Source organism: Uranotaenia lowii, chromosome 3, assembly GCF_029784155.1.
Source record: "Uranotaenia lowii strain MFRU-FL chromosome 3, ASM2978415v1, whole genome shotgun sequence".
Taxonomy (NCBI): Eukaryota; Metazoa; Arthropoda; class Insecta; order Diptera; family Culicidae; genus Uranotaenia; species Uranotaenia lowii.
The window spans coordinates 115,576,241-115,631,173 of NC_073693.1; the positions used below are offsets into that span (position 1 = coordinate 115,576,241).

The 54,933-nt window shown below is 37.2% G+C and overlaps 3 protein-coding genes and 1 long non-coding RNA gene across 4 annotated transcripts; 1 reads left to right on the plus strand and 3 right to left on the minus strand.

The window, feature by feature from the left end:
* Nucleotides 1-13,659: 13,659 nt before the first annotated feature.
* On the minus strand, nucleotides 13,660-15,011 carry LOC129754863 (uncharacterized). The gene is made up of 2 exons (XM_055751102.1): nucleotides 13,957-15,011; nucleotides 13,660-13,895 (listed from the first exon to the last, which is right to left on the minus strand). Exons 1-2 carry the CDS (start codon nucleotides 14,950-14,952, stop codon nucleotides 13,716-13,718), a joined length of 1,176 nt encoding a protein of 391 aa, XP_055607077.1. The 5' UTR covers nucleotides 14,953-15,011; the 3' UTR covers nucleotides 13,660-13,715.
* Nucleotides 15,012-20,503: 5,492 nt separating this feature from the next.
* On the minus strand, nucleotides 20,504-53,459 carry LOC129754862 (uncharacterized). The gene is given in 10 exon segments (XM_055751101.1): nucleotides 20,504-20,982; nucleotides 21,040-22,005; nucleotides 22,083-22,249; nucleotides 24,828-25,100; nucleotides 25,103-25,516; nucleotides 28,667-29,845; nucleotides 29,927-31,409; nucleotides 52,973-53,050; nucleotides 53,119-53,233; nucleotides 53,300-53,459. Coding segments are annotated over 10 exon segments (4,851 nt in total). The 5' UTR covers nucleotides 53,320-53,459; the 3' UTR covers nucleotides 20,504-20,826.
* Nucleotides 41,474-42,031, minus strand: LOC129754864 (uncharacterized). The gene is made up of 3 exons (XR_008739117.1): nucleotides 41,838-42,031; nucleotides 41,613-41,778; nucleotides 41,474-41,539 (listed from the first exon to the last, which is right to left on the minus strand). It is a non-coding gene; the product is annotated as an uncharacterized LOC129754864 (long non-coding RNA).
* Nucleotides 53,460-53,793: 334 nt separating the features above from the next.
* On the plus strand, nucleotides 53,794-54,464 carry LOC129757340 (39S ribosomal protein L36, mitochondrial). Its single transcript, XM_055754530.1, has 2 exons — nucleotides 53,794-53,917; nucleotides 53,984-54,464. The coding sequence occupies exon 2, from the start codon at nucleotides 53,984-53,986 to the stop codon at nucleotides 54,398-54,400; it is 417 nt and encodes a 138-aa protein (XP_055610505.1). The 5' UTR covers nucleotides 53,794-53,917; the 3' UTR covers nucleotides 54,401-54,464.
* The last annotated feature ends 469 nt before the right edge of the window (nucleotides 54,465-54,933 follow it).

The window sequence follows — 54,933 nt, forward strand, 5'->3', positions numbered from 1 at the left end:
TGCAGGTCGAAGGAATATCGAGTTCCGTTGTGACGTGAGTGTTCCAAATTTATTGACGTCGCCTTGACTAGTGATCGTAGTGGCAAGCTGGGATCCAATTTTACTGAAAAAATCGTTGAGTTCGTTGGCGACTAATTGCTGATCCTCTATAAGTCTTCCTTCCTTATTTAACTTAATTTCTTGGCTCTCAGTTTTTGAAGTTCCTGATAGCGAATTAAGACATTTCCACATATTTTTCGAGTTCGAATTACTAAACAGGTTTCTGTAGTACTCTTTTTTAGTTTTTTCTTTCTAGATTTGTAGACTTTTGGAGGTGAGCTTCAGGAGGTCACGGAGGTAATGGCTATTTGGATTTCTTTTAAATTTACTTAGTATTTTATCTTTCATTTTCATCCACTGCCAGAGGTCTAACGTAATCCAGGGGCAAAACCCTTTTACCTTTGCTTTAATTGTATAAGTTGTTGAACATTCTCTTTTTAAATTATTGTATAGATCAATAATCTTGTTTAAGCGTACATGGGGTGTGCAGTGGTTTATATTGCTCAAGCTCGCTTCAAACTTTTCACTAAGTAAAGAATAATTAACGACAACTTTTTCAAGTTCCTGAAGACGTATGCTTTGTCGTAAACTTATCGATGAAATTATGCAACAGTGATCGCTGATATCTGTTAACACGGTTTCATTTATGACTCTTGACTGGACCATTTCGGAGCATAAAACGTGATCTAATATGTTACTGCTTATGGGTCTCGTGACATGTGTATTTGTTGCATAAAAGTTATAAGATTTCAGTAAATCTTTGTAATCGACAGTATTGGGATTGGTGATATTATTGATCGGAATGTTTATATCCCTAACACAAGAGGACCCTTGCTTAGAACTTGACATAATAGATTCAAGTTTTGAGAAAAAATGGACAATGTTGTAAGAAGGTGGCCTGTAGATGGCATGTAAATCCATTTTTTGATCGTTCATCTTCAAATTGATGTGAATATGGTGGAAGCCATCTTCATGTTTACACATGATTTCATCATATTTAAACTTGTCATTTACATACACGGCAAGCCCACCTCCCGTGCTTTCTTTTCGACAAGAGAACAAGCTTTTATAGCCAGGGATTTTAACTAGATGTGTGCGATTCTCTTTAATCCATGTCTCCCCAAGTACTATTACGTCCATTGGTTCCTTTAGTTGATGTAAAATAAGTTTGAGATCATCAAATTTGGCTAAATTGTTTAAACCCCGTATATTCAATTGGAAAATGTTCAATCTACTATAGTTTTGTTTTATGTTAGAAGCATTTTCATTCAATTCATTAATATTATTGTATATTTAAATAGTTGTTTATTGAGTAATCCATTAGATATTATTTTTCCTCTGGTGTATTTCTTAGTTGTTTCTCTGCACGCGCTTCGGCGACGACACGATGAATGATGAGGAAGAAGAAGCATTTAATGCACGTTTATTCTTAGATTCCAACAGAGTCAGCAGCTCACTCTTCGTTCCATTTTTTTCCACCTTAGATCCATCAGTTTTCTTAAGCAGCACTTTTCCGTCTCGCCCTGGCCAAACGTACTTGTAGCCTAACTCATCCTGTACTTGCTTCGATTCCCTAAGTAACTCCTTCCCAAAGACTTAAATACTATTTAAAATCTGTCGAAAAATTTTGATGGAATTTTTTTTTTCAATTTTTTTTCTCGATTTTTGTCGTGTAATTTTTATATTTGACAAAATTTACCCGGATTTTTGGTTGTCAAATTTGAATACAAATGCCGGATTTTGCCAGGTTTTTGTATAAAATTGCCCGGATTTGTCCAGCCCGGATACGTGCTGAAAAAATTCTGGCATCCTTACTTTAAAATCGAAAACAAATTTCGAAACGCTTTGTAAGAATAATATTTAACATTTTCAGAAGCTTGAAACATCAAAAACTAGATTTAAAATTCGAATTCTGAATCCAAAATTAAGGTTTTATTTATGGATCAGTAATTCAATTCCAAATTTATCGTTCATGATTATATTTCATATTTCCGAAACTAGACCTCAACAGTCTAATATAGGGTGAGTGCTCTTACTTTGGACCTAGAGCCTACTTTAGTCCTAAAATGCCGAAAATTGAAAATAATTCATTTTGCTGGCATAAAATAAAGATATTCATACGCAAACAATGAACTCTTATTCTTCCTGAACCCTACCATACCGTTTTTTTGCCATTAAAAGTCTTTCTGATAAAATTTTCAACGTTTTTTAAAATGTACTTCTTCATCAGTGGTAAATCAGACAGCTCATTTAGTGGGGCGCATATTGAGAAATTAGAGTGTTTAAGAAAAAATCACGATTTATTACTTTCCAAGACAAAGTTTAAAGGGAAAATACTTTCACTGTGAAGAAGTTGAACCATACTACCCATTTTTCCAAAAATTAATGAAAATCAATGGAAAGCTCGGAAAATTTGCAAAGGGTCCAAATATAGGAAACTTTCGACTTTGATGTTCCATGTTCAGACCTGACATCACCAAATCTTTGTATCAAAACCAACAAATCAACAATGTTGCGAACTTTTAATTGGGGCTTAATTCAGAACCAATATTGAGTATTTCCAACATTTTTGCCAGATTTACGCAAATAAACTATAAGTAAGTAAACACAATCAAGTTTCAGCTATCGTTTTGCTGATAGAGCTGACGGGGAATAAAAGTGTTTGTGATATTCATAACAGAAATTCTAGTTTTTTAAATATTAAAAAGCTGTAATACTATTTTATGATAGTAATTGATTGAAGTTTACATTTACAATAAATTTGTTTATTTATTTTCGAAAAATCAAACTTTTATTGGAGTTTTAGTTCTAGGTCCAATGAAAGGAACCGGTCCAGTACCAAAATAGGGACAGTAGGTTCAAAGTTGGAAATTTAAATCATCCATATCTTTGCAAATCTCTCAATAATGGCAGAACCCATGTAGAAAATTTTCATCGAAACTTGCAGATAAGATCATGACTTATAAATGAACTTCCGGAAGGATATAAATTTCCCGTCCATTCGTGAGAAAACCTTGATTATTTAAAAACCACCGCTTAATGGGTCCAAAGTAGGGCAACTAACCCTAGTATGGAAAAAAAAACTAATATTCAATCGGAACTTCAACCTGAAATTTTGAACGTATTACAATCTTAATTTTTTTTCTCCGTGAAATGTGTCCTATTCATTTTAATCTTCTTCTACTTTATTTACTTAAGACATATAAACCAATATCACCGCAATTTGAATAAATTTTAATACTTTTCGCACTTTTAACGTTAAATTTTAAAAAAAAATGTCTTCTTCTTGGAAAAAATCCAGTAGAAATTATTGTTTGTGTACTTGCAAATCGAGAAAGCTATAAGAATATACATTTTAAAAATAGAAATCCAAAGCTCAGTTCCACACTGGGAATTATGAAGCTATTTTTATCTGTGAAATGCAAAAATATCGCAATTAAATTAAAAAAAAAAAACTTCTAAATTGAAAATATGAAACCTGATCAAAAATACAGATTTTGAACATGAATCGAAAAAAAAATTATCATCACACATTCTCTTTACTTTTTTACCATTTCTAATATCAAGAATAGTGTTTTTGTTTTAGTTATTGGAGCGTTGAGAATAATCTTTTAAAGCAGTTCTAAGCTAACTTAAAAAAAAAATTTAGAAGGTATTGCAAAGCACACCAATACAGATTTTGAACATGAATCGAAAAAAAAAATTATCATCACACATTCTCTTTACTTTTTTACCATTTCTAATATCAAGAATAGTGTTTTTGTTTTAGTTATTGGAGCGTTGAGAATAATCTTTTAAAGCAGTTCTAAGCTAACTTTAAAAAAAAAATTTAGAAGGTATTGCAAAGCACACCGGTTCAGCTAGTTTTTCATAATTTTATTTACGAGATCACAAAGAACAAATTGAATAAAATTGATGTTCACAGTTTTGCAAACCTGATCTGTTTTCAGGGGCGTTTTTAGACTCAATGCACTTAATTTTTTTTTGGAATGATATTATTACTATTTCATAAAAAAATCGCATTTTTTGTTAAATTCTTAAGCTTCTTTAGTTAAACAAGTATTATTTTTAAGATTATAGTTTGATGTATTTCATGTAGCTTAAAAAAAATTTCGTGATATCACATTCAAAAAATTGTGAATTGTGACGTCACGAAACTGAATCGATGAAAAAAAATTAAAATCCAAACTTTAATAAATTAAACACAGCCATTTGTTGGTTTTAACAAACTGACACTCTTCTGAAATTTTCATAAAGTTTGGTTGTATAGATGAGAAGAAAAGTAATGATAAAAAAAATCAGAAAAGTGGCAAAATTGACGCGTTGTGAACTCACGACTTCTTTTGTTTATATTTTGATAACGATTTGTTAAACAAAAATACTTTAAATTCCAAATTGAAGCGCTTTAAATTCTAAACCTAGAGATATATTTTTTCATACAGTGTACCAAAAAATCGCAAACGTTGTGACGTCACGCTGAAGTGGGTTGTATACATTTTTCAGAAAGTAATACCTATTTGTTGTCCTATCAAAAAAAAAGTAGATGAAATTTTAAAAATTTCGAATAACACAAAACTTGGTTCACAAAAATAAAAAACCACTTATTATTAACTCAAAGTTGACCATTTGCACTTATTGGGACCTCAAAAAGCTTAATTCGATTAATTTTTACTGTTTCAGGAATTTTAATAGATGCTTGTTACAAAGGGTTGAAGCATTTTTTTAAAATTGGAATACCATTGATATAATTAAAGATTCGGATAGAAACAACGAAACGACTTCTCCTTAATCCTTTTCGATTTTCTGACCATATTAATCTTCCATCACACACATTTTCATTGTTACATACCAAAATGAGGGGTTGTTTTCAAAATGATTATTCTTCACATAACGCAATCCTCTGTGCCAGCTAGCAAGAGCTAGAGCTAGGTGAAATCCACGACCCTACTTCGTGATCTGGCACCTTTGCGTGCTCAACGATGGTAAGGTTAACCCTCTAGTAGCAGCGGCAGCAGCAGCAACTCTCATTTTCTCGCACAATCTCTCCTCGATATTTTCCCGTGAAACGTGAATATTCGGTGGGGGGAGAATGGGGTGAGCTGCTGGGGTCGCTCGCTAGTATGCTTTTTGCCTCGCAAGAGAGTCAATCACCCAGTAATGAAAATTGTAGCACCATGAGAAAGGGAAAAAATGGGAATTGAATATTCAATCGTTCAAGAAGAAAAAGGAATATGGCTTTAGGCCAGAAGTTTGTTGGGAATTGGTTTGGGAAAAAACGAATACACCTTTTCCAATCGATATTTTTCACTATTCTGGCGTCGATTATTATGATGGCAACGATCAAGATTAGGGCTAGCTCACGAAGCTCATGCAGTTGGATAGGATTTTCTGTTACTGCAGCGCGTTGTGGAATTTTTAAGGGAGGGCTGCTGGCCGCCGATGGTAAAAGCTGGTTGGCACACCTGCTGCAGGAGCAGAGAATAGCGTTTTCTTCTCGATTTTTTTTTCTTTTTTTTTTGCCTTCCACCCACTCCCGAATATCGCCAGCAACGCTTTTCTTTATCAATTTTCAACACAAAAGCTTAAAGCTAGCAACCAAAGTAACAAGCACATTCACTTAGCACTATCCGGAAGTTGGATCAATCTTTATCAGCAGCAATTGCATGGAAAGCAGTAATGAGTAGGGCTTTGTTTCCAACCGAAAAGAAAATGCGTATAATAGCTGTTGAGCAACTTTTAACGAGCTACTGTAATCCTGCAATCCTCGAAGAAGCGAAAAGAAGCATCACCAGTTTGATTCCGAGCTTTTCACATAATCCAGCAAAAGAAAACTTCATTTACGATTCAACGAGAGGCATTTAAACACACCCTCACCATAACTAGAAAAATTTAAATTTTCATTCACCTTTTTTTCACGCCGATTGCATTTTCCACACGAAAGACACCTCCTACAAATCACTTTCCCTGGTATTTCCTACAGGCCGTTTAAACGCAATCCAAAGGATAACCTGTTTTATCTGACCTATGGCCACCTCCCATCATTCGGGGTCGGACGCAAATTCCACACCTCGTTCACAAATTTTCACATGTTAGCACAGGACCGCAACCATCTACCCGAAACAGCTAGCTGGGTACACACGGCCAGAACACAAATATCCAGGCTTCGGACCCGGAGTTCCAGCAATTTCTGGATCCCTTCTTAGCTTCTACTTTGGAACTGTACAATCGAATCCACACCGCCCTGAACGAAAACTCGGCGCTGCAAAAGTTGAACCTTTCCGAAAACGTCCAAGAAAAGAGCCCCTCCTCTGCAAGGGAAAAATGGCTTTTCAGGGACCACAAACCACCACCCTGTGATGTGTCCCGTTTGAAATTAGCCTCTTCCACACACCAAACCACACACAGCAGAGCACAGCACAAGTTCAACAAGGAGAATGGTGGTGTAGAATGGTGGCAATTCCTCACTCTAAAAAGCACTAGCGTAGCTCCTCCGGAGCGTATGTCTCGAAACGTGCGCACTGATAAACTGCCGAATCTCGACTGGCACGACCACTGCCTGATGACTGGCTCAACGGAGCTCGGAAGAAAAGAGTTTTCCTTTCCATTGTATGGCCCAAACGCAGGGAAAAACGACGACGGAAAATCCTTCCCACCAGCAACATAACCATTTCACCCATCTCAGTCGCTCTCCGCGGCTCTCCCGCCCCGAGAAAGAGAAATTCGTTCAATGGGAGGGAAATTCCGTCAGCCAGCCGCTTGTTGGCCCCAAAGTTTAAAGAACAATCATCATTCTCTGTCAATCTCCAAAAGTGGCAATACAAAACGGACCTGCTGCTAGCCTGTTGTTGTTGCTGGTGACGCCGTTGTCTCCGCTCTGCGATTGTTGTGACAGGACAGTGCGATTGTTGAGTTGCGACGATGAAGAATTTGTTGATACCTAACCAACATAGGTAGGTAGGCGTTCTACGTACAATTCCGTGATACGTTGCGTTGCGATGTTTTCATTCTCGTTTGAGCGAGCACGTGTTATTAGCAGCGTTTTGATACATTGACGGTTTCGAGCCCTACCCATCTTTTGTAGATTGTATCCCAAAAGCCCGAAAACATTTACCCAGAATGACAAATACCCGAAATCAAAGCCTAGAATTAACCATTCCCCAAAAAATATTCTCCCAGAATACACCATTTACCAGAAAGCTTTTCTCCCCAGAATGGATCATTTCCTAGATTTTTTCCCCAGAATGGAATATTTCCTATAACACAAAACCTAGATTTTTTCTTGTAAAAAAATTTGTTTTCCCCTTAGGAAGATAATCCAAATAACCAAAAGTCTTGTTAAACAGGTCAAACACAGTTTATTCAGCATAATCAATAAGCTGAAGTTCGTTTTATTCAGCCCAAAAATTATGTTTTTATTGAAACTTTGAAGTTCTATTACAGATTTGAACGGCCTTCTGTTCAGCTCGCAAGTAATCGTTTAATAAGAAAAAAAAAATCTCTTCTCTCCTCTCTTACTTCGGTCACCACCAGCCCATGTGGTGTTGCGGAATCTCGGAATCCATCTTTATTCCTCCCATCACTTCAATTAATTTCTTTATTTATTTATCAGATTCTAGGCTTCTGCCTCTGATCCTAACTAGTTACAACAGATCTATGACAAAAACATCTTAAGCCTATTTTTATTTGTTCTCTGAACAAAGTCAGTTCGATTACATCAGCATGTGCGTTGTAAAGCGCAATCATTCTAGATTGGTTCATTAAGAGCATAGTTCTGTATTCGATTAGGAAGCTGAAACGGTCTCACGTTGCGCAAACTGCTACGCCATTCGTTTGGAGAAATTTGTGATACTAAATACGGTGAAAAGTACTTTCCACTGGTCAAGTCCTTCAAAAACAGCGCATCTGTTGATTTCCTCTGAATTTCAAGTGACTCCAGTCCTACTAACATACACAATGATTGGTATTCCGGTATTTCTTCTTGCCATACAAGGTTCCTTAAAGCGTATCTCAGAAATCTTGTTTGAACCCTTTCAATCCTTTTTTATGACCGTTTTAATACGGCTGCCACACTATACTGGCGTATTAATAGTGGTTCGGATGAGCCCAACATAAATAGAGGCAATAGTGTAAGGATTGTCCAGCTCGATACAAATCCTGCTTATCATTCCGTACATAGAATTCGTTTTGGCTATGACTTGATCTACATGTTTAGAAAAACTGAGTTTTTCATCTAACTCGACTCCCAGATCTTTCACGGAGGATTTTCTAGCTATGGTACAGCTGTTCTCGAGACAATATTTGTGAACAACATTAATCACTTTCAAAGAAAAGGTTATCACATTGCATTTTGAGGCATTGATTCTCAATCCAAAACTGCTGCAACACTCTGAAAATTTATAAAGCGCATTTTGTAGGGTCAAACAACCCTTTGGGTGCCGCACAGGGAGGAACAGTTTTAGATCATCTGCGTATATCAACACAAACAGGTCATGCAGCACTCCGGGAAACTCGTTCATAACAGTGACAAGAAAAGGGGTCCCAAGTGGCTCCCTTGTGGTTCGCCGCTGTTGACGGAGAATACACTGTATCTCGCATTCCCTATCTTCACAAGTTGGGGTCTTTCTTTCAGGTACGAACACATCCACTGAAGAGAAATTCCATTTTTACACAGCACTGAAAGGAGAGCATTTATGTTAATCACGTCAAAAGCCTTTGACATCCCAAGCAACCAAAAGTCACATATTAACTTGAATGAAGGCATTGAAAGTTGCATATTGGCTGACAAAGAGAATCAACTGCCCAATTCCCTTAAGTGAACTTTATGTACTCATTAATGAACTTGAAAGTTGCAAAAGTGATTAATATGTACGTTGTATGTGACTTGTTTTGCCCAATTCCCATAAGTGAACTATATGTGCTCATTAACGAACTTGAAAGTTGCAAAAGTGATCTATACGTACGTTATACGGGACTTAAGTCACATAAAAGGCACAAAAATGCTCAAAACGGGATTTGGTAAGTCACATAAAGGGCACAAAGTGCGCAAAACGGGATATGGTAAGTCGCAAAAAGTGCATTGAGGTGCTTTCAAAAGCAAATCACCACTTCGAGTTCTAGTTGCTCATTTTACGATTTTTTGGAAGCTGAATTAAAAGGCCGCTGGAAGCTGAATAGAAGATCATTAAGACTTGTTTTGGAACTTGAAAGTATGAATAAGAACTTAAATTTTGAGCTGCATAGAACGTACTTTATATCAATGATGGGGCTGAGTAAGCGTTTTAGTACCTGTTTTATGGGACTTTTGGTGGCTTGGGATTTCGGTATATATAGCCCTGCATCATCCATTGTGAAGTTCGAGAGACAAATTCTGCCAAGTTCGTAACCGTTGATCGCTTTTTCAAAAAGTCATGCTAAAAATTCGACATTTTCCCTTCTAACCAAGGATACATTTGGTCATAAATTATGTTCTCGAACAGTTTGGGTATGGCAGACAGAATTGCTATCCCACGATAATTTTCCGCAAGCAGGTTTGAATCATTTTTATGCATTGGCACAATGTGGGAGATTTTTCAAAATTTCGGAAACTGACCTCTACGAATTGAAGTTGAAAAGAACATTAATAACGGCTCCACCAAGGCGTTAACGCATTTTTTAGGAAACGATTTTGGAATTCCATCAAGTACACTATATACCTTTGGATTCATCAAGCAGCAACATTTTTCGTCGAACATCCGTGGTCGATATTCTCAGCTCAACTGGAACTGTTTCGTTTACGCTGTAAATGCAGTGGAAATATTCGGCAAACAATTCCGAAGCCTCATGGAGGGTTATGGCGTTTTTGTTGTTATAAGATTTATTTTTCGGGACTAACTTTGTCTTACGTTTGGAGTTGACTACTTCCAAAAACGTTTCGTTTCTGACTGAATACCTCTTTGAAGTTCATTCTAATAGATGATACGTTGAGTTCTATGCTAAGTATTGAAAGCATTAGCCGCAATTCGGAAAGCAGTTTTATCCAGCTGAGTTTCATCTAACTTAACTGTTTTGTATTTAACTGTGTTCGATACATACCGACACGCACGCCAGTTCTGCTACACATTTGTTTGATTTGCTTACTCAAGCAATCAAACAACCTAAAAAAAATAAGTCCTGCTCCAGATTTAAACCGGGAACCCTTCGAGATGATAGCCGAAAACGCCTAGATGTTGCCTTACCGGCAACTAAATTTCAAAGAGGTAATAAGCTTTCCTAGAATACCTGCAAGGTCGCCCAGCGGCCAGCTGCGAAGGCGCATGTTAATTATCACACAACAACATAATGAAACGGCATATAAATCAAACATCCGTTAAAATAATATCAGTTTTAAAAAAATTGAATTTGATATTTATAACTTTTGACCATAAAATTCACGACTCATGTTCAATCACTGTTCCTTCAACGCTTTACTCTATCGTACAATCTCTGTAACTGTGACTAAGGTTACCAAGACATCGAACATGTGGTTTGGTTGGTTATGTGAGGTCCATATTATCGCCAGATCGAGTTTAATTTATTCCCTTAACGCCCGGGAAAAACAACCGTATGTACCTGTAAGAAATGTGATGGTCTGATTTTGGCTCCTTTAAACCAAGTGTCGTTTTAGATAAATACATAGTAAAAAAATGGCCCCGCGTCGATTCACCGGCGAACAGGATCGTAGTAAACTTGGTCCCAGATTCTCGTCGACAGTCTGGATTTCGGTTGGATTTCGTGGCTAGGCTTCGCCGCCACCAGTTTCTGGGCCTGCCTCTCCTTCGATGTTCTTCTGGATTCCATTCGAGCGTCTCTCTGCAAATCTCGTTCTCATCTCTTCACAGCGTGTTTCCAATCCATCTCCACTTACGTTCCCGAATCTCGATTTCTAGCGCCCTTCGATGACACCGGCGATGTAGTTCCACATTTGAGATCTAGTTGCCAGGCCATCAAGCGCGGATGATACTCCGCAGGCAGCGATTCACAAATACTAGCAGTTTTCGCGTTTTCACCGCATATGTGCACCAAGTTTCGCACCCGTACAACAATACGGATTTGACGTTTGAGTTGAAGATTCGGATTTTCATTCGTAGAGAAATCTGGCGTGACTACCAGATGTTTCGGAAACTCGCAAACGCAAATCGGGCCTTTCTGATGCGGGTTTCGATGTCTTTCTTTTACCACCGGGTGTTATCTGGCTACCACGATACTAGAAGCACTCCACTTTCGCAACTTGTTGCCCAGCTACCACTAAATTGAAAAGATTCACTGTGTTGTTTTTCATCGACTTGGTCTTTCCGACATTGATTTTGAGACCTGCTGCCTTGGAGCTTTCGGTGAGGTCGTCGAGTTTGCTCTGCATGTCTTGATATCTTTGGGCGAGCAAAACAATATCGTCTGTCAAGTCAAGGTCGTTTAGCTGCTCCATTGTTAAAAGATTGCACGGCAATCTTTGGTTTGGTCTACAGTCTATCGATCCGTCAAGATCACATCCATTACGATGAAAAAGCAGAGGTTTTAAAATACATCCATATCTCACTCCAGCAGTTACCGGGATTGGATCGTACAAGACATCGACGTGCAAGCCCTTGCACGAAAATGCCTCGTACTGTGCTTAGATGAGATGGACTAGTTTCTCTGGGACTCCTCGTCGCCTTAGAGCCGCCCAGATGTTTTCGTGGTTAAGTCGGTCAAATGCTTTTTTGAAATCAACGAACACCAGCAGAAGAGAGTCCTGAAATTCGTTGATTTGTTCCAGTATTATTAGTAGCGTTGTGATGTGGTCCACACATGCTAGTTCGGATCGGAATCCAGCTTGTTGCCGTCGGAGTGTAGCGTCGATGTTCTCCTGGATCCTGTTCAGGATCACTTTGCAGGGTACTTTGAGGATTGTACAGATCAACGTTATGCCTCGTCAGTTACCGCATTTTGTCAGGTCTCCTTTTTTCGGGAGCAGCAGGGATGCAATCGATCCCGGGCGCTTCGTTGGATTTCATGGATTTGATTGCCGCTTCTAATTCAACCTTCGCGGTCTTTTTAGCGGCATTCTAGCATTAGTCCTTGCACCTCTAAGGCGGCGAGAAATGTCATTCTCCCTCTGCGGCTAGGGAGTTTGTCCAGGCTCTCTTGTCTCATCTACAAGCTCGCTCAACTGCCTTTTCCGGCTCTGCATATCGTAAGCGGGCGGCCGCTTTGGCGGACCCGGTACATGCCTGCTCAATTCCGACTTTTGCCTTTCTCCGATCATCGATCATTCTCCAAGTTTCCATCCGACATCCATTCACTTCTTCTTCCACAAACTTTACCGAGAGTACCATGGCTCGTCGTGATAAAAGCATTCTTGATTCCACACCACTGTTCTTCGACTGTTCCTTCTATCGGCAGTTCCGAGGCTCGGGATTCAAGCTGTTCAACGTATGCCCTTTTCACCTACAGATTCTCCAATCGGCAGACGTCGTATCGACACCCGACTTTCCCTTAGCGCCGTTGGACACACGCAACTCTCAGTCGTATCTCGCCAAGAACGAGATGATGGTCAGATGCAATGTCTGCGCTTCGTTTGTTGCAAACATCAAGAAGGCTGCTTCTCTATTTTCGGCTGATGCAGATGTGGTCAGTTTGATTATCTGTTCGGCCGTTTAGGGATACCCAAGTGACCTTATGTGCTGGTCGATGAAGGAAGAGCGATCCACCGATTAACATGTTGTTTTTGCAACAAAATTCTTAAAACAGCTTTCCGTTATCGCTCATCTGTCCTAGACCATGGCGCCTCATGATGCGCTCAAGGTCCTGATTGTCGGAGCCAATCTTTGCGTTGCAGTCACCCAAATGGATTTGAATGTCACCCTTCGGAATTTTCTCAACCACGCTATGCAGTTGACTGTAAAACTGCTCTTTCTCCTGCAAATCGGCAACGTCAGTTGGGGCATAACACTGGACCATTGTGTTCTCCAGTGTTAGGCCAACGAACTTCGCTCAGACCCAGAATTTTTAGCTTGAGGCGGCTAGCTTCTCTAGCAAGTTGAGCCAGCACTCAAATTGGGTGGAGCTGTCTTTTTTACTTGGTCAAAGCTAAGTGTTTTTGGCATTTTAATTGAGAGCTTATTTGAAAACAAATACATTGGCGAAAAGAGATGTCAATTTGGGAGATTGTTTAGGCTTAGCTTGTTAGAATTTATCAATAGTATTCTGTTCAAACCAATAAATAAAAGCTTCTCTTAACTCGATCACTTCAATTTTGGCATGTTTCATCGTTTTCTGGAAGAACCAACCCGAAGTGCTTGAAGTAATTCCTCACCATGCTTGCCTTCAGGAGTTTGGATTTTCACCCTTTTTTCATCCGATTGCCAACTCGCCGAGATGTTTGAGAAAGACTTGATGTTAGACCCAAAATAATGTTTTTCGACTACTACTACAATATTCCTACCAAATTAATATTCCATGCTATGTAAGTATGGAAAACGTAATCGAATTGTACTTAATAAAACTTTGGCAAAAAAAAATTTTGGTTTCCAGGATAAGAAAAGATTTGTAACAAAATTAATATTTATATTAAGTAAAATATAAAGCATTTAAACATTATTAAATATTAACATAAAATAAAATTTAAGATACATTATCGTCTCTTGTTTCAATGAAATCATTTTCTTTTTTGAGACCCTGTATCAAAATCCAAAATTTAAATCTTCTCCATTTTGCCTAGAGAAAAATCGAATCGTTTTCCTCAGTCGATTGATTACTTTTCTAGTGAAGACTTCTTCGTTTTCCAAATCACTTTCTTTAATGTCATATATCCTATTACGAAGCTTAGCATCCCGGAACAGCAATTTCCAAATGGCGTTTTCCTGCAACAAGATAAAATTACGTTACGATGTTGAACAATTTAAAAAAAAATCTCATACGTACCATTAAATTTGTTAAAGTTCCACACATTATCAGACATTTCTTCGCTCTGGTCAGTGCAATATTTATGCGATTCAATGTATCGAGGAAACCAGCCCCTCCAGTACATGGCAGAGGTAGAACGACGACGTCAAACTCTTGACCTTGCGCTGAATCGACAGTCTTGACAAGCACCTGCGTTATGTGTTTGTTATGGAGATATTTTTTACAATATTGTTGCCAGCCTTGTGGTGCTATCAGGACAATCGTCGTGTGTTGCTCGCAGTACTGACTTAATTCACACACCAGCATAAGAGCAAATCGAAATTCGGCCCTATCGGTAATTTTCAACTCAATTGGGGAGGAATTTTTCTCATACTCCAAACTGCACACGGTGTATGGTTCAAACGGAAATTCGTCGAAATTGGTAGTCTTCGGATCGGTGGTGAGAATCCCATTATAGAAAAAATCATTCGGCCACTTGAGAATTTCAGGATGCATGCGATATTGTTTGGTTAGCATTTTCATGCCCTCCAGGTGAGTTTCTAAGAAAGAGTTTCGTATCCTTAGAAAGAGCGATTCGTTCAAACCCGCATTGGCGCTTTCCTCTCCACAAACTTTAGCAGGAAATTGTTCTAAATCTCCCACTAGGATCAATTTTCTTACTCTGTACTGGAGCACTGTTAAACAGGAAATTTCCGTACACATCGTTGCTTCATCTATGATACAAATGTCGAATTTTAAGGACGAACTAATATCACTAAGAGCGTGGCAATTGGCTAGCGTGGTACAGATCACGTTAGCACTCGAAATAAGTTTTTTCTTAAGAGATTTTTCCATGTTTGATCGATCCTTATCTTGCAGATCCATGCTTTCAATGTTTGCTGGTAATAATTCTTTGAGCCGCTCAAGTTTATTTTGAAAATTCTTTAAATCTTCGGACAAACACGGTTCGATGACTCTTAAATTTCCGTTGCAATCAACTTGTGATTGCAAATGGTTTATTCCACGTTCAAGCATTTCTTTCTACAAACAAAAGATTACAAAGGATAAAATTACAAGAGCATATCCTAAAGAAAGCTTCTCACTTACCTGACGATAATAGCACTCGTAAATAGGATTCTCGTCCCTCAGCTTTCTCATTCGGATAGTATCATTCACCTGATTGCGCACTATTTCGTCCAAAAACACCGATCGGCAATCTCTACTGATTTTTTGCGCTGTACCCGTTCGCAGAACGTTGACTGTATCATTTGTGCCTGAAAGTGATGACACCGTTGAAGGATCGTGTAAGTGTTACAAAAATATGTGTTTTTTGTCAACATAATCCCAAAAATGCTTATTTACAATTCTTTTTTCAAAAACTAACTGAATTTTTATCAATTTTTTTCTAGTTTTTTTTTGCATATTTTTGACAAACTTATTGTTGAAATTATTAAGCATAGAAGTACTCCACTCAGTTTGAACCAACAAAAATTTATTGTTGAGTATCCGAGAGCTAATTTCTGCAATTTGACGAAGAAATTTTAGAAACACATGTTTTGGTCACGGGCTACATAATCTCAAAGTTAATAAGTTTGGGTAGTTTTTTTTTTTAAAGTGTTCAAAAATAGAGAAAAAAAACCTCTAAAATCATAAATGAATAATGATTAATGATTTCAGAGGTTTTGTTATCTAATTTTTTAACACGTTTTTTAAAATGCTTTCAGTTATTTCATCATTTAATCGTTACCTAGTACATAATAATTCTTTAATTCATTTTTTTCTATTTTCACTTTTTCTATTGTTTTTTTTTACGTTATTATGGTTTTTTTTTTATTTAATTTTTTAAATAATTATATTTTATATTTTTAAATTTATTAGTTTTTGTTATTTTTTATATTTTCTTTATTTTAAATTCACTTTTATATTTGTTATTAATTTTTTTATTTATTTTTTATTATTATTTTTTCTTTTAACTTTTTTCTATTTTTTTAAATTTTTTATTTTTTATTCATTTTTCAAACTTTTTTTTATTTATTTTTATAAATTATTTTATGTTTTATTAGGTTTTTTTTTTAATTTTATTTAATTTGTTTTCTTATTTTTTACATATTTTTTAGTTTTGTTTTTTTTTTTTTTTATTTTTTTTTATTTACAGACCCCGTTCATTTTAGGCAACATTCGATTTTGGCAACATTCGATTTCGACAACATCCGATTTTGGAACATGTGCCAAAATCTAACGGTTTTTAGAATCAACATTACCTTTTAGTTTTCGTTATAACAGGACCAATTTAATTTAGACAAACACCATAAATACGTTTTTATGTTCTGAAATGGTGATAAAATGCAACAATAAAAACATTTTTTTTTAAATTTTTAAAGTACCTACTCAAAAATAACAAAAAGATGAAAAATTCAAAAAGTTAAAAAACAAATTCAAGCAAAATACTGAAAATGACAATACATAACTAAAAAATGATCAAGAACGACAAAACCAGCAAATATGACAAATGAAAACAAACATTATAAACAAAACAAGAAATGTGGATAATGCTTCAAAAACATGATGAAAATTTTTGATGATTTTTTTTTATTTTTTTTTTAATTTTTAATATTTTTTTAAATTTTTTATTTTTTTTTTGTTTATTTTTTTTTGTTTTTTTTATTTTTTTGTTTTTCTAATTTTTTTTTGTTTTTTTTATTAATTTTTTGTTTTTTTTTTATTTTTTTTTTGTTTTTTTTAAATTTTTTTGTTTTTTTTATTTTTTTTTTCTTTTTTTTTGTTTTTTTTTATTTTTTTTTTAATTTTCTTTTGTTTTTTTTTAAATTTTTTTTGTGTTTTTTTATTTTTTTTCTTTTTTTTTTGTTTTTTTTTTCGTTTTTATTGTTTTGTATTTTTTTGGTTTTTTTTTTTGTTGTTTTTTGGTTTTTTTTGTTTTTTTTTATTTATTTATTTTTTTTTTTAATTTTTTTTTATTTTTTTTGTTTTTTTTTATTTTTTTTGTTTTTTTTTATTTTTTTTTTGTTTTTTTTTTATTTTTTTTTTGTTTTTTTTATTTTTTTTTGTTTTTTTTAATTTTTTTTTTTTGTTTTGTTAATTTTTTTGTTTTTTTTTTGTTTTGTTTACAGTATTGTTCCGATTTTGTCAGCTCCCGATTTTGTCTACCCCCGATTTTGTCTATCCCCGATTTTGTCAGCATTTTGTCCCGATTTTGTCAGCCTTTAAATTTAGTTGAAATTTTCTGCTTTTGAACTAAAATTCCCTGTCATTTAACACTGTATGTTTTTTTATGGGGTTGTCCTGACCCACGTAGAGGACCACCCATTAACCACTTGGTATTTTAGGGACCATTCAAATATTACGCAACGCTTTCAGGGGGGAGGGGGTATAGCAGTTTGTTACGCTTTGTGGATTTTGCTTAGAAATTTTGAGACGATTGTGTTACGTAGGGGGGAAGGGGGGTTGAAAATGCTCGAAAATTGCGTTACGTAATATTTGAACGGCCCCTTAAGGGTTGGTATTTTAAGGGTTGGGGGTGATTGAAGGTTCATAAGAGTTTTCATTGATGACGAATGGAAGGAGGTTGAAACTTGACCACATTTTGATCACATGGTTTATGGATTGCCCTTAGGGATCATTCATAAACCACGTAGACTTAGGGACACACAAACCACGTGGATTTGTCGTTTTTCATGAAACTTTTTTTTCTTTTTTAATTCAGAAAAATAAATGACGGTTCAAAATAAAACATTTATTTTTGTAAATCCATAAAAAAGTACCATTACATACTTCATATTAAAACGTGATCAACAAATTCAGCTGTTTTGCAATTGCATATCAATCCTGCAGCTACGCACCAATGGTTTGGCATGTACACAATCCATTGTATGAAAGGTGTTTGTAAACATTCACTTAGGGTTGAGTTCTTGAACAGGTCCTCCATTTTGCTATTTGCAAGACCTTTCATTTGACGCCTCAATAACTCAAATCGGTCAAGCGGTCATCGAGAAACGTGTGTGACATTATTTTGTAACATACACACACATACGCACATACATACACACATACATACACACATACATACACACATACATACACACATACAGACATGTTCCGATCTCGACGAACTGAGTCGAATCATATATGACACTTGGCCCTCCGGGCCTCGGATCGAAAGTTGGTTTTTTCAAAAGACATGATTCCCTTCTTTGTAAGAAGGGTAAAAAATAAAGAAAAGGGGTCAATGTCGCCCCTTATCATGGCATTGACATAAAATATCCAAATAACAAGTAAACGGACAAATATCAAATCAAAATTGAAATTATTTTCAAGAAAATTTTTTTCCCGATTTTGTCAGGTACCCTAATTTGTCAGCCCTAAATTCAAGATGGGGCTGACAAAATCGGAACAATACTGTATTTTATTTTATTTTTTGTGTTTTATACTTTTTAATTTTTTTTATTTTTTTATTTTAATTTTTTTATTTTTTATTTTTTATAATTTTTTGAAGTTTTTAATTTTTCTTAATATTTTTTCATTTTTTTAAATTTTTAATTTTTTTATATTTGTTTTATACTTATTTTAATTTTTTTTTATTTTCTTAAATTTCTTAGTTACTTTTTTTAATTTTTTTTTGTATTTGTTTCTTTTTTTGTTGTTTTTATTTTTGTTATTATTATTTTTTATTTTTTTTGTTTTTATTTTTTTTTGTTTTTATTTTTGTTTAATTTTTTTTTATTTTTGATTTTAATTTTTGTTTTTATTTTAATTTTTTTTATTTTATTTGTTTTAACATTTTTTATTTTTTTTTACATTTATTTTTTACATTTGAATTTTTTTTACATTTTTTATATTTTTTACATTATTTATTTTTTTTTTTTCATTTTTTATTTTCTTTTTCATTTTTAATTTCCTTAAACATTTTTATTTTTTTTACATTTTTTTATTTTTTTTTAATTTTTTTTTACATTTTTTATTTTTTTACATTTTAAATTTTTTTTTACATTTTTAATTTTTTTTTACATTTTTAATTTTTTTACATTTTTTATGTTTTTTTACATTTTTTATGTTTTTTTACATTTCTTATTTTTTTTACATTTCTTATTTTTTTTACATTTTTTATTTTTTTTACATTTTTTATTTTTTTTTACATTTTTTTTTATTTTTTTATTCCTTTAATTTATGTTTTTTTTTTATGTTTTCTTGTATATTTGTTTTTCTTTTTTATATTTGTTTTTTTAATGGTTTTTTTATTTTTGGTTTTTATTTTTTTTAATTTTGATTTTTTTTTTAATTTTAGGTTTTATTTTTTTTTAATTTTTGGTTTTATTTTTTTTTTAATTTTTGTTTTTTTTTATATTTTTGGTTATAATTTTTTTTATTTTTGGTTTAAATTTATTTTAATAGTTTTTTTATTTTTGGTTTCTATTTATTTTTGGTTTTTTTATTATTTTATTTTTGGTTTTTATTTTAGTATTTTTTATTTTTGGTTTCTATTTTTTTTTATTTTAGGTTTTTTTTTCTATTTTTGGTTTTTATTTTATTTAGTTTTGGTTTTTATTTTTGGTTTTTATTTATGTTATTTATTTATTTATTTTTTTTTTTTTTTTGGTTGTTCAGCTTCAAATGTTAAGCTAGTCAATTATTCATTAAATAATTGTTAAATTTTCAATATTGGATTTTAAAAGGGGATTTATTTGTGGATGACAATTAAGTCTTCGAGAAGATACATTTCTTGTTTTTTTTTATCTTGCTATATCCTTTTTACCTTTGTTCAACTTATGCTTTAAATTCAATTTTGTTTTACTTTGTTTTATTTTTGAGGCTTTCTCGTGTTTGCTCCATTCTCCAAAATACTAACAACTTGAAAAGATCTTCAAATTAAAAATAAATAATTTGTATGTAATATTTAAACGCTTATCTTGATAAATATTCAAAAATAGGTTTTATTTTAAATGAAATTCAAATGAAGTTCATACAGGATAAACTTCGCAAGTGGATATTTGGGGATGAGAGCCTCCTGTTACAAAGTTGGTAAAGATTTTTCAATGAAATAAATCACTTCATTTTGCAAAAACTTGGGAACCGTTTTACAAAAATGGAAAGAGTCTTCAATACAATAATCCTAACATTACATCAATACTTTCTTCAATCCTTTTCAAAAGTGTGAGAATTGTTCCAAAACACAGTCAACGGTATAAGGCCGGAACAAATTTGAGATCTATCTTTCGTTACTTGGAGTTGAGAGTTGAGACACCCCTGGACGTAATTGGACAAAAGCTTGTATGCAACAAAATTGTCGAAAATTTGAAATATAGAGCATGATATTAATCCCTTTATTTTCGCTCTCTCAACAGTTTAAATTTTCGAACAATTTATCAAACTTTCAATTAAAACCTAAACCAAATATTAGGAGAGAACAAATAAATCGAGAGAAAGCTAAAGTTAAGTAACAGAGTTTTAGAAGATCCTGTACAGGAAATCAAGAAATTTAATGAAAACTTTTTTCAAATCCAAACATGACACAAAACAAACATAGAAGTACAAAAAAAAGTGCGCCTAAGTCAATTCATTCATTTTGTTCTTATATTGCGTTTCTTTCAAGTAAGTACAACCAAATGAATTTCTTTTCAACAGATATATTTGGAAACAAATAATTATTTACATGACTTCAATGAAAATATTTTACACAATTTGAACAACACAAACTATTACGAGAGTTACAATTAAGCGTTTCTGGCTGTTATGGACATTCTCTTATTTCCAAAGAGAAATTTAAGTCTTAAGTCTTTACACATAATAAATTTTCTTTAAACATGTATAAAATAGGAATCTCAATACATTGTCGATGATGTTAACAAAAATTGACGAAGGGCAGGTAACTCAGTCATTACTTTTTTGTGAACGCATTCAACTTTTAACCTGCGCTGCGATCGGTTTTTTACGCAGATGATACATTACTTTTTGGGTGAAAGTTTCATCATTGTCATAGTCGTCATCTTCAATCTCGTGCAAAACTTCGCGCCTCAGAGCATCTCGTAACAGCGAATTCCAGATATCAGTTTTCTAAAATAGAATGGTTTATGTAATGTGAAATTTTTATAAAGGAGGAATACGCTTTACCTTCAGATCTGCAAAATTTCCACAAAGGATCAAACATTTTTTGGCGCGCGTCAAGGCAACATTAAGGCGGTGATTGCTGTCTAGGAATCCGGTTCCGGCCGTACGAGCTAACGATATGATTACCACATCGTATTCCTGGCCTTGGGCTGAATCGATTGACGTCACCGTAACTTGAGTGAATTCTTTCTCTTGTAAATATTTTTCACACTCACGTCGATGTCGATCGTATGGCGTTATAATGGCGATGGAGGTGTACTTGTCGCAGTACTGAATTATTTTTCCAACTAATTTCAGGACAAAACGAATTTCATCATCATTATAAATTTGATGTTCCATTTGAGTGAGGTTTTGATTATATTCTAAGCTGAAGATCGAGTATGGTTTAAATAGGAACGCGTCACAATTCGTAGCTTCAGGATCGCTCGTAAGCATGCCTCCGTAAAAATATTCATTCGGCCACCTGAGAATCTCGGGATGCATACGATATTGCTTCGTGAGCATTTTAACACCTTCTAGGTGAGTTCCGAAGAAAGAATTCTGAATACGCGAAAACAGTGAATTCTTTAGACCGGCATCGGCACATTCTTTGCTGTATACTAGAGGAGGTAGCTGTTTCACGTCACCGACCAGGATCAATTTCCTTACGTTGTACTGCAACGGTGTGAAAGAGGCAATTTCCGTACATTGTGTCGCTTCGTCAATGATGCACACATCGAACATTAACGATTGACAATATTCTCTCAGGTTACCGCAGCTACCTAACGTTGTGCAGACTACATTGGCCGTGGCTATGAAGTGCTTCCTGCTTTGCTTTTCCAATTCCCAGCGTTCGCGAGTATTGAAATCCAAATTGTCAACATTTGCGGGAAGCAATTCTTTGACCATGTCCAGTTTGGCCTGAAGCTCCTTCACATTACCGCCTTTGCGCGAACTTTCACTTTTGATTTGGCGTTCCAATGTTTCTTTCTAGAAAAAAACATGAAAAACCAATTTCGTATGCCATTTTTCGAAGAATTTTTTCTATAAGTAAATAAAAAACCTACCTCGTCGTAGTATAGCTCAAACAGAGGATCCTCCCGTTTCAGCTTCCGCCGTTTGATTTGATCATTCACATATTTGCGAACCAAGTCGTCGAGGAACACAATTTTACAGTCGGGACTAACTTTGGTGTGGGTCCCGGTGCGAAGGAGACTCATTTGCTGTTGGCTGACTGGAGGATTGATAATGGGCAAACAAAACGTTATTCATGACTACTAGCTACTGGCAAAACGATTGATATAGCGTGCAGTTTGATTGATGGGCGCATACTACCCTTCAACCGATGAAGTTTTAAAAAGCTAGTGACCATTACAAGCAACCAACACCAATAAAAATTAAAATTTTGTAATAAAAAAAAATACGATTCTATCTAATTCATACTTTAAAACACAAAGTGGTATGTGCAGTGCATATGATGAAATTTTTAGAATAAAATGTAATAAGCATAAAACAAATAACCCTTCAAATGTCAAAAAGCTTTCGAAACGATTAGTTTAACGCATTTTTTTTAGATCAATGTACATAAAGTCTGTTTCACATAGAATCTGGTCGCATCTTTTTAATTACTGCAGCGCCCCTAGTTGTCACATCGCGAATCTATCCACAGTGTTTTGATCCGGATGGTTTGTTTACTTAGTGGTGAAAATTTCATCAAGATTGAAGCAGTCAGTCAAAAGTTATCGACGATGAAAGGCGAGAGAAACCGACGTGGTCAGGGGTAAAGATCGCGAAATTCCTGAAATATCCAAAATCGACTGTAAATTCGGTGCTGCAACGTTACCGGGAGACCCTTACGGTGGGTCGAGCAAAACAAACCAGGCGTAAAAGTGGAACATATGACCGGAAGCTGCGAGCAAAGGTTATTCGATCAATTCACAATAATCCTGGAATCTCCTTGCGTGATTTGGCGAAAAAGTTCAAGACGAACCACAGTACAGCTCGACGAATTTGTTTGCGAGAAGGCTTACGGTCGTATCATGCAAGCAAACACCCCAACAGGACGCTGAAACAAAACCTGGTTGCCGAAACCAGGGCAAGGAAGTTGTACAAGAAAGTGTTGACCAAGTACAACGGATGCATTTTGATGGACGACGAAACTTACGTCAAAATGGATTTTGGACAAATACCCGGTAACAAATTTTACCTTGCAAAGCGTAAAGGGAATGTTGCTGGTAGACTCAAGTTTGTTTTCGCATAAATTTCAAATAAATTTACTCATAAGTTGATGATTTGGCAAGGGATCTGTAGTCGTGGGAAGAAGACTAAGATTTTCATCACTGGGGACACAATTAGTGGAAATGTTTACAAAGAAGAATGTCTTCAGAAGAGGGTTTTGCCATTCATTCGTTCCCACAAAGGTCCGGTGAAGTTCTGGCCGAACCTGGCAAGCTGCCACTACAGCCGGGATGTCGTTAAGTCGTATAAAAACAACAAGATCGATTTTGTTGAAAAAAGTATCAATCCACCAAACTGTTCGGATTTTCGTCCCATCGAGAAATATTGGGCAATAGTTAAGGGCAAACTGAAGAAATGTGGCAGAACCATAAAAAACCCGCTCAAATGGAAAAGTGGTGGAACAAGATGGCGAATGAGGTTACCAGCAGGATGCAGAAAATGATGGGTGGTATCACAAACCCTACAAAATGACATTTTTACTTTTGTTGTACGCTATTTCTTTGCGGAGAAATGATCTATTTTATCCGACCAGATTCTATGTGGAACAGACTTTATATAGTCATGGAATTACTAACATAAAAAATATATTTTGAAACATTATATATAAATCTAGTACAGTACAATTCTAAAAAACCATACAAATTCAGCTGGTTTATTGTTACAAAGGAGTTTATTCCAAGCGTCACATGACGTGACTTGCCAAATTTCCTTCGTAGTGCTGACTCTAGTTTCCCAACTCGGAGGAGCTTCACTTGATTTTCGGACTCCATATGTTTATCTACAGAACGTTTTTAGGGTCAGAGCGATAAAGCAAAATTACCTGAGTCACGACACTGACTCACAGAACCCACAATGTACTCTGAATAGTTGATGGCTTTGTAAGTGAATTATCATCAGATTCATAATCAGTTAAATCAAACAAAAAACTATTGATTTATGTAGTTGAAAAAAATCAGTATTTTTTGAGGAAGTAGAATAAGTGCTGTTGAAGCCAAATTGAGCCGTATTCCCAGAAATGCGTTTTTAAAATGTCGTATACTGACTGAATAAAGGTTTTCAATGAAAATACCTTTATTCTTATTTCCTTTTTTATCCGGACGAGAAGCGGATTTTAACAAATAAAAACGGATATGGACGACGAAATGACCGAAAAATGTCGAAGTGTTCACTTTTCAGCACTGAATTGCATAAAATGAATTTACAAACAAATGTACTGGCTTCTTTGAATAAGCTGTACGTTGTGAAAATGTTGTGAAAATTTTCTAAAATTATTAATAAAAAAAAATTTCTTTCGTCAAATCGAATTATTTTTACATAGAGCTGTCATTTTTGTTTGCCCAACGGCACACTCATGCTTATGTACTATGAAAGAGCCCAATACTCTTTTCAAAGAGAATTCCACTATGGCAAAACTTTTTTTTGTTTCGATTATAGTCGTTTTACCATCTTAATGGCATTCGCGACTTCAAAAACTATGGCAACACGTTTTTCATATTATTTACAGATGATTTGTGATTTATGCCAAATGCAAACCAACAACCACCAAATATAAGAGAAAAGTCCTAGTTACTTACCCAACAACCTGTTCAGTCTTATCAGTTTCAACACAATTACATCGACAGCCGTATTCGATTGGGCACAGACGAGTATTTTCAACTTTCGATTTTCCTCGGATCCTCGATGCAACTGCAGCACCAAATTGCTAATCAACCTAGATTTTCCGGTTCCCGGGGGACCCTGTATGAGCATAATGTGTGGCCTAATGTGGTCCATGCACTGTTCGTACACCTTCAGTAATGTATCACCCTGTTGTGCATTTAGACTTTCCTGTAAATATAAATGTTTTAATAAAAAAATGTAAATGGTTCAAATTTTGAGGCACTCACTTTTCCCTTGTAAGCTTTCGGATCAGGCACGATAGTCTCGTCGTAGTAGTTGATTCGAGGAGTCAGGATATTGTTCAGCAGTGGAGAATTACGCAGATTGAACAGCACGTGTAGCTGCCTCAGGTGTAAATTGATTTGAGTGATCGAAAGAATGCGGAACTTGTCCTGAAGCCCGTCACGAAGCCTGACCGATAGGTTCGATTTAACCGTTTGAATTTTACAGTGGTAGAATTGTTTCCCACTGTCATTGGTGTACTTTGTAGGGCGTCGGTGTACCACCACTGCCGGTATCCGGAACTCTTTGGTAGTCGTTTTGTCCGTGAAGTATATCAGGACGTAGTCCTTGTTGTTGATACTCTGGTGTGTGCTACTCTCAACTGGAAAGAACAGTTTTGGTTTGATTCAGGATAACTATAAAACTTAAACTTTTAACCCTCATCCGATATAGAGTGTCAATTTGACACTATTGAAAGTTTGGCAGCTTGTAACTTTTTCCAGGTGCAACCAAACGTTACACGGGTATACGGTGGTGATTCTTGAAAACCGTGCAAAAACCGTGCCAATTGCTGATTGAATTTTGAAACTGAGACAATTAGACATAGAATATTAAAAATGAGACATGAGGCGTGAGACGTGAGAAAAGTTTAGTGATACGTGAAAATTGAGAAGTGAGACGTAGCCCTAAAGAAATGAGACGTGAGGCGTGAAAAGAAGAGAGACGTTAGAAGTGAAACGTGAGACCGATCTCATGTCTCATGCCTTAAAAACTCAGACCTCAGCTTTTAAGTCTCATGTTTCAAGGAGGGAATCAAAAATCGTTATCATCCGATACAATTTGCCGATAGAAACACTGGTGGAAGATATTTTATCGACAAGCACACCATACTAATACTTCTCAATACCATATTGTACTCTCGATAACTTGTACATTCCGATTCAAATTTACCGGATCTTTACAACGTTATAGACAACCTCTTATCTTCGTGTATTTAAAAAAAACACTTTAAAGCTATTAAAAACCGAGGTACGCAAGTATCACCAGCTATGGAAACCGTCTCTACATCTACGAATCTATATTCAAATATCACATGAAAGGAAAGGGTTATGTTAGTAAGGGGAAGGTTTATCAGAATCCATTTTGGTAAATGGTATGACCTAGGAGTTTCCCTACACCTTCTATGGTCCATAATCCATTTGGAGCGACGTTGAACCGAGAATGAATTGAAAAAATCCATGCTTTGAAATCTTAAAGCTCCCAAGAACTCATAAGCGTGTCAGTAATTTTTTAAAAAAAATTTGAAAATTACATTTTAAGCACACAAGGGTTCATGTTAATGATTGAGAAACATCTTAAACAAGTTTCTACACATATTGAAAATGAAAAAAACAATTAAGATTCGAATAACAAGCAAACATTGTTAAGAAAATCTATTGACTCAGAAACTGAAACTGAAACTGAACAGAAACAGCATTTGACTTCAACTTCAAAAGACGACAAAGGCAATATTCAGTTTTAGAGCCTGTATATTTCAACGCATGGAGTTTTGCAACTTAAAGATGCTCCGGATGGATGATTTGAACATCCTATCCTATAACATTTATGATATGGTGGCAATGGATGTATAGGAAAAAAATAAATTGTACCATTCATGAAAAAATGGGTCAGCCACGTGATAACTCCTTTCGATACGATATTAAACTCGAGAAAATCTCTCCAAATCTTCACTCTATTATGTAAGGGAATCTTTCGATTGCTTTGATTCAGTTCAAATCTTCGTATTAGAACACCAAGAACCATCTTAGGAGGCAGGTTAAGTACCCTTTTTTTCTTAGAATCAACACATGTAATTCTAAGAGAGAGTAAGTAGACGTTGTCTTGCAAGGACGTCAACATTTTCGATCCGTAGAATATGTGGTTTTCCATAAGAAAACAGTTTCGGAGATCATTGGGAGCCTGTAGATGTAAATAAAAAATGACTAAAAATGGTCTAAAATTAACTAAAAATAATGTTAATGACATTAATATTTTTTTGTGGAAATAAAACACGAACACGAAATTATTGCGACACATTCAACAGGACATAACTATTTAACGATTGGGTAAAAATCAACCAAATGTTGCACACTTTCTCATTGATGTGTATTGTTTACATGCTGTCAAACTTGAAGTCAAGAGAACAAATTCTTTCCAAACATTTGGAATTTCCTAACCTGTCGCACCGGCAGTTGGGAAAAATGATGAACATTCACCATTTAACCGTCTCCAGAGTGTTGAAGCGATTCCAGGAACTGTTGACGTTGGACCACGGCTAAGTAGCTGGAAAAAACGGTATCGAAGAACAAAAAGATGGATATAAAAGTGATGCGGGTGATTGAAGCAAATCCCAACGTCTCAAGCCGTGATTTGGCTAAAAAGATCGGCATAACGCACAACTACGTCCAGAATGCATAGAAGAGAGCTGGACTATTCACATACAAGGTGCAGAACCTCCCAAACCGCCATAAGCGGCAACAATCGACGGCTAAAACTCGGGCACGGAAACTCCACGAGAAGATTCTGACAAAATATTTCTGCTGTGTGATGGACGACGAAACGTATATAAAAGCCAAATTCCGGGTTGGAGTTTTTCAAATGCAAGTTCGATGTGGACGACAAATTTAAGAAGCTCTGCTTTTTTGGCCAGATTTGGCATCATGCCACTATTTTAAAAGTGTCCTGGAGTGGTATGAGGTCAATTTTGTCCATTTTGTTCCAAAGGACATGAACCAGCCAAACTGTCCGGAGCTGCGCCCGGTGGAGGAGTACTGGGCAATAATGAAGCGGGACCATCGGAAGAGCAAGAAGACAGTTAAAGGCGAGAAGAATATGTTAAGAAAATGAAAAACAAAACTGAGAAACTGGCACCAGATGACACTATAAAGACTTTGATGGAGGGCATCAAACGGACATGCGTTCAATTTAACACTCAAGGCTCCATCGATTAACTTTTCTTTTGATTTTTGAAGTAAATATATGTATAAAACTACCCTTAAATTTTGGTTTAATTCTAAACATTATAAGGCAATTGGCATGACATTTTCGGTATCGCAATAATTTGTGTTCGCCTTTTCAGTGAAAACAAAGTTGTGAAAAAAACCGTTCGATTTTGGCAACACAAAATGTTCGGGCGTGTTGCCAAAATCGAACGGGGTCTGTATTAGGAAAGCGCGGCTGTAGGTTTGTTTTGTGACTAACTGCAGCGGTTTTTCAAAATGCATTTCTATGATTATTCTAACACTTACATTCAATTTGAATTTTCTGAATATTAACGCATGGTCATTATCTCGAACAAAAAAAATTAAAAAAATATATTTAAAGAAGCAAAATGAAGCTCTCAACTCCAGCTTAAAGTAAAATGTCTGAGAATCATATTTTAGTTACATTACAAAGTTTCCAAAACATATGCTGTACTAATCAGTATCAAATTGACACTTCAATAACTGATAACTGATGAGGGCTAGATTAGTTTAGAAAAAAAACAACTTACCACTGCAATGTAACATAAAGGTACGATCCTGAGAATGAATTTCATTCATAATCAGCTGAAGTGGTTTCTGCGGGGATCGTTTGACTTCCGTATATTGTTTCAGCACATCGTGAAACATTTCCTTCTTCAGAATTGGTAACACAATGCGTTTATAATCTTCAAAATCTCGATACGATTCCACCATTGGAAGCAATTTTTGATTATGAATGTCGGCCACCGCGGGATTGTCGAACCAATCCACATTCCATCCGGTGATCTCGACTATGATGTCATTTTGACAGTTCGTTTGCGACAAATCCGAGAAAAATTCTTTGTTATCCTTGTACATTTTGGTTTGTACATGCAGGGTGTTGCCGTCGTCAATCTCGTACGTCCTTACTTCGACCATTGACTGTTTCCAACGAACACTTTTCTTAGGTTTATCTGTCTCACCTTCTTTCCGAGATATGGCTTTAGGGTAGGTCCCAAATCTAACGGAACCATTTGAATTTGTATTTTCCGATTCTTTTGCAACAGGTGGTGGTTCGTTGGATTGTTTCAATGGTTCCTTTTTGTGCAGAGGCAGAGGAATGATTTCACTTGGCTTGGAAGTAACTTTCGATTTATCACGATGGACCTTCAATTTGGCAGACTTTGATTTGGCAACTTCTTTAGCTGCCTTGTCCAACTCCCTCTGGAAACTTGGAACAGTGGAAGTCGGCTGTTTCGGCGGAATTGGTTGCACTACTTTCGGAATTTTGAATACTGGGGCGTCTCGAGCTACACTGCTCACCTTGGCGACACTTTCGAAAGTAAGCTTGGAAGGTAGGGAAACGTAATTATCCTCTTTTGGAACCGAAGGTACATTATCCAAAGAGGTAGATTGAGTGAACACAAAATCGTCCCCGCTGAACCCGTTACATGATGTCGAATCGCGAGAACGAGCTGAACCGTGAGATGGACCAGCAGTTTCTTCCGTCAGGAATGTGCCGCGGTTCTTCGAGGTGAATTTGACTTTTGGTTTGGTTGGGACTTTGAAACCTTTGGATTCTGCATCATTGGCTTGTGCATTTTTCGTACTAATTTCTTTTAACTTTTGCTTGCGCATATCTTTCGATATTTTTTCAGTCTTTGGATGAGAGGGTTTGTTTAATATATCATGTATCTTTTGAGATTTTGGCGGCTTTGCTGGTGGAGGATCTGCAAAGTTAAGAGAAGTTTTACAATTGTTGATAGTTAGATGATTTGTACTTGAAAAATAACTATTACCCCAAAACTTACCAGCAGCTTGAGTACTCATTCTGCGTTTCTGGATTCGATGCGGCTCAACAAACGGAATCTTTCGACTTATCCATGCGTTTGATGCACTGCTGCTATTTTTTTCATGTAAAGGTCGGGTCAAATCAACCGACTCTTCCGCCTTAGGATCATCCGATGTGGTTTTAGGTTGTTGTGCCGAAGGAAGGTTGATCTCTTGTTCGGAGATCGATCGAACGTGTTCCATAAAATCTAGTTGTTTCGAACCACTTTGTTCCGAATTACATTCGTCTAGTTTTTGCCGCTTGGCTTCCGGAGCAGCATTGACATCCCCAAAAAGATCTCCAATATCGTCGAAAAAATCTGAAATATCCAGTTCCGATGGTTCTTCATCATTAGCAGATACTATAACAGTACCAGGAAGCGTTCGAGCTGGTTGCCGAACATCTATAGTTGTTAGATCCGGTTTCTGTTCCACCTCTTCTTCTTGTTCTGCGGATACGTGCTCTAACACATCGTCTTGGTCTGGTTCTTCTACTTTGACCAATGGTTTTCTACGTAGGGGAGAGTTGTTTTGAGAAAGTTTACTGAACCAACCCAGATGAACTTCCAGGTCGTCCTCTTCCTCTTCATCTGAGATGTAGATTGGACCTTCAGTAACTGGTGAATCCTCAGTAGTCTCAGGTATAATTTGATCAACTTCCTTAAGGATTTCATCGATTTCATCGATTTCTTCATCGAACAATTCCGATTCTTGAGCCTCTTTCTTAATCCTCCGATAATTGGACTGGGACAAATTGTCTTCGGTGTAATCATCCGGATCATCACTGTCGTAAATGCAGATAACGCTGGAAGAATGATGAGCGTTTTCTACATCATCTATAAGATCTCCGGGATCATCTGTCGGCTGAATATCATCTGTAATTTGAGGTTTATCTAAAACCATCGATACCTCTGGTTCCCTCTCACTAGAAGTTGACGGTTTCTGGCTGATAGTGGATTGTTCTTGAAGGGACTCTACTCGTTCTATCTTTATGTTCATCTCTTTGAAGGCTTCAACACGTACATTGCCTGATGCCCCTTTATCGCAGCTATCTTCTTCATCGGAAGACAAATCAACGCTCAAAAGAACGCGATCGTTTGTCTCGTCTCTTCGAGGAAGTCCCCTTCGAGAGGTTCCAACAAGAGGAACAGTTGCCGCAGCTGCCACTGGTTCAGCGTCTTCCTCACTCAAAACTATCTCCACCTGAGATTCATTACGATCACTGTTAGCCAGAAGGGGTTCCTCGTCGTCTGAATCGTCGATCCGGGCGACGTCCCCCTCAAAGACCAATCGGTTCCGATCTTTACACACCTCGAACAGCAAAATGTGTGGTTTGGTTTTGTAAATTTCTTCCGGCATATTGCAGGCCGAGCCTATGCCAATCAAGTCTCCTTCGCATAAGATTATCGAGCCCGGATTATGGCGGCTGAGTTTTTTATCGTTTACGTATGTGCCGGTGGACGACTGCAATAAAAATGAGGTAGGCTTTCACTATCATTGCTTCGTTTGATCCGTGGAATTCCCTATATTTAGATTTGATGTTAAAGTTGCTTATAATACCACGAACAGTTGAGTATGAGCATGGAGATAACAGAAATGAAAAACACAAGCTTTTACTTAGTTTCTTTATTAAAAACTTCATGTCTCTGAATTCTCGTTCAGAGATAATTATTTTTTTCCAGGTTTTAGGTCGAAACCATGATTACCGTCAAACCATTTTGACAGTAGCTTTTGCGTTCCTCAAGGAAATGGGGGTCGGGCGCACTGGATTTTGACAGCTGAACAGAGTGAAGGAAAATGTAAACAAATGATGCATGGAAACAACACTTTTAAAAGTGAAATTTCGAAACACTTGCCGAATTTTCACAAAAACTGATGTAAGGGAAAGTTCGGAAAACTATTCAAGATTCTTTTTTTGCTTTTTTTATTTTTTTCAATGTATTCTCAGGGTGAGTATTATGTGGTTGAAGTCAAAGCTTTCAAATGGTATTAAAAAACAAGCTTTTTTAAATAGTGATTTTATCAATGAAAAATTATCATTTTTCAATTTTTTTCAACTTTAAATTCTTAAAAAATGTTCGAATAATCACATATTAGCGGGTTTTGGTTGTGTTAGGTCGTCAAGGTATGGTAAATCGGCTTGAAAGTTGACTATTTTTTTTTGGTTTTCTTTGTTATTTTTGGATTGATTCAGTTGAAAATATACATATGAATTAATACAAAAATCAGCGTTCATTAGGCAAAATTTATTATTACTTTAATATTAAACTATACTTTACTCAAAAAATGTACTTTTCATGTCTAAATGATTAAATAATTTAAAAACTATAATATCAACAAATCTTAGACATGTTAGTTATTTATACTTGATGTCAAATTAAAAAAGAATCTCATTTTAAAAGCAATTTGATATTTAACCGATAATTTGATTTTTTTTTTCAATTGTTTGCCAAACATATTGTGAGGCTTTATTAAATTGATTACCAGATGTGAATCATGTGATGAAGTATCGTTCTTAAATAATTGTATGTTTAATCGCTGAACTTTTTTTTCAATTCATTCCTTATAACTATTTTAACTTAGTCTAAACTTATTAAGTGTTCGGAAAAAAGATCATTTTTACATTATATAAATAACCAAATTGTAACCGAATGAACTTAGTAAATAGACAACACAAACTGTAGCCTTCCATTCGCATATAGTCATTATTTGCTTACTCGAACTGCATGCATCTTTGAGGTTAAACACACTTTATTTGCAATTTTTGGCTGACTAAGCATTCAAAACTTTTAAAGTAAATAAATTAAAACACACCTAGTTCGTTTGACCTTTATTTACATTCCACAACCGGTTCCGCTAGAGAATTAGTTTTGTTCTAATATGCTTATTTTGGTCAATAAAATCAGTGACTTTTTATGTTAAAAAATTCGGTATTTTCAAGTTTTAAAATTCTACCAAAAATCATTTTGCAACGAGTTATATCTCTATTAACTTCTAGTGAAAAAAACGGGGAGGGTTCAAGCAAAAATTCATCATAAAATAATGTTTTTTGTGGAGTTCCATAAAGTAATGAATTAAACATGCATTTTTTTTAATCATCTGTCACTAGATCGTTTTATAAATTTTTAAAAACTATACGAAATTTGAATCTACTTACATTAAACAACAAACTTGTAGAAGAAACGGACCAAAAAAACCTTTTTTAACTAATGAAATAAGTGTTTGAAAAACCCCATAAATATGCTCACTTTGTTTACACTTGAGCTCACTCTGTTCGTAAATTTCACAGTTGGCAGCAGTGCAGCAGGACTGAAGCGAATAACTTAGCCCAAACCAAGGTGTGTACATATTCAGGAGGTGTTACCGAATATCAAATTCCCGATTCAGCCATTTTGGCTATGTAGGCTATGCAACTATACGGAACTCATGAAGTTTGTTTACCAACAAACCACCGAAAAGCTGAGCAAAAAATAAACAAACTCATTGAGAGTTCCGCTCACTCCTCGCCTACTTACTGTGAAAGTCGGAGAACCTAGTGTATCAAAAGACCTTGGCCCAAACGTAACAGCCACTACTCAAAGATGTAGTATTCAGACTTTTTTTGTAAAAAAAACCTGGTAACCCTGATAAACGTTTTTACAAAAAAATACATCTTGTGTGGTGCATGGATGGAAACATGCAGGAAACTACATTTCCTCACTACACCGATTGATAACGACACTGGGTAAATAGATACGACGGCAAAGCCAGAAGTCAATAAAGGGTGATACGGTCAAAACTTGGTCAAGGGAAAATGCCTGTAAATCGGTGAAATCGTGTATTTAAAAAATCAAATTAAATTTCTTTTTCAAGTTTAATTAGTATAAAATTTAGGAAAAATATTCAGTTATGCTTCCGCTTTTCCAAATCCGAACTGCCGGGCCTGATGCTTAACCCCTGCCATCAGATTTTGTACAGCCACCTTTTTTTTTTTTTTTGTAAATTCTTTATTTGAAACGGCTCATACCTTTAGGCTTTAAGGAGCCAAACTCGTTTTGTTTGATTACAATTGTGTGCTTATATCTAGTTCACTTTTAAAGAAAAAAGAAGATAGATAGGGAAATATGAAAATAAGAAGAAATTATAGACGAAGATCAATAGCTTTTAGGAAAAGATATATTTCGAACATGTAGTCCAAGTCCATCACACCCAGCACATCTCTCACTGGAACATAGGGTGGTTTTCGTCGGGCCCGAAGGGAGTCTATCAAATTCGTTCTAGCGACAAGATGGACCTCGCACGACCAAACAATATGCTCGATGTCGTGGTAACCTTGGCCGCAACTACACAAATTGCTGCTAGCAATATTCAAACGATAGAGTACCGCGTCTAAGGAATAATGATTGGACATGAGACGGGAAAATATACGAATAAAATCTCGACTCAGGTCCAATCTATTAAACCATGGTTTAAGGCTTACCCTTGGGATAATCGAGTGCAGCCACCGACCCTTGTCATCCTCGTACCATTTGCGCTGCCAGTTGACAAGAGAGTTTCTTCGAACTAAAAAGTAAAATTCGTTGAAGGCAATTTCACGCTGGTACGTGTCGCCTTCCATCGCCCCCACCTTTGCCAGAGAGTCTGCCTTCTCATTACCCTCTATCGAGCAATGAGAGGGAACCCAAACAAAGGTGATAATAAAGCGACGTTTTGATAAAGCACTCAAACTATCCCGTATCTTCTCGAAGAAGTATGGCGAGTGCTTTCCCGGTTTTATTGAGTGGATTGCTTGAACAGAACTCAGACTATCCGTTACAATAAAGTAGTGCCCAACTGGCCTTGAAGCTATACTGTCCAAAGCACAATGAATAGCTGCTAACTCTGCTATATACACAGAGCATGGTGACTCGAGGCTGTAAGAGGCGCTAGATATTTCGTTGAACACTCCAAATCCTGTTGATTCCTCTAGAAGTGATCCATCAGTAAAGTACATTTTATCAGCATCGACGTGTCTATATTTAGCTTCGAAAATTCTTGGAATCAGAAGGGAGCGATACAGCCACCTTGTCCACCTTCTTCGCCGCAGAAAACCAGTTTGCCTTCAACTGCTGCTCGTACTTAGCAGTTTTTTTGGTCTTCTTCCGCTTGACAATAGCCCAGTATTTATCAATTGGGCGGAGCTCTGGCGTGTTGAGAGGGTTCTTGTCCTTAGGAACCACCTGCACGTTGTTGGCGGCGTACCACTCCATGGCCTTTTTACCGTTATGGCAAGATGCCAAATCCGGCCAAAACAGTACGGAACAACCGTGTTTCTTCAGGAAAGACAGCAGACGTTTATTCAAACACTCTTTCACGTAAATTTCTTAGTTGACAGTCCCGAAGGCTATGGAAATGCTTCTTTTCAAGCCACAGGTACAGATGGCTTGCCAAACCAGATATTTCTTCGCGAACTTTGACAGTTTCATGTGCTTGAAAATATCTGCTACCTTTCCCCTTCCTTTTGCCATATAAAACTCCTGTCCCGGAAGCTGCTTGTAGTCGGCTTTGACGTAGGTTTCGTCGTCCATTACCGCGCAGTCAAACTTCGTCACCATCGTCGTGTACAGCCTCCGGGATAGCGCTTTGGCCGTCGTATTTTGTTTATCATCGCGATTTGGAGTCACTACCTTCTTGTAAGTCGATAGTCCGGCTCGTTTTTTTGGCTCGATGCACGGTTGTAGACGATACACCCAGCTTATTTGCGGCATCTTGGAGAGAGAGGTTAGGGTTTCGCTTGAAACTACCGACAACTCTCTTTGTCGGCTCAGCGGCTTCCGGTTTTCGATTTCCCCCCGATCCAGACTTCCTGGCTGTCGACAAACGTTCCCCAAACACTTTAATTACATTTGTAACGGTTGATTTGGCAACTTTCAGATATTTTGCCAGCTTTGTGTATGAGTAGCTCGTATTCGCGATGCGCGAGCGAAATTTTGATACGCTGCTCTTTTTCCTTGGACGGCATTTTGACAACTGAAGAATGAATTCCAAAATCAAAATAGGAGCAACATTCTACACACACACACACACCTTCAAAATGAGGGGCGCTCAGGGTTTTTAAATGCAAAATTGAAAGAAATACGTCAAGGTGATATTGACCAAATTTTGACCGTATCACCCTTTAGACTGCTACCTTAGTAAGGGCAGTGAATTCTACCATCCAGATACGAATGGCAGAGAAGCTAGTTGGGCAAAAACGTGAGAAGAATCCGCTGGACTTGCTCCGATGAAAAGAAAAACCTTGAGACACAGCTATGCAAATAAGAGGCAAGTGACATCAGCGAGACAAAGACCTTAAGGCACAGATTAACAAATGTACAAGCTCAAACAAAAAATCTTTAGAAACTCGTGTAAAATTTCAATTACAAATACTCTCTTTGAAAGAAGCCGTTAAAAATTTACGAAAAATAAGTCAAGCTGTAGCTCTATAATTTAGTTGACTTTATCGAGTTGGATTCGATGCTCTACGACTAAAAATGCTCATCGTGCCCCGATCAATGGTGCTCTGTTCGCCCCGAGTCATCAAGTTAAAGTAAAAATTAATTATGGTGAAAATTGAGGAACAATGTGTACATCATGTTGCTGTACGTACTTATATTATACATCACGATAAGAGCTTATTTTCCGATGCTTAAAAATGATAACATTTTCGTCACTTGAGTACCTAGTTGGTGTTTTTCTATTTCTTTAAATATGATAAGGAAATTTCTTTTTTGCTGAAAAGTTGATATTAAAGGAACTACAATACTGTCCTCGTGAAAATTTAATCGAGAAAATACGTATTTCCTTAAAAAAAATAGAGGTGCCCAGTTCGCCCCGGGTGGTCGTTATGCCCTTATCTCACCTACCTGCTGTAGTTTCGTAAACAGTACCAATTGCGGAAGAAAATCTGAAAAAGGGGTCGTTTATTCAAACCTCATACTGCGTTGCGTTATTTTCATCAAAACCAAGCGGATTGGGGTTGAAAATCGTCCAGGAGTTTGGAAGGGCGACCAATTGATTACCATGTTTTCTATGTTAAATGTTCTATCACTGTTTTTGCGGTATTTTTGTGTGTTTTCACAACATTCATGGATCCCATTCAAAATTTGCACAAATGTAATTCATTGGACGGATAATTGATCCAAAAATTGATTTCGGGTTCATGCCCTGTTGTTTTTTGCGATATTGTCGTAAACATTCATAGGATTGATATGAAAAATGTGAAGACGGATATTTCATGCAACGGCACTTTGAACCTTTATATTAATGTTTAGGTTTACGAGCAGAAAGGGGATTCATCTTTCATCCATATTTACAGTTTACTAGTATCGCGATAAGGTCGTCACCGCCAAAGGATGGATTTACCAATTGAAACTCGATTGGTTTTTTTTTGCAGATTTTTTCTGCAGAATTTGAGGTTGAAAACCAGAAACGAGAATGTGGAATGATCTTGTATAAACAATTGAGAAGTTTGAAATGGTTATTTTAACACTCAAGTCCTAACGTTCAGAAGTAGATGGTCATAAACATTCAAACAGCTATAACTTGCCAATTACTGATCCGAATTTCACAAACTTCGCCTTGTTAAATTACTTTAAGGGTCTTTAGTTTGTAGAACTTTATTTTTCTCGTAAATCAAAGAATTTTGAGAGATATATTGAAACGAAATTGTAACTTACCTCGATTTCACTCATGTTTTCTGATTGGTTTAACTCAGGGATGAGCAACCCGCGGCCCGCGAGACATGTTTGTGCGGTTCGCGAATCTTTTCTCAAATTGTATTTATTTCATGATTTATTTTAAAAAATCAATTAAAAAATGATATTTCAAAACGGTTAGTTTTGTTATCTTGATGAAATGTGCACTTCACTTGTTTATAGTTGTATTTGCCCAACTATCATTCCGATTGTAAACTTTTTCTAGCATTTTAGGCATTTATTGACGGATTGTCACTTGCCCTCCTCTCTTGCAACTATTCAGCTCCGGGAATTGATAAAATAAAATTTAACTTGTTAAAAACCTTCCGGGTGCCGCAGAATTTCGCTTGTTAAATGTATTTAATTAATTCTTGGAGCACAGCATTGTTCCCCAATAGTGAAGACAAGTGAGAGTCATTGCTATCCAAAAGACAATCTGTCTAAAGTATCTTGTTAAGGTCTGTGCAGATGAGACGCAAAGTGTCTCCACTGCGGTGAAGGACATAGGGCTGGCAAACCCTAGGTGCCCCGCCTTTCAAAAGGCGTCGGCTTCACCTTCGCGGGGATAGAAGCGGGTCAGCTCAACCTCAACCAATGCCACTCAGCACATTAGCTGCGGCAGATGGCATTTGAGGAATAGCTGGACGTGGCGTTAGTGGTAGACCCGTATCGCAGGACCACGGATGGCAGTAATTGGGTAACCGATAAAGCCAAACTGGCCGCGATATGGGTTACAGGAAGATATCCCATACAAGAGGTGGTGTCTGCTAGAGAAGAAGGCCAAGGAGCCAATGACAACGGGATCTTCGTCTGTAGCTGCTACAGGTAGTCTCTGGAGAGGTTCGGCGTCATGATGGACAGAATCGTCGAAGGTTTCGCGAACAGGAGCCCTGTCGTCATAGACGGGGACTTGAACGCGTGGGCCGTAGATTGGGATAGTCGTCTTACAAACCCCAGGGGACAATTTCTACTGGAAGCCCTAGCAAGGCTGAACGTAGACCTGGGGAATGTAGGCGATACAAGGACCTATCACAGGAATGGGAGCGAGTCCATCATCGACGTCACCTTCAGCAGTTCGGGCTGGACGAGCGACTGGAGGGTAAGCGACGTGTTCACCGATAGCGATCGCTTTGCGGTACGATTCAGGCAACTCTGCGAGGACGTCAATGACAACCCCTGGGGTGATGCTTACAGGATTGTCATGGCCAAAACGCGGAGGTGCGCCACAGGAATCGTGTCTGAATAAACTGCGTGAGATCGTCAACGAGTTGTTCCCACAGCACGAGGAGGTAACATAAGCAGCAACATATTAGACCATGTCTTATGCTCCGAAGCAGTTCAGTCAAGGATCATAAATGAAACTGTTTTGACAGATATCAGCGATCATTGTTGCATAATTTCATCGATAGGATTACGGAAAAGCGTATGTCACCAGGAACTTGAAAAAGTTGTCGTCAAAAATATTTTACTAAGTGAGAAATTCGAAGCAAACTTAAGCGATCTCGAACAATACACACCACATGAACGTTTGATCAAGGTAATTGATTTGTATAAAAAACTGAAGGAGGAATGTTCATTCACTTATAAAATCCAAGCAAAGGTAAAAGGATTCTGTCCCTGGATCACGTTAGATCTTTGGCAGTGGATGAAAATGAAAGATAAAATTCTAAGTAAATATAAGAGAAATCCAAATAGCCTTTACCTAAGAGACCTTTTGAAGCACACTTCCAAAAATCTTCAAATCTTGAAAGAAACGTCTAAAAGAGAATACTATAGGAACCTGTTAACAAATGCTAGCTCGAAAAACATGTGGAAATGCCTTAATTCACTTGCGGGATCTAAAAAAGAGAGTCAAGAAATCAAGTTAAATGTAAAAGGAAAACTTATCGAGGATCAAGAATTGGTTGCAAACGAACTTAACGATTTTTTCAGTGAAATAGGGCCCCAGCTTGCTGCTACGATTAATAGTCGAGGAGACCCCAATACACTTACACCTCAACGAAGCTCAATATTTCTTCGACCTGCAAGTTTCCAGGAAGTTATCTTGCTTATCAAAGACCTTGACTCTAATAAAAGTGTGGGTGATGACGGAATTCCAACCCATTTTGTCAAGCAACACTTCAATTTTTTCTCGCATTTAATAAAAGACGTCTTTAACGAGAGCCTTTCAACTGGAAAGTTTCCAGATTGCCTTAAAATTGCCAGAGTTGTCCCTGTTCATAAACAAGGGCCAAAAACAGAATCCAACAACTACCGTCCAATCTCAATTTTGCCAGTCCTGAGCAAACTCTTCGAGAAAATGTTAGTCTCACGAATAACAGATTATTTCCAACAAAATAATATTATCTACGAACACCAATATGGATTCCGCTCAGGCTCAAGCACCACCACAGCAACTTGCGATTTATTTTCTGAAATTTATCACGCACTAGAGAAGAAAAAGCAAAATGGCCTTCTTTTTCTAGACCTCAAAAAGGCGTTTGACACTATTGACAATACTATTCTTCTAAAAAAATTAGCGATCTATGGAATTCGTGGACTAGCGTACGATCTCATCAAAAGCTTTCTGTCTAACAGAAATCAGTATGTAATGTTGAACGGATTTAAAAGTCGTCTTCGCCCCCTTAAAGTAGGAGTGCCCCAAGGAAGTAACTTGGGCCCCTTGTTGTTCCTCATCTACGTCAATGACTTGCCTAACTTGCAGCTCCACGGAAAACCACGATTATTTGCTGATGACACCTGCTTGTTGTATACCGAAACAAATCTCAACGATATGATCCAGCACAAAGCTGAATATATGAAACTCCTCCAGGAATACTTCAGTGAAAACATGTTTTCTCTGAACTTATGTAAAACGAAGCACATGGTTTTGAATCCATTTCGGACTGCTGAAACTGAACAATGTGAGCTTTTTGTTGAATCCGTTAAAATCGAACGAGTCACGAATTTCACGTATCTTGGATTAACAATCGACTCAGCTTTAAAATGGACACACCATATTAAAACACTCAAAAATGAAGTTGCCGCAGCGTGTGGGCTGTACTGGAAAATGAATAGCTTCGTACCCCAAAAGCAACTTTCCATTATGTATCAGGCGTTTGTTCAATCCAAATTACAGTACCTGATATTCATCTGGGGAGCCGCATCCAAAACGAGTATCAAACCCTTACAGATAGCTCAAAACCGCTGTTTAAAGGCCGTATACAAGCGACCTAGGCTGTATCCAACTAGGAGCCTTTACCATGAAGCAGAAAAATCTACTCTACCACTGAATGCATTGAGAGAACTACAAGCTGCATCTATCATCCGCAATCACCTACATAACCCGTTTGCACATTATAATCTGCAATATGATCGTCCAGACCACAGATATTCTTTGAGACATCAAAGCAGCCTGTACGTACACGCAGCGAAAAGATTTTTTATTTCAAAGGAAAGTGCCACGAAAACAAAGGATTTTTTCCTTTGATTTTGGGATAAATAAAAAATACTTTGATTCAAATACATTTTCCTGTGCTTCAAAGAAATGCGTTTTTTGACATGAATCATTTTCTTTGATTCAAAAGACGACATTCTTCGAAACAAAGTCGTTTTTCGTTCCATTTCATGGCATTTTCTTTCACTTTAAAGTCGTTTTGATTTTAATTTGAAAGGATTCTTTCTTTGATTCCATACGCGTGGTCCTAAAAACTCTAGTACTTCCAGATTTCTTACGTTAGAAAATTAAAACAAATTCTTGATCTTCTTCATTTTATTGAACTATGTATGTTTAAATTTTTTACATTTCAATTACCTTCGCTTATATCACTGTTTGAATGTTAAAATTCATTGACGATTCGTTATGTCTTGAACTTGATTCCAAATTTCGTCTCACAGAACAACATTTTCAGATGTTTCAGCCTATCTGTAAATAGGAAGTATAAGAAAATCTAATTAGAGCACAGCACTCTATTAAGGGGAAATCACTACTTACTGGTAGATATTGAACGATGTCCGTTGGCGGACAGTTCCATTCGAACAACTGATGAATGGTTTCAGCGCCAGACCTTGAATCTCCTTTGACCTGATCGGAACCAATTGCAACCGCTTACCCGGAGCACCGGGACTGCCAGTGCTTTCACCTCTTGAAATTGGTTGCCCTAAAAAAATTGTTATGTTGACGGTTTAATTGAAATTTAATTGATATTGAAAGACCTACCTGGAGTCCACTATCATTTGTCCCCTCGAAGCTGTCGAAAGTTCCCAACGCCTGATCGTCCCATCTTAGCCTTCCGGTGGTGTGTGACGGTTCATAGGTGGTTTGGTTCTGACGGGTTTTTTCTCATGTTTGTTCAGCCGCCGTCGTGGAGGATAGGCCACCTTTCACCAAACAAAATCCAATCCATTTGTGTTGACCGTGGCAGCGGCAGCTGACCATTCACTTCAAAAGACCGATTTTAAAACACTTCCACAAAACATCATTTTTGTACCCAATTTAAAACGAATGAGAAAAGGAATGAAAATAACATCTATGACTACTCGAGAATGAAAAAATACTTTGTTTCAAAGGAAAATTAATCTGTATCAAAGAATTAATCACATTGATTCTGAGTCGAAAAAAATATTCTTTGAATTAAAATTAAATATTTTGATTTAAAGATTTGGGACATTGTTTTAAATAAAAATAAATTCGGTTCAATATATAATTTACTTGAATCAAAATAAATTGGTTTTGTTTTAATGTTCACAAGGTTTTTGAATCAAAGATGTATTTTTTTTATCTCAATGGTACTACTTTTCGCTGCGTGTACAACAGCCCACTTCAAAATTTTCCAAGAAAGCTTTTACCTACTATGGTAAAGTCTGTTATAATCGACTGCCGGCAAATATACGATCTGAAAGAAACCTCGCCAAATTCAAAGTGCTCATTAAGAGGCACATTAGATCTAATTTAGAAACGTACATCCAATGATCTAAGCCAACAGTCCGGTTTCCGGTAACCTAACAGACTGCGTTCCCTTAAAAGAGGATCTCCTCACTGGGAACGCGCGCAATGCCTGATTCCTCATCACGCTTTGTCACTAATGCATGTGTGTATACTGTATACACATTTTTTTTTCTCGCCACCAGCCGCCACCGCCCTCCACCACCGCCCTCCACCACCACCCACCGCCACGAAACATCGCCTCCATCCACCGTCACCGCATCGCCCAATAATAAAGTGCATAATATCAATCTATCGTTATGAAAACTTGAATTATGAAACCAAATGTTATAAAAATCATTGAAAAAAAAATCTTATAATAAAGTGATGAGGAGGTTTTATGCCTTTGGGAGAAGTGGCCTGAAAGTAGCTACACTCCCAGGGGCTTTTCCCTGCTCAAAAAAAAAAAAAAAAAAACATGGCCGAGGGTCCCATACGACTGGGATACGAGTGAAGAGGAGCAGATTTCGCTAGAGGAACTGCGCGACATCGCCAAGTCTCTTCAGTTGAACAAAGCTCCGGGTCCGGATGGCATCCCTAATGTAGCAGTGAAGGCCGCGCTCATGGAACATCCTGAAATGCTCCGGTCATCACTGCAACAGTACGTGGATGATAGGGTTTTCTCAGACGTGAGGAGGCGGCAGCGATTGGTGCTCCTGCCAAAACCGAGCAAGCCACCAGGTGACCCATCAGCATATCGATATGTCTCTTGGATACTGCTGGAAAGGTGTTAGAGAAGGTGGTACAGAGCAGAATCCAGCTCTTCATCGAAAGTGCGAACGGACTATCCGACAAACAGTTCGGTTTTCGGAAAGGCCGCAGTACGGTGGATGCCATTCCAAGGGGTATCGAAAGGGAAGATGAAGCCAGAATGAAGAAAAGGAGAGGAGACCGGTTTTGCGCAGTGATCACCCTTGACGTGAAGAACGCCTTCAACAGCGTCAGTTGGGCAGCGATAGCGTCGTCGCTCATCAATATGAGGATTCCGGCATATATCTGTAGGATGGTGGAGTGTTACTTCCGTGACCGCCAACTACAGTATATGACCAGCGAGGGCTGGAAATAGTGAGAGTCTCGGCAGGGGCTCCACAAGGATCGATACTTGGCCCGGTATTGTGGGACATTGTCTACGTCGAACTGCTGAGAGTGCGTCTCCCCACGGGAGTGAGACTTGTGGGATTCGCCGATGACGTGGTTCTCCTGGCATCGGGCCCATCCACCGAAGAGGTCCAGCTACTCGCCACAGTAGCTATCGAGAAGGTGGAAAGTTGGATGCGCTCCAAGAGCTTACGTCTGGCTCACCACAAGACCGAGATGGTGCCGATCACCAACGTGATCTCAGCACAATCAGGGACGACTGCAGCTGGACCGTGCGCAATCGAATCCAAGCGTGCGATCAAATACCTGGGGGTGATGATTGACGACCGGCTGAGCCTTACGGCCCACGTCGACTACGCCTGTAAAAGAGCGGCAATGGCGACAGCAGCCCTATCATGGGCCATGTCGAACAACTCGGCGATCCGCTGCAGCAGAAGGAGGGTCCTAGCGAGTGTGACCTCGTCCATTTAGCGGTACGGAGCGGCAGCCTGGAATACAGCCTTGAGCAGGCAGTGTAACCTGCAAAAGCTCTGCAGTGTGCAGCGGCTGATGAACCTGCGAGGAATCAGCGCATACCAAGCAGTGTCCTCGGTAAATGCTGATGTTGTGGCGGGGGTCATGCCCATCTCGATCTGGCTGGAGGAAGATATCTTCTGCTACGAGCACAGGCACATGCCCGACGTGCGGAAACATGCCAGAGAGGCCTCGATGTCCAAGAGGCAGCACCAGTGGGACAACTCGGAACGTGGCCGGTGGACCCATCGCTTGATCCCTAACATCGGATCCTGATGGACCGGAGACATGGAGAGGTGGATTTCTGCATGACACTTGGTGCGTGGTCAGCGATGGGTTCACCCGGATCATGACTGCCCTGCAGAGGAGTTAGAACCAGCACCAGTCCGCGACCGGTGTAGGGTGACTCTTTCGTCGGGGAGCGCCTGAGTAGTATGCGTTCGATCCTGGCAGTAAAGCATACAAAGATAAGACTATACCTTCTGCGTATGCCGAGCTGATAGGTATAACGCGAACGTTGTGTAGGACAGCTCCAACGTTACCGTCGCGGAGTATCCGAGTCGAACGTGTGCTGTGACAGGCGCGAGTCTAGGATAAGCTGCTCTCGATTCGGCACACGAACGGGCAAAGTGGAGAGGGCCTCGAACCAAACCAAGAGGAGCCAAGATCTCGAGTCGTTAGAGGAGAGATCATTGATCTCTTGCAGTGATCTCGAACAGAGGCAGAGCGCACGATGGTTGTGGAAACCAAGCGAGCCTCGAGTTGCGAGTAAAGGCCGGACCACGAGTCGTCAGAGGAGAGGTCCTTAGTCTTGAATCGTAACAAGGGGCAGGGTATATATGCTGGAGTTTTGACCCGAACTGGAGTTAGCCGATGAACGCTTAAGCGCGGACTTGGTCTCCAATCTCGGGTATAACCTTCGATGCAGGTCCAGTTGGGAATTATGATCAGAGGTACTTAGTATCATGAGTCGTCCAATTGCACCCATGGACCCAGAGTAGCATACTGGGGGGACTCGGTCGCTCGCCGTGCCTTGGGATGCAATCCGTAAAAAGGATTTACCACCTGGGTGATCAACTAATGAGAAAAAGATTGTCTTTCTGGGCTTTGGGGTTTGGGATTGAGTTTTCACCTCAGAAAACAGAGATGGTATGGTTGTTTTCTTTAAAATACATAGATATGCTCAACCTAATCTTCAACTCCTAGGCAGAACGATCACTGAATCGAGGTGTTTTAAGTATCATGTGGTTTGTTTTGATTCCAAGTGTACTTGGAGAGCCCATATTGAGTATCTGAAAGGAAAATGCCAACAAAGAATCACCTTTACCAAGTTTGTATGAGCCGATGGTCTTTTTTACACGCAGCGAAAAGATTTTTTATTTCAAAGGAAAGTGCAGCGAAAACAAAGGAAAATTTCCTTTGATTTTGGGATAAATAAAAATTTCTTTGTTTCAAATGCATTTTTGTTTGTTTCAAAGAATTTTTCTTTTGAAAAATCTTTGATTCAAAATATTGATACTTTGAAACAAAAAACAGTTTCTTTTGATTCAAAGTTGCTTTCTTTTGCCACAAGGTAATTTAATTTAGATTTTAAAGCGTTTATTCATTGAACCATTTTCTATTTATTCCAATTAGAAGCATTATTTTCTGTTGTTTTGAAATTCCTATTGGGAATTTCAAATAATAAAAAGAAAGGATTTCAAATTTAAATTTTATTTTTATTCACAAAGAAATGAAACACTGGGTCACACATTGGTTCACTTCAATCGAATCATCCGGTTTAAATTTTCGTGGACCTGATCGCTGGATTGGAGCGGTGTCACCTCGGTTGAGACATCCATCAGGCCGAGGTCCTGTAAAATTTCAAGCACTTATTGAAAATCTTCAATATTCATTCTTTAATTAACATAAACTTACCATACTTTATCCTGAATCCTCCTAACTAAGCTAACTCTGATCCACATTTTCACTCGACCAGCCAAATCGTTTTAAATTGTTTTTACTCAATGCAAAAAACCTTCTAAGTTTGAAGTTTTTATTTTAGGAAATTATTACTTTGCATTGAATACATTTTTCTTTGGTTGAAAGAAAATTTACTTTGTTTCCAAATAAAAATGCAATTGAACAAATGTCTTTTGAATCAAAGAATTTGTTTAAAATCAAAGTCCAAAATTATTCGATTCAAAAAATTTATTCTTTCTTTCAAAAATTATTTATTTGAAACAAAACCATAATTCATTGATTCAAAGAAAACCGGAGATTGAATCGAAAAAATGAATTTTTTGAATCAAAGTCAGATTTGTTTTGTATCAAAATCCAAGTTTTCTCTGCGTGTACAATACACTTATAACTAGGGGGTTGGAAAGGGTTTGAGGATGAGGGAGGGGGCTTGGGAAGGTTGGAATTAAGCGTGGTTCCGCATTGCCGAAGAGCGGCAGAGGTTGGTTTCTCAGACGTACAATTTCCAACTCCTGCTCCACTTAAGGAGTCTGAAGGGAAACGTTGAGGGGATGTCTTTTTCCGGGGTGGTGAAGCAACGGTTAGATGGATGGCTGGTTGTCAAGATGCTGAAGTAAGGTGATCTCGTTTTTGGTGTTGTTGTTTTGATGTATTGTCTAGTATTTGCTGCTGCTGTTTAGTTTGTGGAGTTTGATAAGAGTCTTTTGTTGCACGTTTCTAGATTGGCTAACTTGTGCGTAGCTGTGTGTATTGTTTGTGGTTTTGGTTTGCTGGTGGGCTTCAGAAATAGGAATATTTTGCTCAACACTTAAACGAAGAGCAGCAGATTCCTCTATCCATTTGGGGCAAGTTCCTTCGTAAGGCGAATGATCAGAAGCTTTGCAAGTGTGGCAAAATTTCGATTCGGAGCATTCACTGCTGTCATGCTGGGGGCTGCAGCAAATACTATATCTCTTCTCATTGGGGCAACGTTTTTTTGTATGTCCGTAGGTGAAGCAAAGGCGGCTAAGTAAGGGCTGAGGGATGTATACACGTGTACGTACTCGTAAAAGTCCAAAATTTACGTACTCTGGAATAAGGGTACGAACACAGTGAGCGCGAAGCGAACTGCGAAGCGAAATATTCATTCACCGGATGAATTTCGCAAGTTCGTTTTTGAAGGTCGGCCACAGTGCACGCGAATTGCGAAGCGGTTCAACACTGAAAAAAACCTTCTGTGTTTTGCAAAAATTATTCACACGTGAAAAAATCTTTGCAAATTTATTTGCAGAATAAAAACTGTGAGCGGGGAATACGTACCGCGCAAAAAAAACCGCGTTAATTCCGAAAAACCAAGATGGCGAAAATGGCAAAAAACACTGCTGAAATCGCATAAAACAACCATAATATGGGTATTAGGTGAAAGGAATCAATTAGTAGAAGTCGAATTTTGCAGTCTGACGCTATGAAACGCCATCTTAAAATCCAATTCGGCGGCTTCCGCTCAACTTTAAAATATTTCAAATGACTGAAAATCGCATGAAAACAAATCTACCAAAACTTTGACAAAAATATAACAAAATTATGAAAAGATTTTTTACAATATTATGACAACAAAAATTACGAAACGCTGACAAAACTTTGAGAAAAATATGGCGAAGGTTATAAAAATATTAGAAAAATATACCAAAACTTTGATCAATTTGACATTAAAATGGCAAAGCCATGACCAAAATATTAAAAAAATCAGACAAAAACTAATTAAAATTGACTAAACTAAATAACAAAAAAAAAATAACAATAATAACAAAACACGAAATTAAAAATTTGACAAATATTTAACAACATTATGGAAAATATTACAAATGGAATATAGATATGACAAATATAATAATTAATCAAAAATTAAAAATATGACAAAATTTTGCAATAAAATAACATAAGCAGACTTGTAAACCATCGACATTTTCTATAACAGTCGCACAGCCTGCTTTCATCAGTTTCATTGTTCGTGCCATCAAACGAACGCGACCAAACACTTGCCGAACAGTCGACTACCATCAAACGAAACGACATTCATTCTTCTTTGTGTGATTGTCGAACGAAATGTCGTGTCTTGGTATACGAGAGCGATAATTTGATGGTCAAACGACCATAATGGGCGATGGAAGCGAAAAGTTATTCTTTCTCTCCTTAAGAAAAACGCCTTTAGAACTGTCAAAAGTTGGGTGAAATTATAGCTGCATCCCACTTGCACTAATGCAAAACCGTCACCCAAATTCGTCAGCGCTTCCATCGCCTATTCCCGACAGTTTACGACATCGCCTATCTCTTTCACGCAGCAGAACTTACGGACTCAATAAGCAAATGCAATCCTTTCTATTCACTCCCTCCTGTTGAAAAAAAATTCGCCACTCTGCAGCGCCGGGTGATGTTTGGATGTGTTGGTCGAACAATGTGGAATGATTATTTACGCAAGAGGGATGAAAGTCAAACGACTAACCACAACAAAGATCAAAATTTAATTTTACATTTTTTTGCTCTCCGATCAAACGATTGCGCTCTCCATGATTGTCACGAACGATGTGTTGTGGATGTCTCCGAAAAAAATCAAACGATGGTGACCACTTACAAGCCTGAACATAAGGCTGCAATTTGTCGTATTTTGTTCATGGTTCTGTCAGATTTTTGGTCATTTGATTTGTTTGATTGAAGTTTTTTTTATAGTTGTCTTTTTTCGTTCGATTATAGTCGTTTTACCATCTTCTCTTCATACTGAAAGTCTTACCCAGTACAACCGTGTTCGATGATTACTCTTGTAGTTGAACTCGCCAACTGAGCCACACATATCACAAGCCCATAGATTTGTCTTTGTAATATTTTGTTATTTTTTATTCATATTTGCCATATATTTGTAACACATTCTTCATTATATTTTAGAGTTTTTGTCATTTTTTGTTAAACTTATGTAATTTTACTGTCGTATTTGTCATCATTTTGTAATTTTTTTTACGTGTATTTAAAAGTATTTTGTTATCTTTTTATCTCATTCTTCATAATTTTGTAAGATTTTTGTCATTATTTTGTCAAATTTTTGTCATATTTTTTTCAGAACTTTGTCATATTCTAGCCCATTTGTCTTATTTTTTTCATTTTAATGTCAAATTTTTGCCTTATTTTTACCACCTTTGAAATACTTATTTTTTATAGTTTTATATATGTGTCAGTTTTGTGATTTTATTTTAAATTTTTTTTATTACTTTGTCATTTTTGTAAATTAGTATTTATCCATATATTAGTTCCGTCATGTCATTTTATTGTCAAATTTTGATTATAATTTTGTCATTTTTTTTCACATTTGTCATAGTTTTGCCATTTATGTGAAATTTTTCTCATATTTTTGTCTAATTTTGTAATATTTGTCATATTTTTCGGTATAATCTTTTCAGCACTTTTGTCGTGTTTTCTTCGTCGTGTTTTTGTCAATCATTTTTCATCTACTTTTTGAGCCCTTTTACTAATTACCTATATTATGGATGGTTCATGCGATTTTCATTCATTATTTACTGCCCTTTGAATCAAGCGGAAACCGCCATCTTTGATTTCAAGATGGCTGTCGAACAGCCAAATTCGACTTCTACTTATTGAGCCCTTTCATCCTATACCCAGATTGTGGGAGTTTCGTGTGCTTTTCAGTCACTTCCAGCATTTTAAAGTTGAATGGAAGGGGACATATTGGATTTCAAGATGGCGTCGGACAACGAATTCCAACTTCTATCCGTTCAGCCCCTTCACCCTATACACATATTGTGGCACCGGTCGCTTATTGCCAGTTAGATTTTGTTTCAATTGAAAAAGACTGACACCGCGTTATTTGTGAAAATCCACGCTAAAAAACCGTGCATTTTTCATAACCAACACAGAAACGGCAATGATAATTCAATAAATCTAGAGTTTTTTTTGATTAGGTCGTATGAGCCACTAAACATGTTTTGAGAAAATCGATGTTTCAGTTTCGAATCACATTTTCAATTCTCATATTATTATTGTTGGACAAATCTGTCTGCAAATTAGAAAGTAAACGTAAAACTGGACGCAGAACATGCTGCTGTACTCGAAAGGGGTGTAAACTGAATTATTTTTAATAAAGATGTACTTACGACTTAATGCATTTCTCGTTTGGCGTAAACGTCTTTTTGGCAATCGATAAGATGGATTGCAAAAACTGATTTGATTCGCCCAAATTTTCCATAATTCTTTCGGAGTTGATTAAAGAAATACATTTATAAATAATTTCATCCAATAAATCCACGCAAATCTTCATCTGGCGCAATCTGGAATTACTGCGTGGCGGAAATGGCTATTGGGAATCCACCAGGACTTTACCGGGCAATACCTGTGACTCCACTGGCTGTTCGAGGAATGTCTAAAAGCATTCATCGCTTTTAATTGTTTTGGTTTCCTCTGTAACGAGAGAAATTGAAAATGGCTTTTCACACGTTGGAGAATAAAGTCTATAAACAGCACATTCTACTCACCTGACAACAATTTGCAGTGTTTCGCCATCGATAGTATCATTCCTGTGGACAGTTTCGTTTTGTTTTCATGTAAACTTTATCACTTCTCGAGAAATTTTCGTGACGATGCACAACGTCGTATAACCAACTCGATGAACAATTTTTTTGCGACGTTTTGCATCACGGCAAATGCACGGCAGCGCAATATGACGCAAAAACCAACCTGCACTCAAAAATGAGAAAGTGATTATACGTCCTAAATTTAAACCATCTTGGTAAAGTTATTCATTGATTAAATGAAACCAAGTTTTCATCAAACACAGAATGCATGTTTATCAATCGTTTGCAGCCAAGAACTCAGTTTTGTTTATATTGGTTCAAACGACCTAATCAAAACAAACTCTAGAAATAAACTTTTGAAAAAGATTCTTTGATAATTATATCATTTGCGATAAAAAATTTCCCAGAAAATATTTTCAGTGTATGTCCGGATGAACTGGATGAATTCGCGCGATCGAGCCGGCTCTTTGCGAGAAAATTCGCTTGCACTGTGGCCGGTCGATTTTTTTTTTTCAACGTGTTTCAATGAGAAGCGGTTTTTCGCGCGAATTAGAATTTCGCTTCGCACTTCGCTTCGCGCTCACTGTGAATTCGACCTAACAGTACTACTAATTGTAAACACCAACGTTGGTGTACCGCTGATGCCTGTGGATGTTTTCTTCGTTATTCGTCGTACCTCGATTATTTTCTGGGGCGATAGCTCAGCAAGCAATTCTTCGTCAGTCATCTCATTTGCTTCGTCACATCTTACAACAAACTTGCGCTGATTGAGAGTTGGGTGTCTTCCAAATTCAATCGGGGTTCCGTCCAGAAGTTGTTTGAGCAATGCTAAATGTCTTGCTAGGTCCTTATTCTGAATTTTGATTACGTACCATTCACGTACACGGTCGAAAAACGCGCCTTCAACCTTTCCTGCGTGCTTTTCGATCGATTTGCCAACAATAAAAGGGTTTGGAAGTTTATGTCATTGCTTCGCTGATAGGAATACATAGAAGAGGCGTTCGTGCAGGTTTTGTGCGTCGAGCCATTCCGGTATTGTCAATTCCGGATGGTCTCCGGGAGACGGACTCATAACTTAATTCACACTAAACTGCAGCGGATTCCCGGAATTTTCAATGCTAAATATAGACACAGCGTCAAACCCTTTCACTAGAGGGGTCGCAAGTTGAAATCGAAGCTAAACTAATTGCTCGCGATACTATCACTAGTAGCTTGTCTCAGGTCTCATGTTTCATGGCTCTTGTCTCATGTCTCATGTCTCATGTCTCATGTCTCACGTCTCAGGTATCAGGTCTCGGTTCTCATGTCTCAGGTGTCAGGTTTCAGGTCTCATGTACTTATCACGTTCTTAGTCTTAGAGCTAAGATTTTCTCAACTTCAATAATTTCTAAGTGTTCCCCGTTCAAAAGGACTATTTTCTCTAAAAAAAAAACCGTGTTCGCGGAATCCGTGTAAAAAAACGTGTTAATTTGGTGACTTTTGAGGGTACAATCAACAAAATGTATATGGTGGGTTTTCGAAATTCGACATGACCCATTTGGCTGCCACACTTAAATACATACATATGTTGAGAACTAAGTTACTTTTTAGAAACTTTTAGAAAAATTATGAATTGGATATCATATGGGACAGTCTTGAGAATAGCGACAGAAAGTTAATGGGTCATTGTAATTAGAAATCAAATTTTTAATGCCTTATAAACATTGAAATGGTTTACTTGTGGTTTGGAGCGAATTGTAAGTCATTTAAGTAAGTCAATTCTGCAATATTAGATATGAAGCCCCAAGCTACCCAATAAACAACCGGACAATTTTTGGCCAGAATATGTATTTGAATTCCTCTTCATATTTTTTAGGCTCAAAAATCACATCTATGCAATAAAAGGTAAGAGCTACTAATCCTAATCTAAAATTTTATAAACTAGCTCGACATGCATTTATAAACAATGAAAATGCAGTGCTTTAATACAAATCAGAAACGGTATACCGGGATCCGGTAAATCGAAGTTTTGAAATGGTTTTAATTAAATTTCAAAAACCCTCCCTTTTTTTAGACAAAAAACGAAAAATAGTCCAAAAACCGTTCAGAAGTGACTTTTACTGAATTTTGCGTCTATTTCAAAATACTTTTCATGTGTTATTTGCAAGTTATTAAAATTTGAAACAACTTTCAAATTTTAAATAGTATCTTCCATGAATTGTGAAAAAGTTACATTCTATCAAAGTTAAATAAATAAAAACTTACCGTATCGTCCGTCAATGTGGCCACTCCATCCACGCACCGTATGATACAGTGCTTCTTCGAAATATGCTGGTAGGAAGCCTGTGAGCGAAAAAAAAAATGTTTCGATTACTATCGCATGTCCTCAGGCTAATCTATTCCATATTTACCCTGTTCAGTGGAATGATAGAATCCTCGGACCGACTAATGTTGGTACACGGCCCAATGTTAACTATTTTGTGGTCGATTTGGTGCAACCTCTTCAGGTACCAACGGGTGAACTCCCTTAAAACAAAACAATAACAAGAAACGTAAATTTTATCGCAAGGATCGTAAAAGTTTCGCACTAACCTGTATTCCGTGGTAGCCATTTTCTCTGAAGCACTACTAAGCGAACGAGCTACTATATTCGCCCTTCGGCTGAACGGGAAACTATTTCTTTTAGTTTATTTAAACGCTAGATAAGCAATTTTTCATGGATCTTCTTGAATTACGCGACGTGATGAGTGCGGCAACGATTTAACAAAAAATACAAACAATGCATTAAATACACTTTCGGAGAATGTTGCCCATTTTGTTTTCAAACTTTTACTCATTTCAGGTGGACCTGAATTTTGGACTGAGATCGAATGTTTTTACCTTAAGAATACCGGTTATGTATTAGAATATTATATCCTTTCATGTTCAGAAACTCCTTCTTTGTATTTCTCCTGATACAGCCGGGGATAATTCTTAATATGATGTGTCGCTTACTCAAATCTGAGTTTCTAGAACCCAGTTTTGAGTTTTCTTTGCTGATTATCCAAAACCAAAAAAACGTGAAAGTTTCCATCGGTGTAGTTTCGGTTTTGTTGTGATCCGGAAATTCACGCGTGCAGTTCACATAAAACATTAGTGACATAATATGGTAATGTTGAATTTCGATTCACAATAATTCAAGTTTATTGCGTCTTTTAACAGCATTTTAATGTAAGTATAAAACATAAATGATTGACACCATACCCATTAATAAAGTGAATGTTTTCATTCGTCAAGATGTGGCCCATCATAGCCAGATGCCGACAAATAGCGAGAGTACCATCACTCTTGGAGTCCTTCACCAACATTTCTCGCTGCACCGGTAGTCTATTCCATGTGCTGGCCGGAATCGGATCACCTCCCTCGCCATTGGCCAATCAATGTTCAAATCAGCTGCAACTGCAAACGCCGACCAATGGTGCCCGCGCATTACTGAGACCCCTGACGAATCCGATGTTGAGTTTGGCCTGCGGATTCAAAGTGAAAGGACGGCTAAAGCGGCGCTGCAAGGATTGCTATTTCGTGATGCGAAAGGAGCGGCTGTACGTAATCTGTAAGACCCATCCGCGGCACAAACAGATGTCCATGAAAAAGCACGATCGGAACACCTGGATACTGACCGATGCCACCCAGAGCCCGGTTCGTGCCTGGTAGTTGGTTAGGATCTTTCTTGGAATATGTTCAAAAGCTGTAGAGAATAAACTTGTATGAAATGTCATATCCATTACATTATTTTGATGTACCTATCTATCACACAAATTATTACTTAATAATCCTTATCATTTGTATCTGATGAAGTAGGATTAACTAGAAGCATTATTTAGAGCCATGCATCGTGCTCATAAAATATTAAAATGAATCATAATTTGATAGATTGCTCAAAAAATTAAATCGAAAGCAACCCTGTTTTGAATAGCGATTTCGATATTGCTAGGCTGGCTATTCAAATGCCTACCTTTAGGCTGTTTATCCGCCCGTCTGCATCGCTATAAGTAGTCTCAGGCTATTCGAACTGCTATTTCTTTTTGTTGTAACTTCGGACTATTTTTAGGCTATCTTCAACCTATTTTATATTCGTGTGCAACGAGAGAAAAATTAAGGACCAAAAGCATCTATTTTTACTGAAGTCATTTTATAAATCCTTTTTTTGCTAGAATTTCTAACATAAACTTTTCCTACTATCAACT

What these genes read in the sequence shown, in the direction of transcription:
- LOC129754863 (XM_055751102.1), bottom strand. Translation starts at nt 14,952, where the DNA reads ATGCTTGAACGTGGAATAAACCATTTGCAATCACAAGTTGATTGCAAC. An exon ending in GAACTTTAACAAATTTAATG is followed by an intron (nt 13,896 to 13,956) that starts GTACGTATGAGA and finishes ATCTTGTTGCAG; the next exon opens with GAAAACGCCATTTGGAAATT.
- LOC129757340 (XM_055754530.1), top strand. Translation starts at nt 53,984, where the DNA reads ATGTGGCCCATCATAGCCAGATGCCGACAAATAGCGAGAGTACCATCA.